Source organism: Lithobates pipiens, unplaced genomic scaffold (genome assembly GCF_037356315.1).
Source record: "Lithobates pipiens isolate NorthernLeopardFrog02 unplaced genomic scaffold, aLitPip1_a1.2 Scaffold_22, whole genome shotgun sequence".
Taxonomy (NCBI): domain Eukaryota; kingdom Metazoa; phylum Chordata; class Amphibia; order Anura; family Ranidae; genus Lithobates; species Lithobates pipiens.
The window spans coordinates 27,906,539-27,961,125 of NW_027507784.1; the positions used below are offsets into that span (position 1 = coordinate 27,906,539).

At 45.3% G+C, this 54,587-nt stretch overlaps 1 protein-coding gene across 1 annotated transcript; it reads right to left on the reverse strand.

Moving 5' to 3' along the window:
• Positions 1 to 12,124: 12,124 nt before the first annotated feature.
• Positions 12,125 to 30,560, reverse strand: LOC143923481 (up-regulator of cell proliferation-like). The gene is made up of 3 exons (XM_077447167.1): positions 30,462 to 30,560; positions 24,358 to 24,671; positions 12,125 to 18,641 (listed from the first exon to the last, which is right to left on the reverse strand). Exons 2-3 carry the CDS (start codon positions 24,650 to 24,652, stop codon positions 13,939 to 13,941), a joined length of 4,998 nt encoding a protein of 1,665 aa, XP_077303293.1. The 5' UTR covers positions 24,653 to 24,671; positions 30,462 to 30,560; the 3' UTR covers positions 12,125 to 13,938.
• Positions 30,561 to 54,587: the final 24,027 nt, after the last annotated feature.

Sequence of the window (54,587 nt, forward strand, 5' to 3'; positions counted from 1 at the left end):
TCCTTCATTTGGTGGTATTTAATCACCACTGTATTTTTTCTTTTTACAATATAAGTAAAAAAAGACCAACAAGTTTGACATGTGTTCCTTAACCGCTTCAGCCCTGGAAGATTTTACCCCCTTCCTGACCAGAGCACTTTTTGCGATTCAGCACTGCGTCGCTTTAACTGACAATTGCGCGGTCGAGCGGCGTTGCACCCAAACAAATATCCCCCAAAAATATATAAAAAAGAATAGTTTTTTACTCAGTTTAGGCCGATATGTATTCTTCTATATATTTTTGTTAAAATAAAAACGCAATAAGCATATATTGATTGGTCTACGCAAAAGTTATAGTGTCTACATTACGCCCATTTGCCCACTGCTGCCATTGTGCCAACGTATTTTAGCTTGTGGCAGTCAGCAAGTGGTTAATGTCTTTTAAAGTTATAAAACTTACAAATAAATGATGTTTCTTCTTAAATTTAGGTCAAATATATCTGCTGCGGAATTTCTTTGGTAAAATAACAAAACAAAAACAGTGTATATTATTTAGTCTGTGTGAAAGTTATAGAGTTTACATATGGAAGAGCCCTGGGGCCATCAAAAAAAATAAATACAGAATTATGTTTTTGAAAAAAAAAAAATCGGAATTCTGAGTTTGAAAGTCAGAATTCTGAGATTAAAAGTAAGAATTCTGAGTTTCAAACTCAGAATTCTGAAAAAAAATTTTTTCAAAAACATAATTCTGTATTTTTTTTTTTGATGGCCCCAGGGCTCTTCCATATTTACATATTTACTCAACTAGAGTATGTACAGTATATTTGAAATGTATCAACTCTGATGTACGGTACTTACTGCCTACCTCATTTCTTGAGGCTCTAAAATGCCAGAACAGTACAACTACCCCCCAAAACGACCCATTTTTGCAAAGCAGAAACTCCAAGGTATTTAGTAAGAAGCATGGTTACCTTTTTAAAGCTGCCATTTTTTTCAAGGAAGGAAGTAAATAAAATGTATTTTTTTTCTAGGGCTGTTACTGATTAAAATTTTCCTGTTCGATTAATCGATTTTATTAAATTGATTAATCGACTAATTTCGATTAATTATAAAGCACATACAGTTTTTACAATTTTTTTATTAAACTATAAGAAAAACTTAGAAAGTTAGTTTAACTTTAACTGTAATGTCCACATCTCCCAACATACTGTACTGTCCACATCTCCCCCATAATGTACTGTCCACATCTCCACCATACCTTAATATTCACGATTGTCTGCTCTGTCTGGAATAGACAGCAGGCAGACCCGTCCGTCCTCAGAGTAGATGGCACAAGCAGGTGGGTGATGATGACATCAGCCTCCGTTGGGTGGACTAAGATGGCCATGGCTCCGGAGCTAGGCCGAAGCCGCGGCCTTTCCTATGGGCAAGACCGCAGGGCTCACTCCGCGGATCGCCTTCGATCAAAATTATTTTGATCGATCAAAGAAATTAACGATTAATCGAACAATTAATTGTTAATTTCCGCAGCCCTCTTTTTTTCGCAAAGTTGTAATTTTAATAAGATATTTTAAACACACACAATTATATCTCTGAACATAGCATATGCATATACACAATTATGAAGCAAAAACACATTCTGATACTTCTCCTGAGTAACAGACTGAGTGTGAGGCCGCGTACACACGGGCGGACTGTTCGCTCAACTTTGTCCGCTGAACAGTGTTTCAGCGGACAGTCCGCCCGTGTGTGGGCTTTCAGCGGACAGTTTCAGCGGACAGTTTGACGGACAAAGTCTTTCGGAAATTCCGAAAAACTGTCCGCTGAAACTTTGTTTGAGCGAACAGTCCGCCCGTGTGTAGGCCACTTTCGAAATGAGCAAACTGTTCCCGCTCGGAGGAAAGTCTGCTCATTTCGAGCGCGTGTGAAGGTAGGCGGGGCCCGCGACGGAGACGTCGCGGGCTCCGCCGCCTGGAATGGACTTAAAGGGGAACCCCAACGCCGAAAAAAATCGGCGTGGGGGTCCCCCCAAAGTCCACAACAGACCCTTGTCCGAGCACGCTACCCGGCCGGCCAGGAAAGGGGGGCGAGCGAGCGCGCCCCCCCTCCTGAGCCGTACCAGGCCGCGTGCCCTCAACATGGGGGGTGCCTTGGGGAAGGGGGGGCCGCGCGGCCCCCCCACCCCAAAGCACCTTGTCCCCATGTTGATGAGGACAAGGGCCTCTTCCCGACAACCCTGGCCGTTGGTTGTCGGGGTCTGCGGGCAGGGGGCTTATCGGAATCCGGGAGCCCCCTTTAATAAGGGGGCCCCCGGATACCGGCCCCCCACCCTATGTGAATGAGTATGGGGTACAATGTACCCCTACCCATTCACCTGTAAAATAAAAGTACCCAAAAAAAAAACACAACACACGAGATAAAATATTTTATTGCACAGCTCCGGGGGTCTTCCGTCTTCGGGGGTCTTGTCCCCCTCTTCGGTTCTTCTGCCAGGCCACCGCGCCTTCTTATAGCTCTTTTGCAGGCGGTGGCCCGGTCTTCTGTCGCCGCTGTCGCCGTCGCCGCCTTCCGTTCTTCTTCTTCTTCTTCTTCTTCTTCTTCTTCTTCTCCAGGAGATGTTGACACGTCGCTCTCTCCGGCCGGAATGCCAGAGCCGCGCTGAGCGGTCACTTATATAGTGACAATGGGGCGGTGTCACATGGTATATGTCACATGGGTTGGTCACATGGGTTGATGTAACATGGGGACTATGACATCGTAAGGGGGCGGGGTCACCATGTGACCAACCCATGTGACATATACCATGTGACACCGCCCCATTGTCACTATATAAGTGACCGCTCAGCGCGGCTCTGGCATTCCGGCCGGAGAGAGCGTGGTGTCAACATCTCCTGGAGAAGAAGAAGAAGAACAAGAAGAAGAAGAAGAAGAACGGAAGGCGGCGATGGCGACAGCGGCGACAGAAGACCGGGCCACCGCCTCTAAAAGAGCTATAAGAAGGCGCGGTGGCCCGGCAGAAGAACGGAAGACGGCGACAGAAGAACGGAAGGCGGCGGCGGCGACAGAAGACCGGGCCACCGCCTGCAAAAGAGCTATATGAAGGCGCGGTGGCCCGGCAGAAGAACCGAAGAGGGGGACAAGACCCCCGAAGACGGAAGACCCCCGGAGCTGTGCAATAAAATATTTTATTTCATGTGTTGTGTTTTTTTTTTGGGTACTTTTATTTTACAGGTGAATGGGTAGGGGTACATTGTACCCCATACTCATTCACATAGGGTGGGGGGCCGGTATCCGGGGGCCCCCTTATTAAAGGGGGCTCCCGGATTCCGATAAGCCCCCCGCCCGCAGACCCCGACAACCAACGGCCAGGGTTGTCGGGAAGAGGCCCTTGTCCTCATCAACATGGGGACAAGGTGCTTTGGGGTGGGGGGGCCGCGCGGCCCCCCCTTCCCCAAGGCACCCCCCATGATGAGGGCACGCGGCCTGGTATGGCTCAGGAGGGGGGGCGCGCTCGCTCGCCCCCCTTTCCTGGCCGGCCGGGTAGCGTGCTCGGACAAGGGTCTGTTGTGGACTTTGGGGGGACCCCCACGCCGATTTTTTTCGGCGTTGGGGTTCCCCTTTAAGTCCATTCCAGGCGGCGGAGCCCGCGCCGTCTCCGTCGCGGGCCCCGCCTACCTTCACACGCGCTCGAAATGAGCGAACTGTTGCCTCGTGTGTGGGCTTTCAAAAGTTGCGCGGACTTAGTACAACGATCTAAGTCCGCTCAAAAAAAGTGCCGTGTGTGGGCGTGTTCGTTCATTCAAAAGTTTGAGCGGACTGTTTGACGAACTTAGTTTCGGCAAACAGTCCCCGCGTGTGTACGCGGCCTGAGACTTTTTAGGAGCCTAGCAGCATTGAAGAGCCCAAATTCCAAGGAGCACCATCCAGCAGTCAGCAGCAGAGAGGAGGACAGAACTCCTTCTACAAATCCTACTCCTCTCTGTGCAGCCGCACCACCCCCTTGTCTCCAACTCCCCTGGTCTCAGTATTCAGCAGATTCTGGCATCTTCAGCCAGCTTCTTTTCATCACCAGCAAAAAGTAACTAGGGTGCACTGTAATGTAAGAGTGGGTGTGGGACTCCTGACTTCTGCTGGGGGGGGGGGGGGGGGGGCTCTTGACATCTGATGTAAGAGAGGGAGGAATGCTCTGGACATCTAGTCTTATAGATGCAACCAGCCCTTTGAGGGCAATCAAAATGCAAATGCGGCCCGTGATGACACCCCAAGGGGCATAAATTAGACATCTGATTTCCTGACTACCTCTCACATTTTAGAGGCCCCAAAATGGCCATGGTTTGAAAAGCAAACACCCCACCATATTTTTTTTAAGAGGCATAGTGACTCTTTTTCCGATTTAAGTTATTTGCCAAAAGTTTTTGGAAAATGTTGAAAAAAAAATTAAATTTTTTTTTTTACAGAAAGTTGTAAATTAATAAGATATTTCTCACACACAGTATGATCAAGCTTATCATTTTATCTTAAAACTCATTCTGATAATGGAGTCCAAAATCCAAGGAGCACCTTCAGGCTGTCAAGGAGCATAAATTATGCATCTAATTTCATGATTACTGTTACAATTGTGGAGGCCCTGGAGTGCCAGGACAGTGGAACCACCCACAAAATGACCACATTTTGGAAAGCAAACACAAAAAATATTCTTAGGAGGCAAAGGGGTTAATTTACCAAAACTGTATAGTGCAAACTCTGGTGCAGCTCTGCATAGAAACCAATCAGCTTCCAGGTTTTTTTTTGTTGTCAAAGCTTAATTGAACAAGCTGAAGTTAGAAGCTACGTACAGCTGCACCAGATTTTGTTCTCTCCAGTTTTGTGAAATAAACCCCATAGCAAGTTATCTGAAGATTTCATTTTTTATCCAAAAATTTTTGGGAACATGATAGAAAATGAATGCTTTTACACAAAAATTTCAGTTAATAAGATATTTCCTCCCACACAGTATAGGCTTACTTGAAAATACACACCAAACACATTCTTCTACTCTTCCTAAGTATGGGAATACTACATGTAAGAGACCTTCACAGCCTAGTTACATAAATAGGAGGACTGTCTTGTACCTTGTGGCAGAGCCTGATGTGTAGAAGGAGACCTCTTGTAAACCCCCCCCCCGGCTCAAAGGCAACTGGTGTTGCCACAGTGGCCATGAGAGCACAGTGAGGTAAGACTGCCTTCAAGATCTTCCATTGGTCGCAGAGGTGTGTGGCAGGTGCAATACCAGAGCTGGGCTGGATAGCTGAAGCAGCGGATGGCAGCAGGAACAGTAGATGCAGACACACAGCAAATGGAGGACCGGCGTTACTGGGCACCACGCAGAGCAGGACAGACGAATAACTGGATGTAGGCTCAGACAAGCCAGGTTGGCAAAGGATGATCAGGTACAAGTATAAACTGTAGGCAGAGAATGGTCTAGGTGCAGGCAGGGTTTGGCAACAGGATATCAGGCAGATGAAAGATTTAACAAAGTCTTAAGGCAAGCCAAGTTCAGGCTAGGTGGAGAATACGCGTGGTCAGGATAAGCAAGGTCAAACACAGGAATCAAGCAAAGATCACAGGAACAGGTATACGGGTAAACCTGCGGATCAGACAGCAATGCACTAGCAATGCTGCCCTTATATAGGCCATTTAGTGCCGGCATCAATGGTTAAAATGTGCACGCGCTTGCGCATATGCGTTCGCCTGTGTGCATTAATCTTTATACACATAGGCGTTTGCCTGTACCCGGCAAGACGTGCACCTGCAGGAGTGCGTTTGCGTATGCGTATCGGATCCGCCTAGGAGCTTCGGTTGTACTATGGCCAGCATGTCCCTGACATTGCCTCCTCCCGACAGGCAGCGTCCAGATGCCCAGCTGGTTTTCCTTCTCTGGATAGGCATGGAAAAAAGCACAAATTAGCCCTTTTGCATAAACATTCAGTTCTGGCTCCCATTCTCTTCCAGACCATACTCTTTCCACTTAATTACCGGTAGATACTGTAAATGGTTCCTCCTTTTTCTACAGTCTACAATAGCTTCCACCTAATTTTCCTCATCTCCATCTACCAGCACAGGTTCAGGTGGACTAGACCCTAAATCAGTAAAGTCATCTGATAATAACAGTAATTTAGGGGCGCTCAGGAATAATCTAAACGTGAAATATTAATCAAACCATATCACTACCAAAATAACATTGATACAAAATATTAGATCCGAGATCTAATCACCATAGAAAAAGCATAATGTAAAAATATAAAATACAATAAGGGCAAGTGAATAACCAATCACATAATAAAGTCCCAATATGCATGTCTCTACATGGAAAAATCCTGGATGATCCAAGTGTCGAAACAAATATGATAATTGTGGTATAGCAGCAGATCCAAAGGGCTTGCGACTCCCTCCACCAAGAAAACAGCAATACACCACTTGTGAAGATACAAGTCTAAACTGCTTACCAAATTAGTTTGACCACTTTAATTAAAAAGTAAGTCAAACAGCGCCTGTACAGGTAATGCCTGCTCATATGGATGCTGGTGGAAATAACAATGGATAATACGTCCCCTTTCACAGACTCAGGAGGTATATATGAAAAAATACAAAAGGATCCATAGCGTAATACTGACTTTAATAAAAAAATAAATAAAAAACAGACAGCCAAATGGCTCCTTACGTGGTTGTGTGCCTGACCCGACACTGGGGCTGCTCGCCTTGACAGAAAAACTCGCTCTTCAAACGAACGGTATATTCCTTCCGCAATCGCTAGCAGCGTGTGTTCCAGGCTTTCAGACCGACAACCAGGGGGCTCGGAAGTGGCGTCAGAAACGTGACCAGGTACCGCTCCGACGTACGTTTCGTTGTTAATGTCCTCAGGAAGTCATCTGATACTACAGGTTTTAAAAGCAAAACATGAAATATAGGGTGTATTTTGGAGTCTGGTAAAGATAGTTCATATGATACCTCATTTAGTTTCTTCGACCTTGGGTTCAAGCTTCTTTGAGGGGCAAGCCAACTTGAGATTTGCTGTAGACAGTCACTAAGGATGAGCCGAAAACCCCCTGGTTCGGTTCGCACCAGAACCTGCCAACAGACCTAAAGTTCGTGTGAACTTTAGAACCCTATTAGAGTCTATGGGACTCGAATGTGCAAAATCAAAAGTTCTAATTTTAAAGGCTAATATGCAAGTTATTGTCCTAAAAAATGTTTGAGGACCCGAGTCCTGCCCCAGGGGACATGTATCAATGCAAAACAAAGTTTTAAAAACTATAGTTTTTTCGGGAGCAGTGATTTTAATAACGCTTAAAGTGAAACAATAAAAGTGTAATATTCCTTTAAATTTCGTACCTGGGGAGTGTCTATAGTATGCCTGTAAAGGGGCTCATGTTTCCCGTGCTTAGAACTGTCCCTGCACAAAGTGTCATTTCTGCAGGAAAAAAAGTCATTTAAAAGCACTCGTGGCTATAATGAATTGTCGGCTCTCCATAATACAGATAACAGTCATTGATAATAAAAAAAAAAGCATGGGGTTCCCCCAAATTCAATTACCAGGCCTTCAGATCTGGTATGAATTTTAAGGGGAACTCCACGACAAATTAAAAAAAAATGGCATGGAGTTCCCCCCAAAAATCCATACCAGACGCTTTATCCAAGTACGGAACCTGGCAGGCCGCAGGAAAAGAGGGGGGGACGAGAGAGTGCCCCCCCTCCTGAACCATACCAGGCCACATGCCCTCAACATTGGGAGGATGCTTTGGGGGTTTGTGACCCCTCAAAGCACCATGTCCCCATGTTGATGGGGACAAGGGCCTCATCCCCACAACCCTGGCTGGTGGTTGTGGGGGTCTGCGGGTGGGGGTCTTATCAGAATCTGGAAGCCCCCTTTAACAAGGGGACCCCCAGATCCCAGCCCCCCGCTTGAATTGGTAAGGGGGTACAAAAGTACCCCTACCATATCACAAAGAAAGTGTAAAAAAATGTTAAAAAACACACACACACCATTGGGAAAAGTCCTTTATTAAAAATAAAAATAAAATAAAATAAAAATTCCAGCGATGGTAATCCACTCTTGCTATCCAGCAATGGATGATCATCTCTCCGGGGTCAAACGATGGGTGATCTGATCCAGCGATGGGTGATCTCTCCCTCCAGCGCAGTGCATCCATCCTGTCTCCACCGGAGACGATGCGGGAATCCAGGCAGCCTGACACTTCTTAGCTGAGGAGGGCAGGGCCACCCGTCACCTAACCCCGCCCCCTCTGACACAAGGGGAAAGTCGGGCATCCCCAGTGATGTACGGGTGACCCCGCCCCCCTCTGATGTAATGCAAGTTTCCGTTACATTGATACATGTCCCCTGGGGCAGGACCCAGGTCCCCAAACACTTTTTATGACAATAACTTGCATATAAGCCTTTAAAATTAGCCCTTTAGATTTCTCCCATAGACTTGTACAGGCTTTTCGAATTTGCCGCGAACACCCCAAATTGTTCACTGTTCAGTGAACAGGCAATGTTCGAGTCGAACATGAGTTCGACTTGAACTTGAAGCTCATCCCTAACAGCCACACTCGGTCACCCACCTGGAGATTCAGTTCCCCCTTCTATTTCTGTCAAAAGCTTTCTTGTTATACACCTGCGCTTTAGACATTGCTTTTGCAATAATTTGTTATTACAGTTAAGAAAGTACACCATGCTCTGAACAGCTGGCACCGTGGATTCAGGAACAAAGTTAGGCAAAAAGGAAGGTTGAAAGCCATAGTTGGCGAAGAATGGGGACTGCCCCGTAGCAGAATGGATCACATTGTTATATGCAAACTCTACCAATGGTAGTAATGATGTTTTTCTGGCCCAGACCTTTAGGGGCGAACAGGCGCCGCCCCCCCATCTATGTGTCCGGCCCCCTCATTTACATGCAGGGCACCGGATGCATGGATTCCAATGGGGGTGTGTTTTTTGTTTAAGCACGTGATTAGAGTCAAAGGCTCTAATAGGCTTCAAAAAAGAGTGGGCTCGAGGAGCAGAGCACTGTGCCCAAAGCCCACCCAGTTGTGTGACAATAGCAAATGAATATTCACTATTGTAATCCAGTCACCCAATCGGCCACCAGGAGGAGAAGGGAGGAGACATTGGGGAACTGAGACAGCATCACCCGCAGCCCGGAGAGAGAAACCGCCGCCGGAGTGCTGCCTGTGAGATGGGGTAAGAGCAGGGCCCTGACCCCCCCCCCCCAAAAAAACCTCACCAGCCTCCACTGCTGGGATGTAGACATCTCGCTAATCCTTCCATTTCATTGCTCTTGCACAAACTTTCTGACTCCCCTGTTATAGCTTTGTGGTGACCAGTCTTTGTTGAAAGCCCTTGCGATTTTGGTCACAAAGCTACAGTTTGTTTGAAAGAATGTATCTGTAAAGGAGCACACTGGAATGGCTAAAGTGGGGCACTAACCTTGGGGCTCACTTCCTTGGGATTGTGGCCACCCCCTCCCTTAGGCTACCTTATTAAAGGGGTTAGGTTAAGGTGATGGGTTTGGGGGCAGTTCAGGTTATGTCCCTTTAAATATGGTAATGAGGGATCTGGATGGGGCCAATCGGATCCCAGGGAATGTTCGGGAAGAGGCTATAAAAGGGTCTCGGCAGTGTCAGCTGACCTCTTGGCGTGCAGCAGAGCTAGGAACAGTCCCTTGTCCAGCAGTTCATAGAGCATATGGGGAGAGCGGGTAGGGCGGGGGATTGGCTGAGCCGCTGCCTTTTACTAGCTGAAGAGGAAGAGCAGGTCCCACTGGAGCCAGTGGATGAAGCCACGGGGTCTCAGTCATGACCAGAGGAGCCACAGTGTCGGCCATGGACAAAGGGGATGAGTCCGGCCTGGCAGAAAACCCAGCAGAGGAGTCGGCTGTCCGAGCTGCAGCATATGCAGGAGGCAGGGCCAGAGCTGGAGGGTCTCCCTATGGTGGCAGCCTCGGTGGAGGAGTCACGGGCAGCGAGCGGCCGGAATAGGAGGAAGAAGCAGGGATACACGCTTAGTTACCACCAGCGGGAGGTGGGGCTGGACCAAGCCAGAGGTGGGAGGAGAAGCCCCCCTGTTGCAGAGCGACCAGTGGGGGCAAAGTTGCAGCACCCTATGTGGGCGAACGGGCGGTCCATGCAGGAGCTGTTCTCAGTTTTCAGAAATCAAGTGGGGATGCTTCCTGCTGTTGCCCAGCTGCTTGCCATCCCTCCAGTGGATGCCCATCTCGCTGCCATCCCTCGTGCTGTGGTCCAGGTGAGTGTCATTCCTCATGCTGACGCACAGCTACCTGCTGTCCCTCCAGTCAGCATATGCTGAAAAGAGGCAAATGCCTATTAGCCAATGCCACATCAGCATGAGCATGGTTGTTATTATAATATTAATGCCTGAAATGCAAAACATTACTGTATAGAATCAAACATTAGTATATTTATTTTCTCCATAGGTATGTGTTCAGCTCTGTAGCATAACAGTATACCCTGCTGCCCTCAAAGGTTCACGCCATGAGTTCAAATCTCACTGACAGCATCACCTCCTGAAAGCGTGCATTGTACTCAGCAGCATAATAAGCCAATGCATATCAGTTGGATTTATTCCATATTTTAACTCTTCAAATGCATGCAATGGTATGTACTTATTCCATAATATTATGGTGTGGAATTCCAAAAATCAAGGAAAAAAACATAGGGTCCCCCCAGTACATACCAGGCTCTTCAGGTCTGGTATGGACTTTAAGGGGAACCCCACACCAAAATGTAAAATAAAATTGATGTGAGGCCCCCAAAAATCCATACCATACCCTTATCCAAGCATGCAGCCTGGAGGTCAGGATAGGGGGGACGAGCGAGCACCCTCCCCTTCTGAACCATACCAGGCCACATGCCCCAAACAAGGGCCTCTTCCCAACAACCATGGTCGGTGGTTTTTGGTCTGCGGGCAGGGGGTTTATCAGAATTTAACAAGGGGGCTCCCAGATCCTGCCTCCCTATGTGAATAGGTATGGGGTACATCATACCCCTACCTGTTCACCAAAAAAGCAGTGAAATGTAAAACTATCAATCGCCAGTTTTTGACAAGTCCTTTATTGTAAAATAACTCCGAGCTGTCTTCTTCCCTGAGCCGTCTTCTCCAGATGCTGTCTCTACCTCCTCCATCTTCTCCCAGAGCCGTCTCTCCTACCGCTGCCAACTTCTCCATCTGCTGTTCTTCCACACAACCGGTTACTATCTAATTAAAAAAAGCCGCTCTTCTTCTGTGGTGGTCTTCCTCCACTGTGTTGCCATCCGCTGTGTGGCTTCTCTTAGCTATTGTACATAAGGTGGGACATTCCGATTTTTTATGATGGATTTTGTCCAAAACTGGTGTTGCATACACACAGTCGGACAAAGTTGTCGGAAAATCTGATCGTTCGTAACATGATGACTTTATTTAGTTACAACAGGACTACGTTCAGGCTAGTAGCCAATAGCTTTGGTCTAGGAATTTGATATGAGCATGCGTGGCACTTTGTCTGATCGGAATTCTCTACAAACGATCGGACAAAGTCCGATCAGACCATGTTGTCGGAAAATTTTATATCCAGCTCTCAAATTTTGTTGGTCGGACATTCCGACGGAAAAAGACAGATGAAGCCCACACACGGTCGGATTATCCGACAACACGGTCCGATCAGACATTTTCCGTCAGAATTTCAGACCGTGTGTACAAGGGCTTAAGAGCAGCTTTTTTTTATTGGCGGGTAACCGGCTGCGTGGAAGAACATATCAGCGGGAGAATGGGGCGGCAGCAGGAGAGACAGCTCAGGGAGAAGAAACCTCAAACACTAGTAAATGTATTTTCTAGGTATGATTGTGCTATGCCCAATAGGCTAGTGGTCAGCACTTCTGCTTTGAAGGACTCATGGGTTAAAATCCCAGAGAGTTACTAAAAGATTGAATTGGTGAAAAAAAGGCAAATGACAATTAGCCAAAGCAGCATATGCTGAAAATAGGTGAATGCCAATGCACTTTAATTTGGCTGATTCTATTATATTAACTCTTCAAATGCATGCAATGGTATGTAAGTATTCAATAATATTATGATGTGAAATTACAAACACCACACACTAGCTAACAAGCAGTTTAAATTTCTTTGTTTATTTGAATTTGCTTGTGCACTGAAAAAATAAACACAGCTGGTGGATCGTAGGTTGGCTGGTATTTGAACTCAAACCGTGAGTGCTATGGAGACATCTGAGCAGACCACTAAGCCATTGTGCTAAGTAGGAGACCTGCATGATAGTGTAGTATGATTAAGGAATGAACATAAATAATTACAGCTTTATAGTCACCTAAATTAAAAAATTGAAAATAAAAAACAACATACAACAAATAGGTAACCTAAATGTTTAATACATGTAACTTTACAGAATAGCAGACATTACTATGTAATAATAATTCATAACTGCATTCGTTAGCAAAAGAAGGAAAAAAAACTAGGAATACTAATTGCAATATACATTAATAGATGCACACGAGGTAAAGCACAGCTCACATAAAAATGTTTCTTTCACATACATGGATCATGGTTACAGGGCAGTGCTATATAATAACTTAGTAGAAATTGGCATTTACATATACGCGGAATCTCTAATTAGCGCTGATTTCGAATTTACTAACATTTGTGCACCGCTAGTAGCGCTCTTATTCATTCGCCTGTTAAAATTTTATTTGGCTAAAATGGGCGCTATTATTTGCAATAGTGCCCAGTACTTCCTGGCACTATAGCAAATGACCCCCAGTGTCTACAAAATAAGGGATAGATTTAGGGGCCTTCAATTTTTTTTACTGTTTTTAAAGGGTTAACTGTGTTCCCTGAGCATGTGTTCTAACTGTGTGGGGGGTGGGCTCACTGGGACAACACAGAGATCGCTGTTCCTGATTGCTAGGAACAGCCAATCTCAATGTTGTCCACTGTCAGAAAGGGGATCCACCTTGTTTTTATAGTCAGATGCCATTTTGCCTCTCTGTGGATCGATCGTGGGTGGCTGGTGGACATCGAGTCCGTGGACCTGCGCACGCGCTCCCGCAGTATGCGCCCCACAGTATCTGATGCATAAAATAATGTACAGGTACCTCATTTTGAGCAATAAAGCCGACCTTTCACAGTATATGTACTGTTGTTGGTTGGCAAGTAAACTAACAGTGGTCAAACAGTGTATTTTATTTAGTTTTATTACATTTTATTATCTAAGGAAGAAACAAAAAATTATTTTTGCAAGACAATATAATGAAATGAAAGCCTTGTTTGTCCTGAAAAAACAATATGTACAGAATATATTACTTTGCTATTTTAAGTAATGATAACTTTATCACCGAATAAACAGGTCCATAGCAGAATTGTAGAACATGCTCTGGTTCATAAGGGGTGAACAGGTGTGGGAGAGGAAATTACTAAAAAAAAAAACATTTTCTGCATGTACAGAGTAAAATTTCTGCCTGACTTTTTTCCGTCTTTTTTTTCAAATCATAAGTATCACACCAATTAAGAGTCCCGGAATTATTTTGCATGCCCTGGAAGAAGAGGCCAGTCTCTGACTCAGAGGTCACATGGTACATTGTTTTTCCTCTTCTGAAAACTGAATTAACTGTTTTTATTGAATTAGAACAAGAGAAAATAATGAATTGCATAAGTGCAATTATGTCTTGGGCATGTACATCGCTCCGATTAATTTAGCTGAATGTATTTGCTTTCACTGACTTAGGACCAGTCTGAAGCTCAGAGGGTAAAAAAAATCTAGGAACAGAATATTCTGACACCAATCTCTGCGCTCAGAGATTATTTCCTTTATGCAGTAGTTTACCACATGGTGAGAATGCGCAAACAAAATCCTAGCCTAGTTAAGATTCAACAGAGTATCTACTGATTTAGAGATTTGTGAGTAAAAGTATGTTAGTTCACATTGAACACTTTCTTTATGCTGTCAAGAGCTTGAGTTTTGGTAATTTTCTTCCAATCTTTTGGAAGTTTAGCTGGTTTTGTTCTGTATTCTTCTGCAAATCTTTTATTAAACTGTACAAATATGTATTTCCAGTAGTCTGAGGACTCAATGCTGGGGTCAGGCTGGATGGCCCAATCTGGATAATATGTACGATACTCTTTGTATGGATGAAATTGAAATCTTGTTACAAAATTCTGGAAAGCAGCAGTGGATACAACCAGAGTAGAACATATATCAATTACCAAAGTACTATCATGTAACCATATACATTTTCCCAGCCCTAGGGATCTGTGGATAGATGAAAAGTGCTCCTTGTGGTCACCACCTCCGGCCTCACAAGGGGTACCACAGAATGGGCACTGCTGTCCACATCCAACCACCTTTCTGAACAATTCACATTGAGGCTTCAGAGTCACTTTGGAAAGTATATCCTCAACATCCATATATGTCAGCTCTGTTAGGATTTGTTGTTCCGTCTCCGTAAGGAAGTGTTGAATGGCAGATGAAAGCTGCTCAACTGCAGCCGTGTTATGGAAGGTGATCACTTTCATCTCATTCTGTGGTATTACCAGTTCCTTTTGTAACATTTCACAAACATTTTCTAAAAATGATGAAACATCAGGACTTTGTAAACACGCTTTATCTTCAAGTACAGTTTGAATTTCTGTCTTTATAGAGGACACAATCTTTCCATATAAATTCTCCAAAGTTACTGAATCATCATACTTTTCATAGATGTAATCCAATATCCATGATTCTGAAAATGTCTTACATGACTTTATATATTCTACATACTTCTGAAAGGACATTTCTTCCAATAGTTTTTCCAGCATGTTATACTGAAAAAAGCACCTGCTACTGAATATTATACTCTCAGAACTGTTTAGGATGTCATCCACTATCTTTTCTCCAAGATGTTTGAAGACATAATCAGTCATTGCTGGTTTGAGACATCGTTCACAGAATTGTCTGGCTCTGTTGAGGCTTTCGTCTTTCTCTTGAAATATGCTGAGGAATATTGATAAATACTGAGGTTTTAGGCTTTCCAGACAAGCTATTGGGTCATTATTTTTTAAAAACTTGTCATGCATCTTTTGAAACATCTGAGCTGCATTTCCAAAAATGATAAGTTTGACATCTAGCTCAAAATGTACCGAGAATGAAAGTCCAGTGGTATTTCCAAGTTGTGTATTGATCATGTACAGTAATTCCTGACAATAGGTGTCATCGTAGTCCTCTGCAGTATCAACTTTTTCTTTAATGTACTTATCACACATATCAGTTAGTGAGACAGCAAAGGCCTCTATCATTTCAGATGTTTGTTTATCAAAGCCAAGTGATTGCTTGAAATAATTCCAAACAGAGCAATCAATATACTTTTTTGTCATTTTAAATGTACGCTGTCCATGGCTTGCTGGATTTTTTACACGCTTTAATTCTTCATGTACAGCAGATCCTTTACTGCTCAGGTCGCTCCTCAAATGTTGTAAAATTGCTTGGCCAACATTAAGTCTATCTAATTTCTTTATCTGTAAATCTTTCAGTGTTTTTTCCCACATAAGTTCAAATTCTTGTTGTATTTCTTCATTATTTAATTTAAAGTTCAGCTCCCTACAGTTTTTCAAGAGATCACTAATTTTTTCTTCTATCAGCTGTTGATATTGATTCTGGATGTTCTGAATCTTATACTTCCCTTTCTGTATAGAAATTGCTTTGGTACATTTGTTTAGAGCATTTCTTTCAAGCTCTTTTCTTAAGAAATGCACACTCAGTCTGAAATCTTCCCGGTAACGTTCTACCAGATGAACATTTTCATCGTTATTGTCATAGTATTTTTCTAACAAGGCCAACATTTTGTTTTCTTCTACAAACGACAACTGTTGAAGTTCTCTCCTGTACTCTTCACAGGTTTCTGTATCCAGATTCTCAGCAGATTGGTTTTTTATGTTATTTTCTGTCCTAATGACAAAGTTGTAAACTTTTTTTGAGAATTCCCATTCCCATAATGAAAACTGTATCGACAGTTTATTATAAGCATCAGCTACCAGACTGTTCCGGAAGCTGAAGATGAATTTTTCGTGTTTCACTGCTCTCCACAAACTTTCTATCCATGTGATAAATTCACTAATGCTGCATGAAGCATTCTGGGATTTCATTAATTCAAACAGATGCTGCTTCAGATTATGGACATTTTCACTGTACCCAGAGTTCACTGGAGCCATTGGAGGGACCCCCCGCCACAGACCAGGAATGTACCAGCTGTGTTTGTCCAGATCGTAGTCTAACACATCATTAAAAGATGTGATTCCACTTTTCTTTTCCATTTTTGCAGCCACTTTTGTCATTTCATCCAGCTGTTCCAAAAGTTTCTTCCTGTCTCTCATATTCTTTTCATAAGCTGACACATCACTCACATTTTGGTGTACAAACTGGCAGTTGGGTTTCTTTCCTACTTCTTTCATCCTAAGAAAAGCATGGACCACTATCTGTAAGATATCCTTCATTTCGGCTGTGTTCTCCATGGCCATATTAACAATGGTGATATCACTTAGCCCAACTACTAGTGTGGCCAGTTCATTGTCATGCTCATAACTGTCCTCTAAAGATGCCAGTTCCGGAGCTTTAAGCCCCTCAGTGTCAATCACCAGGATGAAGTCACAGCCCAGCTCCTCCTTGAAATTCTCTTTCACATTAAGAAGGGTCATGAAGGCTCCTCGCGTGCATCGTCCACTGGCCACCGGGAACTGCAGACCAAACATGGTGTTGAGAAGAGTGGATTTCCCCGTACTCTGCACTCCCAGCACAGTTATTACTCTTATCCTACATCCTCCTCCTGTTTTGGTGTCCAGCTCAGTTAGAACATCAGTAATCCACTTCAGGGCGATGTTGGAGGCATCTCCATCTATAAGCTCCAGTGGGAACCCATCCAAAAGAAGGTCAGCAGCTATCCCTGAAAGTCCTCTAAACTGTGCTCTCTCTACTGAAATAATTTCTTCTTTAACCATAGAACATTCAGCCTCATAAAACTGCCCTAACTCACGAAGGAAATGTTCGATCCCTAAAGAACTGTCTGAGATTTTTTGATCTACCTGCTTTAGTTCTTCTGGATTATCTGAGCTGCTTTTACATTTTTCCCTGTATTCCACTTGTAGAGCAGACATATTCCTCCTAGCGATCAAATCAAGTTCAAATTTCATCCACATCAGAAAATATTGTTTCTCTACTTGAGACAAATGGGTGATTGCATTAATAAACAATATCATAGCATCAGTCAAACTATGTTGGTTTTGTTCCCTGTGCAGTGAAATACGTTGCTGTTTCAGTTGAGACTGATATTCTTCGGTACCCACTTTCCCTTGTTTTGTCATTCTGCAAAGTTCTTTTTCTACTTTGGACAATTGCTTCCACAGATCCCCTTGGAGTTTCAGCATTTCTTTCTTAAACACTTCCACACCTTTGATTGCAGAGGTAATATTACATGCGCATGCTCTTGCTTTTTGACATTCTGGATTGTTCTCATCTACATCAATCTGGAGCCCATACGTTTGTTTTTTCACAGTCTCCAATGATAGTTGTTGGATTTCTGTACTTAATAAGCTTTTGAAGATGTTCTGTATCTTTTTTACAAATTCAGCCTCATTTGAATCGTTCCTTTGGGCTATAATTTGTTTCTTAGTGATCTTTAATGTTTCCATTATATGCTTTAAAAAAGTTTGAGTTTCTGAGTTAATTTTTCTACCTGGACCTGGAGTAACAATAAAATAATACTGGGTATCAGTGTCATTACATGTGGACAACAGCCTGAATTGACTCTCAGAAATATTCTCAACAAATATAAACACAGCTGATGAAATTTGAGTGAGAAACATGAACTGCTCCCAGTTGGTTTCCAGGTCTCCTCGTAGGTTGGTCACTGCGATGGGTTCTGGGAAAACATCTGAGCTACCACAAGGAAAATACCAAGACATTTCCACCAGTCCATCAGATATTTTCCTCTTAATGTTCCCTCCTTCCATATCATGGTAAATGAAAAAGTTGTGATGTTGTTGGGCTGGATTTAGAATCTGGTTCAGGATTTTAGATTTGGATAATTTATCTTTTCCTAACCTGGCAAATGAGAAGATTGGCATGGAAGTATTCACCACATTTTCTTCTCTAAATCCTTTACTGCCTGTTAATGACTGAGGTCTCCATTTCTTCACAATGCCCCTCATTGCCCAAAGCAAGAAGGTGCAGTGTGACCCATCACCAGGTGATGGAAGTATCAGAGGGACAGCAAACTGGCACATGGACATTTTGGTTACAATCTCCTGCTGTAGAAAACTGTCTGAACAATGGAGGAGAACACAGAGGACATCCAGGGGGTGGATAGTATTTGATTTAACATTTTCAGCTTGAAATATATCAAACGTATCATCATCGTCATTTGATTCTAGCGTAGTTGGATCTTTCTTGAGTTGAGTATTTCTTGAGGTCCTGGTCAAAGCCATGAGGTTCCTTAAGAAGTGCCATGGAATTTCTTCAAAATTGTAAAGTTCTACTTCTTTTAGGTTTTCAGATCCAATGCTCAGAATATCACGCAAAGTTATTTTTGAAGACAGGTGCTTTTTCATATCCAGCTGTTCTACAAGATCCTGAAATTTGTTTTTCTTCTCTGTGAATGGAAAATAAATGGTGCAGTAAATAATCATATATACTAACACTTTTTCCAAAACTTTCTAATACTTATGGCGCGTACACACGATCGAATTGTCCGGCGTACTTAGTCCGCAGAAATGCATTTCACCGGACAATTTGTTTGTGTGTGGGCTTCAGCGGACTTTCTCAGCGTAAAGTCCGGCGGACATAGAAATTATTTTTGCACTCCAATCTTTCCGCCAGACTTGGCTTTCAGCGGACAATCCGTTCGTCAGTGTGCTAGTCCGGCGGGCTAAGAATGACACATGCTCAGAAGCAAGTACGAAAAGGAAGCTATTGTCTACTGACTACTGAACTTCCTTTTTCTAGTCCCGTCGTACGTGCTGCACGTCATCGCGCTAGCAAGCGCCGGACTTTCTGTGTGTCCGTGTGTGGCCAAGTCCGTTCGGTAGAAAGTCCGCCGGACTATCCGCCGGATTGTTTGCCGGACTAAGTACGCCGGACAATTCGATCGTGTGTACGCGGCATTACAGTATATTCTATGCTTTTCAGAGAACAGCTTTAGCTAAAGAGATAGTTGAAATATATACAGCATATAGAAACCAATTCATCTACTAAATGTTTGTTAAAGAGGAGCTCCAGGCTCCTTCATAAAAAAATGTAATCCTGTAGCTTCTGACTTTTAATATAAGGACACTTACCTGTCCAGGAATCCTATCATGTCCTCACCCAAGCTAATTCTTCAATTGGCTTTGGATGCAGGAACCAGTGGCGTAGCTAGCACATCTGGCAACCGGGGCTGGACATTTTTTTGCAACCCCTCAAGAAAAATGGTATGTGGCAATATAGTGGCACCACGCCAAAACTGTGGGTGTAGTCAGATTGCATCAACAGTGGGAGGGGCTTAAAGGGGTTGTAAAGGTTTGTTTTTTATTTTCTAAATAGGTTCCTTTAAGCTAGTGTGTTGTTGGTTCACTTACCTTTTCCTTCAATTTCCCTTCGAAATGTTTTTTTCTTAGTCTGAACTTCTCACTTCCTGTTTCTCCTCAGTAAAGTTCACACCATCATCCGAGCGGTGTTTAGTCAGCCAGAACAGCTTACTGAACAGCTTACTGAGGAGGAACAGGAAGTGAAAAATTCAGACAAAGAAAACAAAGAAAAAAAAACATTTAGAAGGGAAATCGAAGGAAAACGTTAGTGAATCAAAAATGCACTAGCTTAAAGGAACCTATTTAGAAAATATAAAACAAACCTATACAACCCCTTTAAATGGCCATATGCCTTAATGACTGTGCCACAAGCGAGTATGTAGCAGACAGTACAAACCTCACTACACTCATTTTAATAAAATAAAACTGTTCTATTGCATATCCTTTACTACACACAGCTACCCTTAGGGCTCTTTCACACATGTGGACCATTCAGGTCTGCCTGTCAGTTTTTCAGGCGGACCTGAAAAGACGCTCCATGCACCTCTATGGAGCGAAGGATGTCAGCGGTGACATGTCCGCTGACATCCAGTTCACTCTGATGCGCTAAATGTAGACGGATGGAAACCTTATTTTACATCCGATCCCCCATAGAGAAGAGCCGGGCTCCAACAGGTCCATCCCAGCACAGTGAGCTGAGACGGTCCTGTCTTCCGCTGGCTCAGCGGGGATCAATGGAAAAGCATGTTGTTTTTTAAAAAAATTCTTAACAATAAACATGTTATACTTACCTGCTTGGTGTATTTTTGCACAGAGAAGCTTGGATCCTCCTTCTCTTGGGTCCCTCATCGGCACCCCTGGCCCTACCCTCTTTCTGGATGCAACCACAGCAAGCAGCTTGCTATGGGGGGCACCAAAGCAAGCGTGCTCCCGAGCCACGGATCTGTGTGTCCATTCACACACAGAGCCATGGCTCGACTCCGTTCCTTTCATCTTCTGATTGGCTCCATGGCTGTGATTGACAGCAGTGTGAGCCAGTGGCTCCTGCTGCTGCCAAAAGCCAATCAGGAGTGCAAGTTCCCGGACAGCCAAGGCTCTCGTGGATATAGTTGGATTGAGAGGAGGCTCAGGTAAGAATTAGGAGGGGGGCTGCTGCACACAGAAGGTTTTTTACCTTCATCCATGGAATGCATGAAGATTAAAAATCTTGTGCCTTCACAACCACTTTAACAAAGAATGTGGGGTACTTAGAATGCAGTAGTCAGGAGTAATAAATATAAAACACAGGGAGGGGAGTTTATCAATACTGGTGCAGTCAGAATCTGGAACAGCTGTGCATGGCAACCAATCAGCTTCTATCTTGAGCTTGTTCAGCTTTAAAATGAAAGCTATGAGCTGATTGGTTGCCATGCAAAGCTATTCCAAATTCTGTCTGCTCTAGTTTTGATAAATTCTCCCAAGGGCTCATTCAAACAGGCACTGAGACAGGTCCTGTATGCTGAGCCACTTTTTGCTGCATCTGCATCCACCAGAGAGCTTATAAAAGTGGGTGCACACATCTGAATGCAGACACTGTGCGTTTGGATACATGCATCCCTTTCTGCTCTGCATGTCAAATTTTTACATTTGAAAATTTTGACATGTCAGCCTCTGGCTCTGCCCCCCACCCACTCCCTCATTGCTCACTGGGCTGTGGAGGGGTCGGGAGTGGCCGGCTCAGGCTCTCAGCAGCTTGCTGAGAGGCTGAGCTGGGTGCCAGTCCAGGCATGTGAGCCGATCCCAACCATATGGGTGCAATCTTTCCCCAGCCTTGACCACTGTCAGCTGAAAATGGTTCACAGGCAAGCAAAACAATCTGCACTGAAGTGATCAACAGGAGAAGTACAATCAAACAGGCTTTGGCTGTACTTCTCCCTTAATAAATCTATTACACGACCTGTCTCTCTGCTCCTGTTTGGCATTACTTGCAACAAGTGATAAATGTCCTATGAGCCAGGCCTTCTCATCCAAAATCAGTGCCTGACCTCTTCTGGAAGAATGGTCAAACATTCTCATAGACGCACTCCTAAACCTTGTGGACGGACATCCCAGAAGAGTTGAAGCTGTTATAGCTGCAAAGGGTGGGCCAACTCAATATTGAACCCTACAGACTAAGACTGGGATGTGGATGTGTCCCAATACTTTTGACAATGCCGTGTATGTACCGTTAGACATGTCTTTAGACACAGCTTTTGACCTATTACCCCTGGAAATGATACTATGCAATGTGGGTGCCTATCCTAGAGCAGTACAAATTCTGTAATGTTGACCAAGACTATGTGCTATCTGTGAAATTATTCCATATGAGTATCCAGTTTTGCCTAGGACCCTGAGTCCCCTAAGGACCTATGGTCAACTATAGAACTCCCAGGACACTGGACCAAATAAGACAGCTGGCCTTTAGAAATGATTGGTGCCTGCATAAGTATAGGTTTAAGCTTCATCATCTGGCCAACCTCAACCCCAAGGATCACTTGTCATCCAGTATGTCTAATTTTCTTCTCTTCTACAGAATAAACTCATACAGACTGGCACCACTAAACCAATATAGTCTGAGAAATTAAAGCCCAGGTACAGTATAGTCATCTTTTTTAAATCCAATACCCCACATGTTATGATTTGTGGTACTTCCTGCTCTCCCCCCTCAGTGCCCTAATTCAGCAGAGCTGAGTAACAGCCACACCCCCCATTCATATGTTCTAACACAGACTTTTATTGCAGAGAAGGGGATAGGACATGTCCAACCAGGTCTGTGAATTACTGAGAGCACTGGGTTTAACACTGGTGCCAGTTAGACTGCCCAGTTACCATGCACAACTACTGTACAATGAAAGTAGAGGTAGTAAAAATTGAGTTTGTTATGTCTATCTAAATGCATGCCTCTTCTATGCCTTCAATAGGGCTTTAGAAGCTGGATTTTAGATCATTGTTTGGTTCTGTGGTGACAGGGGCAATTTTAAAGTCATCTCTTTTTCATTGTTCCATTACTTCTATGGTCCTGGAATTGGAACTAGTTATGTGCCCATATCATATAGTAATCTACTCACTCTGCAAGTGCAATTGCTCCAGAGCTTAGTAAATGAGGTAAAGCTTCACTTTGTAAAGAATATCCAATAACATGCAAGGGGGAAAAAAATGTATTTTTGCTTTTACATAATTGGATGATTAAAATCAGCAGAGCTTCTGCTCATTTACTAAGCTCTGGAGCAACTGCACTTTGCAAAGTGCACAGTCAATTTGCCTTTAGTAAATCAACCCCAATGTCAACTTATAAAGGGAACTCTACTCAATGAATTCCTCCGTCACCAACAGCGCTAGACATGTGCGATTCGTTTCGTACCAATTTCCGAAAATTCGTACATTCGGAAGCATCTGAAATACGAATTGCTACGCTTACAAATCTTATATGAAATACAAAATTTCGTTGAGGAATTTCGGATCCAAATTCCGTTAGAACGGAAACGTGACTGGTGTTTTATTGACCAATCAGAGGTTTTCTTCTGGGAAAATGACCTTTCTTTAATATGGGAGTGGGAGGCTGGTACTGGTAGTCAATGGGAGATTCAGAATCGGACAAAATAAGAATGTTCCTTAATATCCTTTTATTATTTTCATAATAATTACGATTATTTGTTATGATGAAGTTAAAAACCCAGGAAGTCAGCACAGGGATGGTGGGAGCCCCTCATAATGAGCACAGCACAGGGATGGTGGGAGCCCCTCATAATGAGCACAGCAGGGGCACAGCCCCAGGAGGAAGTCAGCACAGCACAGGGATGGTGGGAGCCCCACATAATGAGCATAATGAGTCAGACGACTGCCATATTGAGAAAGGTATTTTTTGCTTTTTAAATTCATCATAACGAACATTCGTATTTCGTACGAATCCAAATTAAATTTCGGACACGAATGACAAAATACGAATTAACGGCTAATACGAAACGTAAAGGAAGGAAACGAAACAAATTTATTGATGACGCACATGTCTATCAAGCACTTCTTCCTCCTCTACAATCTAATGGGACACACACTATCACTATATATACAGCTTACTCATGGGATGGATTTTGACAAATTTGTTTTGGGGGGTAATGGGTGTTGTCCAAAAAGTAAGCATTGCCAAGATTGAGTGTGGCCAAAACATGAGTATTTCTTCCTGGTCTGTGGCTTTCAGTGTTTCTTCTTTGTATAAGAAAAATTGGGCCTTGAGATTACACTAAAGAGATTGTTGGAGTAAAATAAGCCCAAATGGGACCAGTAATGATAACCCCCAGAAAATGTCAGGGCCAGCAGTGATAATCCACACCATATGTCACGGCTGCCATTTATTAACCACAAAGACAATACCTAACCCCCAGTATAGCACAGTAATAAACCCCCGACATGGCACAGTAATTAACTCCTAGCAAAACACAGTAATAAACCCCCAGCACTGCACAACAATTAACCCCCAACATCACATCATAACCATCAAGAGTATAGCAGTCAGTTGCTCCTTCACAGCATATAGCATATAAGGTGAAGGTGTCAGTCCTATGTAATATATAGCATAAGGGTCATAGACGTAAGAGATGACTCCACTGTGCTATGAATTCTCTATACCACTAAGTTGAGCTGAGCCAAGTTTAGAGCACACTGCTACACTCTGCCATTATTTCTCCTAATTAGATCATCTTCCAAAGCACATTGATAACTTAAATAGAGATGTATTTATACTACAAAATGCAGATAATGGCAGCTTTGTTATCCTGTGCGATGACTTACCTTCATAAAGGAACTCCGGCAACTTGGACAATGCCGGAAACCTGACTGTCATATTATTGAAATGCTCTAGGAGTTTGTTTGAGGCTTCTTCCCCCTTCTGAAGTATAATATCGATCATCTTTTCCGTTCTCACCCCAGGATCCTCATCATACTGGAGATCCATGTATTCCTCCAGAGATAGGAGATGGAGGGAGTCCAACTCATCACACAATCCATCCACATCTTCCTCAAATATTTCTACTAATTTATCTCTCAGATATCTTAGAGTCCATGACACTTCCTCAGGAGACGACATGGTACAAGTTATTTAATGTCTGTAAGTAAATACAAAAAAAAAAAAAAATTCTAAAACATAAATATTATGTAGCAGTAATTGTACGGGGTCTAGAAAATGTTGGTTATTATAATACAATAAATTAGAAAGAATCAGAAATAAAAGAAAAACCTGCAATGAAATGTCAATGCCCTTATACCTTTACCCCCCAATTCAGCCTTTCTCAACCTTTTAACCCTAGAGGAACCCCAAAAATTATTTTCAGGTCTCGAGGAACCCTTACTAAAACCAATTTATCAGGGGTCAATAGGAACAATGCTCCTTATACTGGTGGCCAATAGGAAGAATGTCCCACTTAAAGTGGTGCTCAGAATGCCACCCTTAAAGACAGCTGAAAAGATATTTTGTGTCATTTTAGAATAAGTATGGTGTAATTTTGATATAACTAATGCCGCGTACACACGATCAAACAAGCGGGTGGAAAAGTCCGGCAAACTGAAGTCCGACAGACAATCCCCCCGTGTGTAGCCTCCGGCATACTTTTTTGACCCGAAAGTACGGTGGACTTAGAAAGTAGTTTTGCACTCCAATCTTACCGCCGGACTCGCATTTCGGCAGACAATCCGGCCGTGCGTATGCCAGTCCACCGTACTTTTGAAATGAGCGGACTTTTCACGCCCGGAGAAAAGTCCGCTCATTTCGAGCGGGTCTGCAGGTAGGCGGGCCCGCGAAGGAGACGCTGCTGGCCCCACCACCTGGTATGGACTTAAAGGGGAACCCCAACGCCGGAAAAAATTGGTGTGGGGGTCCCCCCCAAGTCCACAACAGACCCTTGTTCGAGCACGCTACCCGGCCGGCCAGGAAAGGAGGGGCGAGAGAGCCCCCCCTTCTGAGCTGTACCAAGCCGCGTGCCCTCAACATGGGGGTGCCTTGGGGAAGGGGGGCCGTGCGGCCCCCCCACCCCAAAGCACCTTGTCCCCATGTTGATGAGGACAAGGGCCTCTTCCCGACAACCCTGGCCTTTGGTTGTCGGGGTCTGCGGGCGGGGGGCTTATCAGAATCCGGGAGCCCCCTTTAATAAGGGGACCCCCGGATTCCGGCCCGCCACCCTATGTGAATGAGTATGGGGTACAATGTACCCCTACCCATTCACCTGTAAAATAAAGTACAAAAAAAAACACAACACACAAGATAAAATAATTTATTGCACAGCTACGGGGGTCTTCCGTCTTCGGGGGTCTTCTCGCTGGACTCCTCCGCTATCTTCTTGTAGCTCTTTTGCTAGCGGAGGAGCCCGGCATTCTTCTTCGTCGCTGCGGCCTCTTCTTCTGACTTCGGGGGTCTTGTCCCCCTCTTCGGTTCTTCTGCCGGGCCACCGCGCCTACCCTGGGTAGGGGTACATTGTACCCCATACTCATTCACATAGGGTGGGGGGCCGGTATCCGGGGGCCCCCTTATTAAAGGGGGCTCCCAGATTCCGATAAGCCCCTCGCTCGCAGACCCCGACAACCAACGGCCAGGGTTGTCGGGAAGAGGCCCTTGTCCTCATCAACATGGGGACAAGGTGCTTTGGGGTGGGGGGGCCGCGCGGCCCCCCCTTCCCCAAGCACCCCCATGTTGAGAGCACGTGGCCTGGTATGGCTCAGGAGGGGGGGGGGGGCGCTCGCTCGCCCCTCCTTTCCTGGCCGGCCGGGTAGCGTGCTCGGACAAGGGTCTGTTGTGGACTTGGGGGGGGACCCCCACGCCGATTTTCGGCGTTGGGGTTCCCCTTTAAGTCCATACCAGGTGGCGGGGCCAGCGGCGTCTCCTTTGCGGGCTCCGCCTACCTGCAGACCCGCTCGAAATGAGCGGACTTTCCTCCGCGTGTGTGGGCGAGTCCGTTCATTTCAAAAGTAGGGCGGATAGTACGGCGGACTTAGTCAGCCGTATTAGTCCGCTGAAAAAGTGCCGTACCTGTGGGCAAGTAGCCCGTTCGGAAAGTCCGACGGACAGTCTGGTGGGAAGTCCGCTAGACTAAGTCCGTCGGATAGACGGCTACGTGTGTACGCGGCATAAAGAGTAGTTGGTATCCTCATCCTCATTATTTGACATAGAAAACGAAAAAAAGGAGGTGAAATTTGACATGGATTACTCCAACTATAAATAACCATGTATCACCCAGTGGAATTGAGGACTATCTTGATACCCAGATATAAGACAATATATAGAAAATATATAAAAAAAAGGGAAATTTTATTTGAAAAAATTATTACTTAAAGACAATGTTAAAAATCAATCGTTTTACAAAGATAGTATATAATAATAGTAGACAAATTTGCATTCAAGTGGTACCCGGCCTCCTAGAGTAGGGAAGTTTGAGGTACGACAGTTAATGTCCAAAGTTGATCGAATGTTTCGTTTCAACTAGTTTCGCGACAATTGTTGCTTCTTCAGGAAAACTTTTGGTACATGTCCATAATCAAATACATAATATTAATGACATTAATACAATTTAAACAGATAGCTAATATCTCAAGATAAGATCACATATTATTGAGTACTTTTGAAAAACTTTTTATTGATAGTGCATGGCTCACCACTGGAAATCCCAGGAAGGGCAAAAAATTGGCATGGGTGGCTCCCAGAATTGGGGTCTACCACCCCCAGGGGGGACACGGGAGGTATAAATGAGCAGGGTCCCCCTTTCTGTGAAAAAAACATATGACAAAGTATATATATATATATATATATATATATATATATATATATATATATATATATATATATATATATATATATATGTATAAAGTTGAAATGAGTGCATGCAAAAAAAAAAAGGGGGGGAGGGGTTTTGAGAAGGGGAGAAGAAAGGAAGGGGGGAGGGAGGGGAAGGGGGAGGGGAAGAGAGGGAGAAAGGGGCAAAAAACAAGACAGAAAAAATAAGACGGGAAAAATTGGGAAGGAAAGAGAGGGACAAGGGAAAGGAAAGGGGGGGGAAAGGGGGAAATATGGAGAATGGGAGGGGAAGGGAGGTTTCCTTCCCAATTTTTCCCGTCTTGTTTTTTGCTCCTTTCTCCCTCTCTTCCCCTCCCCCCCTTCCTTTTTTCTCCCCCTTCCCAAACCCCCCCCGGGGGTGGTAGACCCCAATTCTGGGAGCCACCCATGCCAAATTTTTGCCCTTCCTGGGATTTCCAGTGGTGAGCCATGCGCTATCAATAAAAAGTTTTTCAAAAGTACTCAATAATATGTGATCTTATCTTGAGATAAGATATTAGATATTAGCTATCTGTTTAAATTGTATTAATGTCATTAATATTATGTATTTGATTATAGACATGTACCAAAAGTTTTCCTGAAGAAGTGACAATTGGTGCGAAACTAGTTGAAACGAAACATTCGATCAACTTTGGACATTAACTGTCGTACCTCAAACTTCCCTACTCTAGGAGGCCGGGTACCACTTGAAGGCAAATTTGTCTACTATTATTGTATACTATCTTTGTAAAACAATAGATTTTTAACATTGTCTTTAAGTAATAATTTTTTCAAATAAAATTTCCCTTTTTTATATATATTTTCTATATATTGTCTTGTATCTGGATATCAAGACAGTCCTCGATTCCACTGCGGAAATGATCAAGCACAAACTGCATAGGTGTGGACCGAGCCTAATGCCGCGTACACACACGAGCGGAATTTCCGTCATAAAAAAAACTTGGATGGTTTTTCCGACGGAATTCCGCTCAAGCTTGGCTTGCATACACACGGTCACATAAGCGTTCTCGGAACTTTCGACCGCCAAGAACGCGGTGACGTACAACACTACGACGAGCCGAGAAAATGAACTTCAATGCTTCCGAGCATGTGTCAAATTGTTTCCGAGCAAGCGTAGGAATTTTGCGTGCCGGAATTGGTACAGCCGATCGAAATTTCCGATCTGAACTTTTTCCGACCGAAAAATAGAGAACCTGCTCTCAATCTTTTGCTGGCGGGAATTCCGCCAGCAAAAGTCCGATGGAGCGTACAGACGGTTGGAATTTCCGACCAAAAGCTCACATCTGACTTTTGCTGGTTGGAATTTCCGATCGTGTGTATGGGGCTTTAGACTAGATGCACGTTGTCACCATATTTAGCTTACTGTTCCAACATCACTTTCTTCTCCACTATATAACAAGGTACACACTAATACCTAATATGACGATGGTCATGGATCATTTTATCAGGACTGTGGTTTACAAAGCACGCCGCTTTTCTAAATCTAGTGAATTTGGTGTCTTTTTTTGTTCTGCAATAAAAAGGCATCAGCACCCACAACATAAGAAAAATTTACCCACTGTGATTTTATAGTATCAACTCTCTTCAAATAGACTATATTTTCAAAAGTATTGGGACACCTGCCTTTACACACACATGAACTTTAATGGCATCCCAGTCTTAGTCTGTAGGGGCCAATATTTCAGTTGGCCCACCCTTTGCAGCTATAACAGCTTCACCTCATCTGGGAAGACAGGCCAGTCAAGTTCCTCCACCTCAAACTTGCTCATTCATGTCTTTATGGACCTTGCTTTGTGCACTGGTCTAACTCATTTGGTGGAGGGGGGGGGGGGGGGGGGATTATGGTGTGGGGGGTTGTTTTTCAGGGGTTGGGCTTGGCCCCTTTGTTCCAGTGAAGGGAACTCTTAAGACATCAGCATACCAAGACATTTTGGACAATTTCATTCCCCCAACTTTGTGGGAACAGTTTGGGGACGGCCCCTTCCTGTTCAAACATAAAGTGGTTCTGCACCTTTAAAAAATATATTAAAAGCCAGCAGCTATAAATATTGCAGCTGCTGACTTTTAAAAAATTGACACTTACCTGTCCCAGGGTCCAGCGATGTCGGCGGCAGATGAGGAGCGATCGCTCGTTTCTCTGCTGTCCCCCGCCGCCATCCTCTGTCAAGGAATCGGGAAGTAAAGCATTGCGGCTTCACTGCCCTGTTCCCTACTGCGCATGCGCGAGTCGCACTGCGCGTCTCTGCTGGTCCCCGCTGTGTCCTAGGAACTGTGTGTTTCCCAGAACACAACGGGGGGGGCGGGGCATCTGCGGCGGTCTTGTCCCGGAAGTGGGTGCAGATATGTGGATTATCCAGGTAACTGCACCCCCCCTCCCCCCTGAAAGGTGCCGATTGTGGCACCGGAGGGGGGGAGGGATCAGATGAGCGGAACTTCCACTTCAGGGTGGAGGACCGCTATAACTGCACACCAGTGCATAAAGCAAGGTCCATAAAGACATGGATGAGAGAGTTTGGGGTAGAGGAACTTGACTGGCCTGCACAGAGTCCTGACCTCAACCCGATAGAACACCGTTGGGATGAATTAGAGTGGAGACTGCGAGCCAGGCCTTCTCGTCCAAAACCAGTGCCTGACCTCACAAATGTGCTTCTGGAAGAATGGTCAAACATTTCCATAGACACCCTCCTAAACCTTGTGGACAGACTTCCTAGAAAAGTTGAAGCTGTTATAGCTGCAAAGGATATATTGGACCCTACGGACTAAGACTGGGATGCCATTAAAGTTCATGTAAAGGCAGGTGTCCCAATACTTTTGACAATATAGTGTATGTGTAATTTAGAACAGCATAAAGATCATCAATGGTGTGCAATGTGTAGAAGTGATCAGAAGTTCTGATATTTCTCTGTAGTCTGAATAATGTACATTAGATCTGCAGGGTTGCTATATTATATTATATTATATCTTATATTACTTTATAATAAATCAAGGTGTATTACATTATGTTATATTAGCTAGTTAATAGTAAGGCTATCCTGTAAATGAACATCACTCAATTAATTGTACATTTTCTACTGACCTTCCATCCACGGTCCTGTTCTGGAGAGAGGAGATCTGGGTATATGGTGCCACTCAGCTCCCTTCTCCATATATATATAGGGAGGGGGTGGAAGGGAAATGCAGAGCGATTCCTAAGAAATGAAACTAAAACTGATATCTCCAGTATCTGGCTGTAGATTTAACCACTTCAATACCGGGCACTTAAACACCTTCCTGCCCAGACCAATTTTGAGCTTTCAGCGCTGTCGCACTTTGAATGACAATTGCGCGGTCGTGCTACACTGTACACAAATGAAATTTTTATCATTTTTTTCCCACAAATAGAGCTTTCTTTTGGTGGTATTTGATCACCTCTACGGTTTTTATTTTTTGCGCTACAAATAAAAAAATACCGAAAATTTTGAAAAAAAAAATGTTTTTTTTTGTTTCAGTTTCAAAACTTTGTAAATAAGTACGTTTTCTCCTTCACTGATGGGCACTGATGGGGCTACACTGATGGGCACTGATAAGGTGGCACTGATGGGCACCAATGTGGCACCAATGAAGTGGCACTGATAGGCGGCACTGATGGGCGACACGGATGGGCGACACGGATGGGCGACACGGACGGACACTGATAGGTGGCACAAATTGGCACTGATAGCTGGCACAGATGGGCGGCACGGATGGGCGGCACGGGTGGGCATGGATAGGCGGCACAGGTGGGCATAGATAGGCGGCACAGGTGGGCATGGATAGGCGGCACAGGTGGGCACTCATAGGCGGCACAGGTGGGCACTCAGGCGGCACAGGTGGGCACTCAGGCGGCACAGGTGGGCACTCATAGGCGGCACAGGTGGGCACTCATAGGCGGCATCGGTGTTATAGTAATGGATGCCAATCAGTGCCAAACAATAATACATGCCAATCAGTGATGCCCATTGTGGCCACTGATTGGCATCCATTATGGGCACTGGTTGGCACCCATTGTGCTGACTGGCACCCTGGTGGTCTAGGGAGGATTATGGATTTTTATTACCTTTTCCCTGGTGGTCTAGTGGTGTCCCTGGTGGTCCAGTGTGGGCATCCTCGGGGGGGCTGTGCTGATAATCGATCAGCACAGACCCCCCCTGTCAGAGGAGCAGCCGATCGGCTCTCCTCTACTCGTGTCTGACAGACGCGAGTGAGGGAAAGCCGATCACCGGCTCTTCCCATTTACACTGTGATCAGCCGTGATTGGACACGGCTGATCACATGGTAAAGAGTCTCCGTCGGAGACTCTTTACCGAGATCGTAGTTGCCGGGTGTCAGACTGACACCCCGCAACAACGATCGCCGCGATGCAGCGGCTCATAATCCTAATCACGTCATATGACGTCCGGTTAGGATAATGAAACCACTTTGCCGCCGTCAATTTGTAATAGGGCGGGCGGCAAGTGGTTAATGTTTGCAGCTCTGATGGCATCCCTCCAGGTAGAAACACAGTCAGCTCCATTCATGTCTTATTCGGCTTATTTTTGCATGGTTACCTTTTCTCAATGTAGGTGTATGTATAGCCAGAAACATATTTTTTCTAGTTTCGGATGGAGTGGGGAGGATTAGAACTCTTGCTACATTGTCATAACTTTTTGGGACTTTGAGAGATTTCCCAATGATTATGGTTTTCCCCCGACAAGAGGTCAGACAGGAACCTGACTCTTTAAGGCTGAACTCCGAGGGAAAAAAAAATACCACGGCAAGGGTTAAATGGTCATTCATACCCAGGGGGCATTCATAACAAGTGCAGTGAAGTTCCGGGTCTCTCTCTCTGCCTAATGGTGACCTCCAGGGTTAGGGACAGCTGACATCCTTCTGTGTAGAGTTGGTTAACAAAGCATGGTGGATAGTCGCACTCCAGATCGAATCTGAAATAGTTGGTGCCTTTATTTTTCAAGTAAAAAATCACCACATCACATGAACCACAGCAAAAAAGAGAACATAAAACAAAAAAACTGACGCGTTTCGCACTGAAATTAGCACTCACTCATATTCATACTCAGCTATGAGTAAGCGCTAATTTCAGCACTCAGCACTTTTTTGTTTCATGTTGTCTTTTTTGCTGTGGTTCGTGTGATGTGGTGATTTTTTTACTTGAAAAATAAAGGCACCAACTATTTCAGATTCGATCCGGAAGTGCGGCTGTCCAGAGTTTTCCTTTCTCTATCCATTGGTTTGTGCAATTAGCCTGCACCTGGGACTCCCTTTGTCTGGAAATTAAGTCGTTTTTCAGGTAGATCGGCCTGGAGCGGTGGCTTTCCCTTCTCCCTACAAGGCATGGTGGGTGTAATGCAAAGTTAGATTGATGGGCGCCAGACACTTCTTGAGATTCATTGCCTCTTAAACAGAACTGTAGGAGAGAGGGTTAGGGACAGGATACCCTTATGTAGATGCAATGTTAATTGGCAGACTCCGAAACTTCTACTGTATAGGCAGACAGCCATGCAGGGAAAGGTATCTAGCCAGACATCACATCTGCATGAGTAGGAACGCTGTCCCCTATGGCAATAGACATAAAAGTTTCTAACAAAGGTTGCAATGAACTCTTTCACTTCTACTACAATCTCCTATTGTAGAACTTCACTGCCACTGAGCCCTCAGTCTTTCACTAGACTTACTGATCCACTGCTACTGGATCCCATGAGCTCTTCCAACCACCCCTGGGTCCCTGGCTCGGCACTCACAGATACACCTCAAGCTCAGGGCTTTTTTTCAGAAGGAACTAGGGGGAACTCAGTTCCACCACCTCTGGCTGAGGTCTTCTGCTCACTGCTCACCACTATCACTTGGTAACACTGAAGTTCAGCTTCTACTTTTACAAGTGATGGCGTATTTCCCAGTAGCTCCCACAGGTCAGATCTCCTGGACAGGCACAAGGGAGATACAGAACAGGTGCCCAGGGTTCAGTGCCGTCATGGGCAGGAGAGGGTGCGTGGTAGGCTGCATCCTCTGTGGTCTCCATTTTTTTCCCTGGTGACCAGTTGTTGATGCTCCTACTGCATAATCTCCCTTGCAAGTGACTGTAGTATAGTATAGTATGCCAGGAGGTACTACAGCCGGATAGGTGTTTCAGCTTAATATTGCAGCAAAGGTAAGATACTGTATATGACAGATGGTGGCGCTTTTAAGGAGGGGGGACAAAAATGAGAGCAGTGGAGGGAGGGGATGGTATGCATAGGGAAGAGCTACTATTTGATGCCATTTGGCAGGCATGGTGGGCATGGTTGAGTTCCTGCACTTATTCTCTGGGGAAAAAAGCCCTGCTCAAGCTTCACCCTTGCTGACATGTTTGGTCCCTGGCTTGGCACTCCACAAGTGTCACCTCTCCTGTCCTGCTGGGTCCCTGGCTTGGCACTTGCTGAAGTTTTCCCACTTCTTCACCGTCCCCAGCTGGTGAGAAGTCTGCTCTGGTACTGGCCTCAGCTTACTCACTATGGTCTCTGGTAACAAGGTGGTTGGTCCCTTAGTGGCGACAGCTTTCCTTCTACCTCCGACCACAACTGCTTCCCTGGCTGGCGGAACCGTTACTTCTAGTTGGACTGCAAGCCGCAATCCCAACCCTACGCTGCTCTCTTCCTTCTGGATAGGCCCTCGGACAGCCTAGAAGCCAGATTTCCCCGGGATAGGCCCAAGGCTTATGGCCTAGTAATCCGGGGCATTACAACACATGTCCACTTAGACAGCCATGCAGGTGGCACAGAACCCTGATCACCTGACTCCACCCAAATAAATAGGCTCTCCCAGCAGGCCAAGGGACTCAAGAAAATCCCTGCCGATTGGCTGAGACACCGCATTCGTTCCTAATCTGTCCTTGCAATGCCCTTGTCTTATCTAATGTCAACAGATACCCGGCCATCTAGCGACAAAAGAGAGAAGTGCAGCAATTCCAGAATTAGGGTGAAATCAATTGCCTAAACATCAGGGTGCTATACAAGGAAAACATATGTCTTCATAACAAGAGATTGAGGGCGGGTTCACGTATGTGTGGCCGCGGTTTCATGCCTAGGGTCCGGTACGTGTCTGTTTGTCGGTTCAGGTACAAATCAGGTCCAAACTTTTGCCTGAATTTCGCACCTGAACCGAACCCAAAGATGCACAGGACCCTTTCTGAATGCGGAGCACAACACATGTGTGAACCCGGTTCCAATGAGAGCTGGTCACACTCGCCTGCCATGCGAATTAGATGCGGAGAAACCCGCATACAATTTGCATATATGTGAACCCAGCCTAAATGTAATAATTCTAGAAAATGTTAGAGGGAACAAACAAATACCATTCTCAGGATTCATTTGCTAATTCAATCCAACATTCTCTAGAATTGTTACAAAGACTTACGTATTTCCTATGCTCCTCAGCTCCATCTAGTGACCATAATGTGGTATTTTGTCCAAAATAAAAATACATTTGTACAGAAGAGAAAAAAAAAAAATTTGTATTTGCACAATTCACACGTAATAAATATATATACAGATTCACTGGATAAATGAGTAGGAGATTTTTATAAATAACATAGAAAAGTGACGGGCAGAAAAAGACAGAGCAGTCCATCTCGTCTGGCCATTTTTTTTTTTTATTTTTTTTTTTTCATTACCGTAACTTTTTTTGTCTGATTATAGCTCTATGTTTATCCCACATGCTTGAAGCCATTTACTGTTGACTGTCTCACTAACTCTGCTGGAAGTTTACTCCAAGCATCAACTACCCTTTAAGTAAAATATTTTCTAAGATTAGTTTTGAACTTTCCTCCAGTTAGTTTGAGGTCATGTCTTGATTTTGGTTTCAAATTAAAAAATTGCCTCATCATCCCTTGATGAATTTAAAGGTTTCAATCATGTCTCTCCTTTCCCTTCTTACCTCCAGACTGTACATATTAAAGAGGATCACCGGTCTGAGCAGGAAAAAATAAAAGTCATCAGCTACAAATCGTGTAGCTGCTGACTTTTAATAAGGACACTTACTTGTCCAGGGATCCCCCTATGTCCTCCTTCAATCGGTTTTGGATGGAGGTTCCAGTATCTTCACTAAGGGAAACCTTCAGGCTTCACAGTCAGTTTCCTATTGCACATGCGCGAGTCGAGCTACGCTTTCTGAATGGTTCCACCCTCTTCTGGGACCTCTGTTTGTCCCAGAAGACAGCAGGGGGAAGGAGGAGGGGTCGAACATACTCAGAGATCTCTACAGCGATCTTACCTGGAAGTGGGAGCGGGTACCTGTCAAAACCAGATACCCGCTCTCCCCCCCCCCCCCCCCTAAAAAAAAGTGCCAAATGTGGCAGTGGAGGGGTGAAGGTGTTTTGGCTCTGAAGAAAGGGGCTCTCCACTAAAACGCGTCAGCCGTTTACGTTGGGGTATTCGTCAATTCATCTGACATCAGATCTGGATGTGTCGATGTTTGGTGCGATGGATCCAATTGTATTGATTATGCCTTTTATCAATACTCGTTTATGAGTAGCCATTTTGCTTTTTGTTCTGTTTTCAATAAAGCTCTATTTCTGGTAATGCGCCTTCCTTTTTTGTTTTGTTTTTCTCCAGTATTTGAATACCCAATATTCTAAGGAGGGCTGCAAGACCTTTTTCAACACTACCATCTTAAACTGTCGGTATCACACTTTGAAGACCAAGACACCAGAGCGCAGGAGAGGTTGTCTTTTTCAAGCAGAGCTTCCCCTTTTGGATGGAGCTCCGATTTAAGTTCCTGAAGTCGTTCTTTTATTAAATATCTCTTTATTCGGTTTTTTTACATATCCATTATACATTTCACCATTTACATTCATCGCTCTCGTATGAGCTTTCATAAAATCCATTCATAGTCATGTCCTCAAATACTATAAAATTGTACATATACATTCATATCCCTCTTACTCCACCCCCCCCCCCCCCTTTTAGTGTGGCTTGCCCTATCTCCGTACTGTTTTATCCTGATGTCGTTATGGAATTTTCTATCCAACTTGCCCATACTCTCTCATATTTCTCTCCATGTCCTCTACTCAGGGTCGTTTTTAAGGCAGGGCAAAAGGGGCAGCTGCCCTGGGCCCTGTCATTCTTGTGGGGCCCAAAGCAGCTGCCTCATACTTGCCAACTATCCTGATTTAAATTCCTTCGTCCCTTGAAGTTTTAGTTCTGTGCTGTGTCCTGATATCTCAGTGTGAAGTGCTGCTACTAACGCTGTCCAGCTGTGCCCTATTGTTGTGTACAGATGACTCACCTGCAGACCCTGTGTTTACATGTAAATTACCGGCATTCATATGTAAATAGCGGCGGCTGGCGGCATAGATATGTATATCAAGGCCCCCAGAGGTAATATCCACAGTAATCTCTAGCAAGCAATCAACAAGCAGAAATCATGTGCTGTAACCTCTAGCAACCAGTTAGTGAGCGGTAATGATACACTGTAACCTCTGGCAACCAATCGCAATATCTGCCTGATCTGATTCAGTAAACTGATTTTGAGTCTAGCTGCTATTTATTGTATGTCTCAGAGCAGGTGGAGAGTGAAACTGCATGGGGGGGGGGGCAAGAAATGTTTTGCCCAGGGTCCAATCAAAATTAAAGATGGCCCTGCCTCTACTCCAATATGTTTCCCTATATAGTGGTAGATTGCTATTTACTACATTTTTCCACTGTGTAACGTTGGAGCTTTCGCCTTCTCCCAATTCAGCACTATTGTCTTTCTAGCATAAAAAAGCAACAGACCAACCTGTATTCTCCTTCCTATAGGGGTGATATTATTCCCTACTAGTCCTAATAGGCAGATCTCTGCCTCTTGATTTAAAGAGACTGATGTTACTATAGTAATTACTCTCAGAACCTCCCTCCAGAATATCGCTATCTTTGGACAAGACTAGAATATGTGGATGAAATTTCCTGGGGTGCCCAGGCATGTACTGGCCATCGGGACTACGGGGAGTTTCCCGGTGGGCCGATGGCTCAGTGGGCCATTCTGATGTAAGGGGGCTGGTGATGGGACACTCTGATGTAAGGGGCCTGCTGATGGGCCAATCTGATGTAAGGGGGCTGCTGATGGGACACTCTGATGTAAGGGGGCTGGTGATTGGACATTCTGATGTAAGGGAGTGCTGATGGGACACTCAAAATGTAAGTGGGCCGGTCTGGATGAAGTCCAGGGCCAAATTTCTGTCCCAGTCCAGCCCTGGGGGTGCCTACACATCTCCAGCAGTTTTGAGAGTTTGTTGGAAATATTTTGTATAATTTGTATGGCGTATAATAACTTCTATGTATTATTTTAAATTGTATTAATTTATCTCGCAGAGATACTAATATTTGGAGTGGAGATCTCCATATCTCCTCCCAGTTTTTATCTGCTAATGTTGGAACATCTCGTGTCCAGCTTTCACATAGCTTACTTATATCTGAAAATGCAGTTTTGTAGCTATATAAAATTGAAATTTGCTTTTTTTTTGGTCTTTTTCCTTACCATTTGCTCTAATTCTGTTTCTATCCCTTGTGGGATCCCCTCCGGGAACTGAGCCAATAAAGCATGGACCAACTGCATGTATCTAAAAGTGTAGTTCCCAGGTATATTCCAACATTTCCTTATTTCGGCAAATGAAATAATTCTCCCTTCGGGTACAACTTGTGATAGTTTTTTAAGTCGTTCTTAATATGTCCTAAGCCCTTGTATACACGGTCGGAAAATCCGTCGGAATGTGTCCTATCGGACCGTTTTGTCGGATAATCCGACTGTGTGTGGTCTGCATCGGACTGTTTCCGTCGGAATATCCGTCGGACTAAATTTTCCAACTTGCTGGAAATATTTTCCGACAAAATGCTCCGATCGGACATACTTCGATCATTTGTAGCCTACTCCGACGGACAAAGTGCCACGCATGCTCAGATCAAATTCCTAGACCAAATCTATTGGCTACTAGCCTGAACGTAGTCCCGTCGTAATGAAATAACGTCATCACGTTATGTACAATCGGATTTTCCGACAACTTTGTCCGACCGTGTGTATGCAACAGTTTCGGACAAAATCCGTCGGACAAAATCCAACGGATTTGGTTGTCAGAATGTCCGACCGTGTGTACAAGGGCTAAGAGGGCTTATTTATTTTATTGTATTCATTGATATTATAGTTGTCATCAACATTTGCACAATATTGTGGGATGGAGATTTTTTTATTTCCTAAGGGCCTCTGCTTTTAGAAAATATATGATTTGGGGATGGGGGGGATCCTCCATAAATGTTCAGGTTTAATAAAATTCATTGTAGCACATGTGGAAAAAGGAAAAACTGGAAGAAAGGGTTAAAAGAAGTAACATCGCTAAAGTGACAAAGACTTCCTGGAGAGGGCGGGAAAATATCACAGAGCAAAGTGGAGAATCGAAACTCTTTATCTACAAAGAAAAAAAAAATCTCTTTGCTGCTTTCTTTGTTGCGTAAATATCAGGCATTGAAAGCTGGGTATTATTTTAGGCTTGATTCACACCTATACATAACATTTGTAGTGCTTTTTGCATTTTGGAGATTTCCACTACAGAACATGATCCATGGGAAACCATGTTAAATGGACTATAGTGCAAATCAGGTCCGGACTGGGACAAAAAATAGGCCTGGGCATTTTGGAATGAGCAGCCCATGACATCTTACCCGGCCAGTTCGCCACTCTCCATCCTGACGAATCCCCTGGGAGAGGGGAGAACCTGGCAGAGGTGCAGGGGCGAGGGGGGCAGGGAAAAAGCGGGGGGGGGGGCAGAGAGCACGGGGAAGAACCTTGAGAACATGGGGTGGGGCTAGAGCACAGGGGGGCTGGAGAGCATTGTGGGGGGAGGCGGAGAGCATGGGGGGGCAGAGAGCACAGGGGAGAGGCAGAGAACACAGGGAGGAAGAGGCGAGCACAAAGGGGCTGGAAAGCACAGGGAATGGGGGGTTGGAGAGCACAGGGGGAAGCAAAAACACAGGGGGGGAGGAGAGCACAGGGAGGGCACGAGAGCACTGGGGTGGAAAGCACAGGGGGTAGGCAGAGATCACTGGGAGGCTTGACAGCACTGGGGGAGAGTGGCGAAGGGCACAGGGGGGCAGCGGAGAGCGTGTGGGAGGTGGAGAGCACCAGGGGCAGCGGAGGGCATGGTTAAGGTGGAGGGCACAGGGGCAGCTTAGAGCATGGGGGGAGGTGGAGAGCACATGAGGGAGGTCGAGAGCACAGGGAGGGCTGGAGAGCACTGGGGGGTTGGAGAGCACTGGGGGGAGGTGGAGAGCATTGGAGGGAGGTGGAGAGCATTGGAGGAAGGTGGAGAGCATTGGAGGGAGGTGGAGAGCATTGGGGGGGTGGAGAGCACAGGGAGAGGGGGAGAGGTGGAGGGCACAGGGGGGCTGGAGAGCACTGGGGGGAGGTGGAGAGCACAGGGGGAGGTGGAGAGCACAGAGGGAGAGGCGGAGGGCACAGGGAGGCAGATAGAGCATGGGGGAAGTGGAGAGCACAGGGGGAGGTGAAGAGCACAGGGGGAGAGGTAGAGGCCACAGGGGGCAGCGTAGAGCATGGGGGGAGGTGGAGAGCACAGGAGGGAGGAGGAGAGCATGGGGGGCTGGAGATCACTGGGGGGCTAGAGAGCACTGGGGGGGCTAGAGAGCACTGGGTGGAGGTGGAGAGCACAGGGGCGAGGTGGAGAGCATGGGGAGGTTGGAGAGCACTGTGGAGGTGGCACAGGGGGGCAGCGGAGAGCATAGGGGAGGTGGAGAGCACGGAAGGGAGGTGGAGAGCAAAGTGGGGGCATCGAAGTGCACAGGGGGGAGAGGGAGAGCACGGGGGAGGTGGAGAGAACAGGGGGAGGTGGAGAGAACAGGGGGAGGTGGAGAGCACAGGGGGCAGCAGAGAGCATGGGGGAGGTGGAGAACACTGGGGGGGCTAGAGAGCACTGGGGAGGCAGCAGAGATAAGCAGGATAGGAGGAGCGGCGGGGTGGCTGCATATAGAAGAATCATTCTCTCCATCTTTCTCCCTCAGTACCTGAAAGGGGCGCACTCACATTATCTCCATGGCGTCTGCAGCAGGTGTCTCCTCTAGCTCATGCCCCCTTCATGGGCACGCCCCCTGGCCCCGACGGCTAAACTATACTGGCGGTCGTAGAGAGGCCAAAGGTGTCTCCTCTAGCCCCTCCCCCTTCATGTTTCCGTCCCTCTGGTGCCGATGGCTGAGTCTGAGCTGAACTGGCAGCCGCGGAAAGGTCGGGGGACCAGCGCGGGCTCAAAGAGCAGCCCAGCTGCCTTGGGCCCCGCAAGCAAGGACATGCAGCCCCGGCCCACTGGCAAGGGCCCTGTTTGCCCTATGGCCTGGTGGAAATCTGCAAAAGGCAAAAAGCACTAAAAATGCATATGTGTGAATCAGGCCTTCGGACCAGTTCACACCACAAAAATGCACTCGTTCCGGATCAGTTTTTGCTTACAGTTCACACCACACGCAGTTCCAGTGCAGTTCCAATGCATTTTGGATACAATTTGCTAGGTTCCAGTACAGTTCTGTGCAGAAAAAATGCAGCACGCTCTACATTTTTTTCTGCACTATAAACTGACTTTCTTTTGGTGGTATTTGATCACCTCTGTGGTTTTAATTTTTTGCTCTATAAACAAAAAAAAGCGACAATTTTGAAAAAGAAACAATTTTTTTTTACTTTCTGCTATAACATAAATCCAAAAAATATATATATAAAAAAACTAATTTATTCTTCAGTTTAGGCTAATATATATTCTTCTACATATATTTGGTAAAAAAAAAAATCGCAATAGGCGTATATTGATTGGTTTGCACAAAAGTTATTGCGTCTACAACCTATGAGATAGATTTAGGGACTTTTATTTTATTTTTATTTTTTTTTACTGGTTATGGCGGCGATCTGTGATTTTTAGCAGGACTGCGACATTGCGGCTGGAAAATCTGACCCCAAATTACACTTTTTGGGGACCAGTGACTGATCAATGTCTAAATGTCACTGGCAGGGAAGGGGTTATCACTAGGGGCGATGAAGGGGTTAACTGTGTTCCCTCAGCGTGTTCTGATTGTAGGGGGGGGTGGGCTACCAGGGACATGACAGAGATTGCTGTTCCCTATCGCTGGGAACAGAAGATTTCTGACATGTCATCATGCAGAATGGGGAATCGCCTTGTTTACATTGTGCCATTGTGACTTTGGACGTACAAATGACAAATAATTTTCATAGGAACCACTCAGACTGATAAGAGCAAAAATATCCTCCGCTTTAAATCCCATGGCTAGGATCTTATCCACAACCACTGGGGCCACCATGTGAAGCCACTTCCTTACCCCCATCCATACTGTCAACATTGCTGTGTTATCCACCCTCTGGCTGGTACTTGCACAGGCACTCGCCTTCATTTGTTGGCATCTCTCCTCATTCTCATATTTCTCCCTGAACACACCGCTGCTTTGCTTTAGAGAGGTGACCAACTTCTCCTGCTTTTTTAATGCCTTCGCCAGAGACTTCAGCTTGGAAACTTCCCTCTTACTGCTTCCAGACTTACTGTGCAGAGGTTTCTTTTTCCTGAAATCTTTTATGACAGCAAGTTTCTGTTCCTCCTTAGTAATGCGGTGAAGTCTGTTCACTACTCTATCCTATCCATACTGTCAACTACATACTGTCAACATTGCTGTGGTATCCACCCTCTGGCTGGTACTTGCACAGGCACTCGCCTTCATTTGTTGGCATCTCTCCTCATTCTCATACTTCTCCCTGAACACACCGCTGCTTTGCTTTAGAGAGGTGACCAACTTCTCCTGCTTTTTTAATGCCTTCGCCAGAGACTTCAGCTTGGAAACTTCCCTCTTACTGCTTCCAGACTTACTGTGCAGAGGTTTCTTTTTCCTGAAATCTTTTATGACAGCAAGTTTCTGTTCCTCCTTAGTAATGCGGTGAAGTCTGTTCACTACTCTATCCTGAAAGACTGGTAATTATTCCTCTTGCATAGGGACAGGCCCAGGATCCACTGCAGCTTGAGTACATGGTGTAGGCCTCAATGCCTCTGGGGAGCCTCCACATTCGTCTCCCCCTCCCCACTGCATGGTGTTTGGGGGATAAGCCTGCAGGACAGGCCCAGGCTTGATGTTTCCTCCAGCTGAGACCAAAGCAGAGTGAGCCAACAGCACTTTGCAAAACAGTGCCACCTGGTGGAGAAGCTCCTCTGGAGCAGAGACTGATGAGACTGGCTCAGTGTTCTCTGTACAGCACTGCAGTATATGTCAGAGCCATATAAATGTATAATAATAATAGTGTGTGACTGTAGGGGGACATTAGAGTGTATATTTTGTTTATTAAAAATCCTACAAATATATAGCGTAATAAAAATATATTTTTATATATATATTTATATACAGAATAAATAAAATGATATATAAACAATGCTTCAGCATAGAAAACAAACTGGCTTTTTGACAGAAAAAAACAAACAGAACTAAATATACAAACCAAGATATATGATATTATTATTATTATTATTATCATTATAATGCATCACAACAAAGCCCTAACCTCCCCCTAAACACACCCTCAGGCTAAGAAACTATTACAGATTCATCCCATGCATGCAGACCTTTTTTCAAAAATCGGATTTTATAAAAATCTAGCAGACGTGAAAGGACAGAGAGAAAAGCCGCACATCCAGAGACTGACAGACAGCAGCAGCTACGGGGACCTGACATTCCGACACACCTTTGTTCAGGCCCCCACCTGTGCTTCTCAAGTCCCTGAACCTTCCCAACCTCACCCAGAATGTTGTGCATCACCACCTACACAGGAAGGACTTTTTTCTGAAAAGAAACCTGACACTGTGCATTCCACGTGAAGTAACGGACTACTAAGCTAACTAGATAAAGTGTTTTAAAATCAAAATCCCAGTGAGTCTCAAAAGACCCGTACAAGCACTCCGCATAACTCAAGCATGAAAGGAAAGGGATATACAGCGCCCCATCCACCACAGAAATGGTCCATCGTCTCCTCCACACCGCCACACTCCACTCTTGGACAACCACGGTTCTCCGCAAAGCAATGCTTCAGGTTGCCATTCACATAGGAACAAGAGTCAGGCCAAATCGCAAAACTTTAAAGGGATTCTCTCCAGATTAATCAAACACAGACCCTCCCTCATAACAGGTCCTGGGCAATCCTTCAAGACCAGTGGCTCGCTAAATGCAGATTCAACAACCCTCCTCTCCAGGGCCTTCCTAGGAAGAGACTTAATTTCCTCCTCCGTCACTCATCATTGCTGAAATACTTTCAGGCATGGAGCAATGTAAGCCGGGAGCTTACTGTTTCGGACCCTCAGGCTTTTCACTTGGCCATCATTCTCCCAGCTTCACAGAAAAGGCCTAAACCAGGACTTAAAAATACCAACCCATACTCTGCCAGCATGTTACCAAAATTATGTTTCAAAAACATCAGAGAAAAGAGTACCACCGGGTTGACCATACCAAGGCCACCCTTCTGACTGGGAAGGTAGGTTACAGATCTCAGTTTTTTCCCCTATAACAGCTGGAAAAAACAGCTGTTCTCGCATAGAGAGACACTTGAAAAACACAGACAAAGCTGTGACAGAAATACGAGGATCGGGTACATTTTGATCAGGTTAATTCTTTCCCTGTAAGAAAGTTTCCAATCCTTCCAGCTGGCCACCTTGGCATCGGCATCTTGTATCCTGCTTAGCCAATTTGCAAGGCCGTAATCGCCAGGACCAATTTTGATGCCTAAAACTTTAATTTCCTGCCGGGGCTCTAGGAAGGTGTCCAGTAGCTCAAAGCCTGCACCTTCTTCTCCCATCCAGAAAACCTCACTCTTATCCTGATTGATCTTCGGGCCAGGTGCCTCAGCATACTGCTTCATCACTGAGACTGCCTCCTCTGTCCGAGAGATGAAAACAGACGCATCATCAACATAGGCCACGACTCTCAGAGGCTCATCAGGAATGCTCAAAGGCACTCAGCACAACGGCCCGCTCTCTAGCCTCTTGATGAAAGGATTGATGTTAAAGCATAAAGCAGTTGACTCAAAGGACCCCCTTGTTGCACATCTGAGCCAAGCTCAAAGGACCCACCAATCCAACCATAAGCAAGCATGAAGCTTTCAGCCCCTCTGTACAAGGTCTAGAGCCAAAAGATAAAACTCCCCCCCAGGCCATACTTGCCAAGAAGCAACCACATGTACTCATGATTGACCCAATCAAAAGCTTTAGCTTGATCCAATGCCAGCAGGTACTTTCTCCAGCCTGCAACTCTGCAGCGTTCCAGAGCCTCCCGGACAGCTAACACTGCTGAAAAAGTGTTTCTACTATAAACCAAACAGTGCTGGTGGTGAGTAGGGATGGGCGAACGGTTCGGCCCAAGCATAAGTTCGGGCCGAACGTTCGCTGTTCAGGTGTTCGGCGAACAGCCGAAAAAACGGGTCGTTTGATTGTTTGTTCGCCCCCCCCCCCGAACCGACCACAATGCATTGCGGCACTGAACAGTGCATTGCAAGCCCTGATTGGCTGAAGCAGTGAAAGCTTCAGCCAATCAGGGCACATAGCTCTGTCAGAGTCATGATTGGACACTGTCATCATCACTTTATCCAATCATGGCTCATTCCCACCCCACAGTATAAAAATATTCTTTCAATGGCAGCCATTTTCAGTGTGATTTCAGCCTGGAGAGAGAAAGAACAGGGCTCTGTTCAGTGCTATTAGTTAGTTAGTGTGCTATACTGTGCTATTTTGCTTCAATTGTCAGTGTAGAATATTAGTTTAGTGTCAGTGTAGGTGGGATAGTGTGAGTGTAGTGAGGAGGACCATCATTTAGCTTTGCATACTGTGCAGCTAGAGTAGGGACAGCTCAGATAGTTTCACTGTAGTGTAGTGAGACCTAGTCATTCATGCATATGTTGGTGTAGAGTAGGGACAACTCATATAGTTTCAGTGTAGTGTAGTGAGACCGTGTCAGTAATCTTGACATTAGTGTATAGCTAGAGTAGGGACGATTCAGATAGCGTCAGTGTAGTGACGGTTGAACACCATCTATTTGATTGTGTTACTGCCAGTTTAACGCCATTTACTTCTGTGTGCGTTACTGCCAGTTTAATGCCATTTACTTATGTGTGCGTTACTGCCAGTTTAACGCCATTTACTTGTGTGTGCATTACTGACAGTTTAACGCCATATCGTTTTGCATGCGTTACTGCCAGTTTAACTCCATACAGTTTTGCATGCGTTACTGACAGTTTAACGCCATATCATTTTGTGTGCGTCACTGAGGCCGCGTACACACGCGGGAACTTTGTCCGTCAAACAGTTTCGGCAAACAGTCCGCTCAAAATTAGCATGGACGGACATGGCCACACACGACGGACGAACAGTTTGCTGAAACCGTGCGCGATGACGTGAACGGCACGTACGACGGGACGAAAAATACGACGTCCTATACACTGCATTATAACTTTCGGCGTGTAAATCCTTTCTGAGCATGCGCGGAACTTAGTTTGACGAACAAGCCTACACACGAGGGGACTGTTCGCTGAAACAAGGTTTCAGCGGACAGTTTTTCGGAATTTCCGAAAAACCTTGTTCAGCGGACTGTTCGCTGAAACTGTCCGCTGAAAGCCCACACACGAGCGGACTGTTTGCCGAAACACTGTTCAGCGGACAAAGTTGGGCGAACAGTCCCCGCGTGTGTACGCGGCCTGACAGTTTAACTCCATATCGTTTTGCGTGCGTTACTGCCAGTTTAATGTCATATAGTTCTGTGTGCGTTACTGCCAGTTTAACTCCATATAGTTCTGTGTGCGCTACTGCCAGTTTAACGCATATGGTTTTGCATGCGTTACTGCAAGTTTAATACCATATAGTTCTGTGTGTGTTAATGCCAATTTAACGCCATATCGTTTTGTGTGCGTTACTGCCAGTTTAACAACATATAGTTTTGGGTGCGTTACTGCCAGTTTAATGCCATATTGTTCTGTGTGCATTACTGCCAGTTTAACGCCATATAGTTTTTTGTGCATTACTGCCAGTTTAACGCCATATAGGTCTTTGTGCATTACTGCCAGTTTAATGCCATATCGTTTTGTGTGCGATACTGGCAGTTTAACGCCATATCATTTTGTGTGCGTCACTGCCAGTTTAACGCCATATCATTTTGTGTGCGTTACTGCCAGTTTACCACCATATAGTTTTGCATGCATTACTGCCAGTTTAACACCATATAGTTCTGTGCGTCACTGTACATTTGGCGCACTATATTGTAGTATATTATAGTGTATCCATGGAGTGTGTCTGTATAGTGTGAGTACTCAAATTAAAGTGCACCAAACACCTCTTTACCTTGATTAAAGTGCATCTACATACGGATTTCAACTCCTTCCTTACATTTGCTTATAAGCACCGCCCCCTCCCTCCCAATAATGTCTGGGAGGACAACAAGGAGAGGCAGACATTCCCTTGGCACTGTAAGGGGGCCAGCAACAAATGTGTCCACAGGCAAAGGTGGACGTGGTGATCAGTTTAGTGAGTTTGCCCGTGCTATATTACTGGATTCAGATGTTGGTTCTGAGGTTGAGGACGACAGGAACCTAGAGAGAGGGAGGAACACTGGTAGACAAATTGGCATTCATGTTCCCCAAGCTGCAGTGTATTGCCAAGTTGTCTCCAGTGGTAATGATGAAGATGGAGGAGATGGAGATGATTATGATAATGATGAGGTCACTGATGTGACTTGGGTGCCAGATAGAGCAGAGGAGGAAACTGAAGGTGAGGCGGCACAACCCCAAGGAGGCAGACATCAAGAAAGAGTAGAGAGCAGCCACCCTATTCCATCACATTCTGCAGCTGTTATCTCCCGGCCCACTCTCCAAAGCTCAGCTGTCTGGGCCTTTTTCAGCACATCTGCAGCAGATCGCACTGTTGCTATCTGCAAACTGTGTCTCAGGCACATCAAACGTGGCATAAACACCAATCATTTGGGTACTACATGCCTAACAAGGCATTTAACGTTCAACCACTCAGCCCATTGGCAAGAGCACCTAAAAGCCACACAAAGGGGCATAAATCTGTCCCTCCTCCTCCTACTACTTACCCAGTCTGCCCCTGCGATATCGAGTCATTACCTCTCAGCAGCTTCCACTGACAGGGATGATAGTATAGCACAGGGTGTCCCAGGTCCTAGCAGCAATCTAGCCAGCAGCACACCACCAGCTGTAGACCGTAGCCGGCAAATTTCTCTGCCCCATCTGCTGCAGTGGAAAGAAAAATACAGTCACTTCCACCCACATGCCCAGCGTCTGAATGCAAGATTGTCAAATCTGTTGGCTCTCCAACTTCTGCCTTTCAGCCTGGTCAATTCTGCCCCTTCCGTGAATTTGCACAATGTGCTGTACCACAATGGAAGGTTCCCAGACACTACTACATTTCACGTAAGGCCATTCCATCTCTCTACCATCACGTGGAAGGGAATGTTCTGGCATCCTTAGACAAGGCAGTTAGCCATATAATCCACCTTACTGCTGACACGTGGTCCAGTAAGCATGGGCAGGGACGATATATTTCATTCACAGCACACTGCTGCTTGCAACTCAAAAGGATGCAGGACAGGGCTTGTGCTGCAGCTTCTTGTGCCCCCACATATCCATACAGCTGGTGGTGATTATGCCAGACCTGTGAGCCTACCCCCTCCTCCTCCACCACCACCTCCATGCCCTCCTCTGCAGAATTGTCCTATGAACATCAGGTACCCCCTAAGCATTCAAAGGGCTATTCCCAGAGTCAGGCTAAAAGGTGCCATGCAGTGCTTCAGCTGGTGGGTTTAGGGGACAAGAACTACACCGGAGTAGAAATTCTTGCAGCTCTGCAGGGACAGGACCAGAAGTGGTTCATACCATGCCAGCTGGAGCCAGGAATGGTGTTGTCCGATTATGGCTCAAACCTCCTGTCCGCCCTTAGACAGGGAAAGTTGACATATGTGCCATGCCTTGCACATGTCCTCAATTTGGTGGTTCTAACTAACCTGATTCTGAGGGTTCTGCAGTTCGGTAACATGATCTCTCCAGGAGCCGGCTTCAGTGTTGAGATGAGATCACAGACAATGGCTGCAGAGCCTGTGCGGTGACATCAGCCATAGGCTTACTATGGTGCATCCGTTGTTGGCTGCCCCTCCTCCACATTTGTAGTCATGTGACCGGAGTGCCCTCAGAGCAAGTAATTATAGACATATTTCCTTTACAGAGTAGATATAATAGGCTTAGAATGAGGGTGGGAGCAGGTTTGGGGTCTTAAAGTGGAATTCAACTTTACGTATCTGAATTCAAACTTGGAAGACTTTTATTGCTTGCACAACAGTCTCACAATATTTTAAAGTGCACCTAAACTCCTAGTGCCCAAGACATGGCCTGTCAGCCTCATAATGGCTTCTCTATGGCCCTCTATGTGCACCCTGCAGGCCATTGGGCACCAGTCAGATTGCAGCGCTCTCTGTGTTCCAGCACTTGCCACTGAAAGACCAGTACAAGTAAATTCCTGGTCTGAGGAGAGAAAGAGGAGTGCGGGAGAACGTGATGGGTAAGTGATCAATGATGGGCCAAGGATTATATTTTTACTGCCATGACTACCTGTGCAGCATGGGGGGTGGCAGGGTAACACTTTCGCTGTCTGACCACAGTACAGAATGGATATGAGGTTACCACTTTCACCATCAAGACCACTAATATGGGGGAATTTTACTGCCATGATCACCATAGCAGAGGGGGAGATTATTAACTTTTATTGCCATGATCATCAATAAAGAGAGGATGGAAGGTTAACACTTTCACTAACAAGCAATTTGAGGGGAAATAGTTTTACTGACATGACCACCAAAATTGTGGGAAATGAAGGGTTAACTTGCCCTGGTCCCCAATGGGGGGGGTTAACTTTATCTGCCACTAAACATCAATAGAGGGTGGGGTTAAATCTCACTGCAACTGGCCTTCAATGCAAGGGAGGTATAGGGGGTTAACTTTTATTGCCACTGATCATTAGTGTATGTGAAGTCTTAATAGTACTGACACCAATGCTGGGGGTTACTATTGCATCCACTGGCACCAATGAGGGTTATTGTACTCCTACTTCTGCGGTGTGCACTGCAACACACTGCAAAAATTGCAGCAGGACCAAAATATTGGGGCGTTGAGGTGCAAAAATGCAGTGCTATTGTGCGGCCCTCTGAAGGTGTCAGGTACCGCACTTGAGGCCCGTATAATTTTCCAGTTGACCACCACTGACCTAAGCTGACAAGTAACGCGCATTCCGAATAAATTCTTCAGTTTACCCTGTCCAGTTATTAGATGGGCCATGAAAAACTTTTTTTAGAGCATTTTTTTCAGCAGACAAAAACGCTGAATGCTCCTAAACGCTACTGAAACACTCCTAACAGTTTTTTTTTAGCTTTTTTTTTCTGCATGTATTGCAAAAATGTTAATAAAATGCTAATGCTCCTAAATGCACTTAAAAGCTTCTAAAATGCTTTTACAAGCAAGCACAAAAACGCTATTATCAGCATTTTCATGCTTTATTTTTTTCTAGCATTTTTGGAGCTAATAAAAAACGCTAGTGTGCATGGATCCTATATATTTGTACAGCCCTGGCAAATCCCTGGGGATGGTCGCCCAGATGGTAGCTGTGAGCCTGTATAAATACTCTGAGGCACAGAGCATCCAGTTATTTTTACTTAGAAGGAGATTACAACCTAAGGGGGGCTACTTGCCCCCCATAGGCCATCCTATCATTTGCCTGCAGGTTGTTGAGGCTTTAGGTGGGCAATCTGAGGGCCTGCTTAGCTGGAAGCTGCAGAAAGCTGGCTGAGGGACTTTTCTTTGAATATCTGGTATTTATAGCTCCGCAGGCCCATCACAGGATCCCTCCCAACGCCGGGTGGACGATGCCCAGGAAGAGAATGGGGGTAATTGTTTGTCATGCCCGGGCATCGTCCACCTGGCATTGGGAGGGATTCTGTGATGGGCCTGCGGAGCTATAAATAGGAGGGCTCAGACCCCAGTCCATGCAATGCCTCTCAGGTGGTTGGACACATGCTATTTTTGGTTAGCATTATCTTGATCCTGGTAGGTACAAACCCTTCCTCTCCCTCATTTGTCACACATATTTACTTTTTTGAACCGTTTTGACTTTGCATTACTGGGTTATTCCCATGTACTGGTGTAACTGCCTCACTAAGTTGCATTTTATTTTTTAGAACACATATACTTCGTTTCATGTGTGGATTCACAGTCAATTCAGCTGTGCAGGTCACTTTCACCATTCCCAATTGTACCATGTGGTTTTTCTTGGCCATTCAACCATTATTTTAATAATTTTTTTACCTTTTCACTACTTAATTTTTTCTCAATTTATCAGTGTTCATCATCCTTATACACTCTCTTTTCTAGCCATCATCCTGGCAGGTCATGGATGGTTCTCTTTGCCCATTTTTCTATCTTTCCTGTTTTGTGCGGTCAACCCATTTTGGAGCCTCTACCCTCAGCTCCCGGGTTAGATGTCTCCGGTGGCTGCCATTGGGACTTTGGCATGCTGCATCCTGCATCTTTGTGAGTATTGATCCCTAATGCCAAACACACATAGCCAACTATCCGGCGGACTTAGTCTGGCGGACTTCCCGCCGGACTGTCCGCCGGACTTTCTGAACGAGCTACTTGCACACACACGGCACTTTTTCAGCGGACTAATATGGCGTACTAAGTCTGCCGGACTATCCCCCGTACTTTTGAAATGAACGGACTCGCCCACACACACGGAGGAAAGTCCGCTCATTTTGAGCACGTCTCCAGGTACCCGGGGCCAGCAAAGGAGGCGTCGCTGGCCCCGTCACCTGGTATGGAGTTAAAGGGGAATCCCTACGCCGAAAAATCGGCGTGGGGGTCCCCCCCCCTAGGTCCACATCAGACCCTTATCCGAGCACACTACCCGGCCGGGAAAGGGGGTGGGGACGGGCGAGCGCCAGGCCGCGTGCCCTCAACATGGGGGGGTGCCTTGGGGAAGGGGGGACCGCGCGCCTCCCCCACCCCAAAGCAGAGGATGCTGGGACTGTGACATCATAATGGGCGGGGACATCATCCAGTGATGTCCCTATATAAGTCGCCGCATGCCGCGTCCTTGTCATTGTGAGCGGAGACAGCGACAAGGCAACATCTGAAGAGAAGAACAGAAGACGGCGACAGCGGCGACAGAAGACCGGGCCACCGCTTGTAAAAGAGCTAGAAGAAGGCGCGGTGGCCCGACAAGAAGAACTGAAGAGGGGGACAAGCACCCCGAAGAAGGGGGACAAGACCGCCGAAGTCGGAAGAAGAGGGCGGCGGCGAAGAAGAAAGCCGGGCTCCTCCGTTAGTGAAAGAGCTAGCAAAAGAGCAGAAGATAGTGGAGGAGTCCGACGAGAAGACCCCCGAAGACGGACAGAAGACCCCCGGAGCTGTGCAATAAACTATTTTAACCCTTGTGTGTTGTGTTTTTTTTTTTACTTTTTTTTTTACAGGTGAATGGGTAGTGGTACATTGTACCCCATACTCATTCACATAGGGTGGGGGCCGGTATCTGGGGGCCCCCTTATTAAAGAAGGCTCCTGGATTCCGATAAGCCCCCCGCCCACAGACCCCGACAACCAACGGCCAGGGTTGTCTGGAAGAGGCCCTTGTCCTCATCAACATGGGAACAAGGTGCTTTGGGATGGGGGGGCCGCATGCCCCCCCTTCCCCAAGGCACCCCCCCATGTTGAGGGCACGTGGCCTGGCACGGCTCAGGAGGGGGGGCGCTCGCTTGTCCCCACCCCCTTTCCTGGCCGGCCTGGTAGCGTGCTCGGATAAGGGTCTGATGTGGACCTAGGGGGGGACCCCCACGCCGATTTTTCAGCGTAGGGATTCCCCTTTAAGTCCATACCAGGTAACGGGGCCAGCGACGCCTCCTTCACTGGCCCCCCGGCTACCTGGAGACGCGCTCAAAATGAGCGGACTTTCCTCCGCGTGGGAAAAGTCCGCTCATTTCAAAAGTACGGCAGACTAGCACACACACGGCCGTACTGTCCGCCGAAAAGCGAGTCCGCGGACAGATTGGTGTGCAAAAATACTTTCTTAGTCCGCCGGACTTATGGGTAAAAAAAGTCCGCCGGAGGCTACACACGAGCGAATTGTCCGGCGGACTTGAGTTTGCCAGACTTTTCCACCGGATTGTTTGATCGTATGTAGTCTGATTTCCACATTTCAATCTACCTGATACATTTCCATGTTCATTACAGTGTTATTTTTTTTAAAACATTTTACCTCATAGATTGTGTCTATGCATCAACCCCTGAAGAGTGAGACTGAACTCACAAATGTGTTGGGTCACCATAGATGTTATGACACATTTACCATAGACTATATGGATTACTGTATGTAACCGTGTAATAGATTTGTATATTTTGGCCAACTGTTTGGCATTATGACACCTTTTCCCAGTTCTATTGCTGGCACATACTCAATAAACCTGTACTATGTTTTTATTACTGGCTGTGTGGTGCTTCATCTAAAGTCCCAATGGGCAAAACTCTGCATTTGTATGTGTAATGGGGATGGAGGGGCCTCGCAGGGTACTTTCCCTGGTTATTATCAGAGGTAATTTCTATGGTTATTAACACACGTAATTTCCCTGGTTATTAGCAGAGGTCATTTCACTGGTTATTGTCAAAGGTAATTTCCCTGGTTATTATCAAAGGTCATTCCCCTGGTTATTATCAGAGGTCATTGTCCTGGTTGTTAGCAGAAGTAATTTCCCTGGGTATTAGTGGAGGTCATTGTTTTGGTTATTAGCAGAAGTAGATTCCCTGGTTATTAACGGAGGTCATTTCCCTGGTTATTATCAGATGTCATTTAATAATTTATATGGTTGTTATCAGAGATTGTTTCTCTTGTTAGTAGCATAGATAATTTCCATGGTTATCAACACAGATAATTTGCCCCTTTATTAGCATAGGTAATTTGCCTGGTTATTAGAAGAGAACATTTTCAGGGTTTTTAACAGAGGTCATTTTGCTATTTTTCTATTTATTTGTATGCAGAATTTATTTGTTTTGCTATTAGCAGAAGTAATTATCCTGGTTGTTAGCATAGGTCATTATTCTGGTTAATAGCAGAGGTCATATTCCTGGTTATTAGCAGAGGTAATTTCCCTAATTATTATCAGTTATTGTTTCCCTTGTTTTTAACAGAGGCCATTTGGCTATTTATTAACAGACGTAATTTCCCTGGTTATTAGCAAGAACTGTTTCACTGGTTAATAGCGGAAATATTGTCCTGGTTTTTAGCATAAGCGCCAGCTAAGTACAGCACCAATGGGTTTATTTTGATTAAAAAGCCAATTGCAAACTTACAGAAATATAAAATCAAAGAGCTTATCTGCTGACATGCCACACTGAATGGAAGTCGTCCACCAGAAGAGCCACTTGTGACAGCAAATAGTGTGTAGTCAGTCAGTGAGGAAAGCAAATCCATTGTTCCAGGAGGTGAGAAGAGCCACTGTGGGACACAAGGCAGGATGTGATGTCACACGTGGGGCAGACTGGTTGCTATGGTGACACAATTCAAAACTCCTATTGGTTCCTTTCTCAAACCATGGATGGTTATTATTATAATAGACGAGGCGGGGAGTACTTAAACATTTTTGTTTTCTTGTCAGGTTGCTTTACCTGACTTCATCTGCAGATCTAAATTTTATTCCCTTGACCTGCAGATAAAATGAACAGAATGATACAAAAGTAATATTGTTACTTTGTATCTTTCTATGTTCACATCTGGGCAGTGTTGTTCATAAACACTGATTCAGACTGCTCGTTTGACAGCTGCAGCTGCCAACACCTTTTGTTAGTACACAGCAATCTTGGATTTGATTAATCAAAGCCTAACATTGCTATATACTGGGAGAGGGGGTCCTAGCAGCAGGGCAGAGAGACTGGACATGCAATGACATTTTATTTGGGGGGCGTGTGCAGCCCAAATTTCTGGAACCGGCTGAAAGGGTCGTGTTTGTCTCAAGTACCCCCCACCAAATGTGACATGCTGTTTAATTTTTGATGTCGCTGTGAAGCACAGCCTGTGTACAGCCCTAAGTGGCTGCATGTGCTTCTTTAGA

Bases quoted from the DNA above. Each gene is read 5' to 3' on its own strand.
- LOC143923481 (XM_077447167.1), bottom strand. From the start codon at position 24,652: ATGTCGTCTCCTGAGGAAGTGTCATGGACTCTAAGATATCTGAGAGAT. The intron at 18,642-24,357 runs GTAAGTCATCGC...TTCCATTCACAG, and splicing joins GCCGGAGTTCCTTTATGAAG to AGAAGAAAAACAAATTTCAG.